Genomic DNA, 71,859 nt, shown 5'->3' on the forward strand with positions numbered 1-71,859 from the left:
AAAATGATATTTTCACGTTGAGAAAAAAAATCGTGGACCAGTCCAGGTTCATAGGATTTTTATTGATATTTTCACCCTTTGAAAATTTTTTAATTGGAAGTCTTTTGGTCCTCTAAGTTTTGTTCAGTCTTAACCCATGTGAGTCCAAATTAAACTGTGGAATAGACTGTTAGAATTAATTGACGAATTAATTCTATTAGTGACCCATTTAAAATATTATGATGGACCCAATTGTGATTTAATAAAATTTAAAGACCTATTGGTTATTATTATGGGAAGTGATAATAAAATAAAATAAAGATAAATTAAATACCAACTTGATAGATGTTGATTTATAAAAGGGATTGGAGTTTTGTCTCAGGCCATAAGGGTTTTTTCAAAATAACCCATCAAGAATGTGTGAGAAGAGAAAAGAAAATAAAAGAAAAGAGATAGATCGGGAAATGGTGGTTGAAGAGCACACAAAAATTACAAATTAAAGAACACATTTTCATAGGATCTCTCATAGATCAATGTTAGTACTTTATTATGTTTTATTGTGTGAGAATCCTAAATCTTAAAGATCTTTAATAATTTTACATGTGGTATCAAAGTCATATGTTGTAGGATTTATGATTCTCTTATATTTCTCCTTTTATGATGTTTATTCTCAATTTTTATGAATCCTAATTAAAATTTTAAGGGTTTTTTTTTTTTCGCTGCTCTAAAGATCGAATGCGAATGCCATAATTTTAATTGCATCTGCGAAATTGCATTGAGAAAATTGCCGCCGCGTGAAGATTGAATAAGAATCGGATTCCACTGCCATTGAATAAATGCATCCTGTCATGGTTTAATCTTAATTAATATTGAATGTTTTGTTATGCCATTTTGATGAATGTCGTGCAATTGCAACTACGTATATGTGAATATTAACGGTTAGTATATGCAAATTGAATGGAAATCAAATATCAATTAACGTAAAGTGGCAAAGTGGATGTGAATGTGCTTTTGAAAACTGACGCACGAACATTTATGTGAGTGAGTTGGGAATTTTTGGTAAATTGAATATTTTAATCATAAATTATATAATTATGAATTAATTGGATTCAAATGTAATGTTTTTTATTGGTTTATGTTATCAATAAAATTAATGTTAATTATTTTTATTTATATAAATAGTTTTATTTTAATTTGGAATAAAATGTATGTTTATTATTGTTAAATTAAAATTAATGAGAATGTTATGTATGGCTTATAGCAATTAAATGAGTATTTATTTATTTATTTGAAATCAAGTATGATAAATTTTGTTAATCACCAAAATGGCCAAAATTTTAAAGTTTTTGTGATTTCAAATTATTAATGTTTTTGTTTCAATTACCCATAGTATGGATGTTAATTTATGAATAATTGATTTATGGGTTAATTGAAGTTCATTATTATAATTTTAGTTATTGAATAGCTAAAAATTTGAGTTCTAATTTAATTATTGATAGTTCAAGAATTTGAGATAACAATACTCTAGATATGTGTGATTTGCTTTCTAACTACAGTTATACTGAATTATGTATTATTTTTTATTGTATTAGTGAAAATAATTAAAAATATAAATTAAGTATATTATTTTGGCTCCCCCATACTTATTAGTCAAGATCCGTCATTGTCTAATTATAAGATTTTTTTTCACAGTAACCCATCAAAAGGCAAATAGATAAATTAAGAAATACTGGTTGAAAAGTACATAAAAGTTACAAATTGAAGAACGTATTTTTACATAATTTCACATGTATTAAAGTTAGTACTATATTATGTTTTATTGTGCGAGAAAATCTTAAAAATCGTTGATAATTTTACATAGACCAGATTTTCTGCTCTTTTTACGAGACTATTCCCCTATGCCGAATATTCAACTTCCAAATTCAGAGTCATAAAACCGGACCGTTCACGCGGTTGCAAATGAATGCTTTTCATGATAACCAAAAAAAATATTATGGTTCCATTATTTTTATTTTTGGTACCACTGTTTTTATTTATTGTTGTTAATAAATATAAAGCATAGGGCCCTATCAGCAACCCCTTTGACAGTAACATTCAACAATACCAAATTAACGCAACACAAAAAGAAGTAATTCTTTAAGCATCGCAAATAATCACGTTTGCAAATTGCAATGCCAAGTCATTAGTTACTGTACTAGAATGTTTAAACTTTAAATAAGTACTTTTGAAGTAAACAATTTTTTTTTTAAATAGTTACTTATATAAAAAAAAGTAAAAATTTGCAATTTAATAAATATTAAAATAAACAAATTTTACTGACCTAGAGTCTTAAATTTATCATTGATTGTAATCATAATTAAACTAAAACCAAAAGTATATTTATCCATAAATATAAATAATATCTACGAAAAATGGCGTATTAAATTTATGATCGATACATAATCCGTAGATCATGTTGACAAATGAGGCATTACTTGTTCCACGTGTTGAGAATTGTGGTCAGAGACGCATCTTTGCCTCTTTTTTGCTCATAAAGTCTTTATAAAATAAAGCAACGTTCCAATTTTTCTTCTCCCTAACACTGCGATTGCTCACCAAATACCAACGTTCTCATTAATCTGCAAGGTCGATCGACCAAGTTTTGAAACCACTTCACAACTTTCTTCAAAGATTCTTATTCTGGGCTGATCGAGTTCTTCGTATCATGGGACGGATGTTACATGGTTTGGCTTGTGCACTTGTTGTTTTGTTGTTCTGTCATTTCAGTTGCTTCGTTAGCTTTGCACAAGTTCAATCTGCGAACGCCACCACTGACCCTTCTGAAGGTAATTAACTGCTTTCTCTCTCTCTTTTTTTTTTTTCTTTTTTCTGTCACAGCTTTTTTCTTCTGCAGAGAGATACTCTCAATCAATGGTTTTCTTGTTGGGAAATTCAGCAGAGAAATTCTCAGGAAGAGAAACTCTTAACTTTGTATTCAATCATGTGGATGATATTATTAGAAATCCAGGAATCATTTGAAAATAATATATTTAGGAAAAAGAAAAAAAAGTTCAATAGTATATAAAAGTGATAGATTCCATAAACATTGAATCTTAAATTTTTATATTAAAAATACTATCAAATTTCTTGTATAGATAATTCACATCTCAAAAGTTAATCGATCTCACCAGTCTAGTGAATTAACATGATGTCATCAAAGATTAATCTCTTTGGAAAAATTAGGTTGATGGTATTTAATAGAAACCTTACTTTTGATTATTTTTTTATTACAGCCTTTAGTCATGTCACTTGAACTAAATTACTGATATAGTTATAGAATAAACATAACCCATGCCATTGGTATACATTTTTTTTTTCCTTTTTATAATCTTTTTGTCAAATATTTCTTGTTTTCTTTTATATAGCTCTTATTCACTAAAAAATTGAAGCATACACAGGTTTTCCGTCTCTGGAAAACCTTTAAAATTCAAAACTCATTTTACTAATCTCTGAATCTTAACAGGATAGAAAGTAACCTTGGTGTTTCGAAACAAACTTATCCTTATTAAAGAAAAAACTTTAAAAAGGGTGAAAAAATCATTTAGTGAACAATTTGTTCGGTGAATCTTCTTTGTTTAATGAATAAGAAACAGAGAAAAAGGAAAATGTTGGGATTATAATAAATTTAAATGAATTAGTTGCATTGTTAATAGTAGTTAATGAGTTAGTTGTTGTGGGTAGTTAATGAATTAATCGTTAAGGGTTTTTAATGTATTAGCTGTTGTGGGTAATTAGTTTACTAGTCGTTTGTAGTTGAGTACAACGGACAGAAAAATTAGTCTATAAATTGCATTGTGAATTATTTAAATGAACAACAACACAAAAGGTGAATCAAGTTTTTTCACAAGAATAGAGAGTTATTGTCTACAAAATGTTATCAAAGCCGGTTAGCTTGAGTGTTTGAGTGTAAAAAGAGAGCTAGAGAGCTTAAGTGGTTTAGTGTTTGGAAAAAAAAAGAGTGAGATGGTCAATCTTACAAATAATGTACCCATGCGTATGTTGAGAAAGGCAGTCAACTATGACAATTGAAGTCTCAAAATGAAGGTTCTTCTTGGTTCCCAAGAAAATTGGGAAGTGGTTGAAAATGGTTTCAATTAACTAGCCAATACCATGAATTGGTCAAATGTCCAATTGAAAATGTTGAAAGAAACCTGTGTGAAGGACAAGGCAGCTTTGTACATCTTGTACCAAGCTGCGGACAAGTCTAGCTTTGAAAAGATTGCAAGTGTCAAATCTTCAAAAGAAGCATGGGATATTTTGGAGAAGGCGTATAAGGGGGATGGTCGAGTGAAACTAGTTTGACATCAAACACCCAGGGGGCGAGTTGGAGAGCATGAAGATGAAGGAGACAAAAGTAGTAGTCCAGTACATTACTTAGTTGAAATTTTGGCGAACCAACTTGCTAGAAACGGAGAGACGTTGCCCGCTAACCGAGTTGTGGAGAAGATTTTGAGGTCATTGATAGACGATTTTGAGAACGTGGTGTGCGTAAGTGAGGAGTCCAAAGACCTATCAACGCTCACGGTTGAAGAGCTTGTCAGGTCCCTTGAGGTGCATGAGCAACGAAAGCAGGAGAAAAAGGTAGAGCCACTTAATCTACTACTCCAAATGAATGGAGAGGCTCGAAACACTCAAGGCAGAAGGCGACACCGAGGAGGTATAGGAAGCGATCCTAGTGGTAGAAGTAGAGGACAAAAAGAAGAGAAAGAACAAAATTGGCGTGGAAGAGGACGACGTCCATGGAGAGGGGGCCGATCAAGCAACTCAAATGTTGAGTGCTTCAAGTATGGCAAGTATGGCCATTATGCAAAGGATTATTACTCAGATAAATGTTTCAATTGTGATAAGGTCAAACATTTCGCTAAATATTATCGGTCTAAGAGTGGAAAAGAAGAGACGATCAACCCCACAAAAGAAGTTAAAGAAAAAGCGACGTTGTTGATGATGGTGCGTAGCTTAGGGGTCGAGCACAAGCAAGTGGAGAACTCATCAAGAAGAACGAGTAGCATGGAGAATTCAACAAGAAGGTTGAGTATAGTTGATCACTCGACAAGACAGTCGAGTAGAGTGGATAGGTCGACAAAACAACCGAGTAGGTTGCATAGGCTGGTAAGACATGTAGATAGCTCGGACAGGGTGGTGGAGAGTGTAAATACCCTGGACAACATGGTGGAGCATGAGGCAAACTCGATTAACTTAGTGGGACACTTACATAGCTTGATTAAGTTGATGAAGTAAGTTAAGTACTCAGATAGCTTAGTGGAGCTTGTGAAAAGCTCGAGTAACTTGAAATTTGAAGAAAAAGAGCTCGAGTAATGTGTTAGGATTTTGTATATAGTTTTTTCATGGTTTTTTGTTTTTTTTTATAAAATTTATATTAGGTATTACTATAAATTATAACAATTTAGTTAGACTGATATCCAAAAATTCAATAATCATGTGCCATTACATGAAAGAATTTATAAAAAAAAAAATAACATGGAAACCAAACCAACTCATACTTAAAACAAAAACTTATAAAGCAAACTCTCTTGAAAAGAATAAAACAAAACAAAAAAGAAAGAAATTTATATCTACATTAAAAAAATAAATTGACTAATAACAACAAAGTTTCTTCATACTTTTATTGATGTTGAATATTTTTTAAGTCTTTATCTTTAGAAAACCTGAATTTTACTTATTATTAAGTATGTGAAAAGCTTTTTGAGAAAAAAAAAAAGAATTATATAGGATGTGAAACTAAAATTTTCTTTTATGGTTATTTTCATTTTTTTATTTCAGAAGTTCTAGTCTCCTTTTTTATTATACTTTTTTTTCTTGTAATTTGGTGGGCAACAATTATAGAAAATAAAAATGTATGATTTAGATTTGTTCTTGTTGTTTTTTTTTTCTTTTTCTTCTTACTTTGTTTTGTTATATTTAGGTTGAGACAACCCTATTGTCCCTATTAATATATTTATTATTGTTGATAAAAAAAAACACCGAAAACTTTAGTGAGTTTTGTATTAATAGGAGGCTTCAAGGAAATTCTTTTAATGGCTCAATACCTTCATCATTTTCCAAGTTGACTTCTTTGATAGAGTTGTAAGTATGATCACTAGTTTCTTCCATGGTTAGTACTGTTAATTGATGAATGCTAATAAATAATTTCTGACATGTAATGTGAATGTAGGAGAATAAGTGACATCTCCAATGGAAGCTCCTCACTACAATTTATAAGAAATATGAAATCTTTAGATACATTGTAAGGCCCTCTCTGCACTAATAGACATAAGTTACTCTAGAATGCAAATCAAGTTCTCTTACTTGTTTTTTATCTTTCTAAATGTTATATAATTTTTGCAGGGTACTAAGGAATAACAATATTTTTGGTTCAATTCCATCATTCATTGGAGAATTTCATAATTTGACTCAATTGTAAGTATTACTTGTATTTGTGTTAAACTTGATAAGAATGACATTCAAATTGACAAGAATGCTAGGCAATAAATTAAGCAAGAAATTACTAATTAGTTATTTAAGCGATATTCTAAAAAGTACTCATGTTCTTAAATCGAATTAAATTATTATGATTTCTTTTTTCTATAGCTTGACATTATTGGTGTACTTTAACTAATTTAGAATCAATAATTAATTTCTAATAATACGTTAGACACTAATTTAGAATCAATAATAAAGGGTTATTAATAATAAAATCTGATTCACAGATTAATTATAATTTTTATTTATAATAGAATCTATTTTAAAGTTAGTTGTTATTTAATAATATTTTTAGTGAAAATTTTTTATTTCACTATTTACAATGTTATAATGTCAAAAAAAAAAACTCAAATTCAGATTATTTTCTATAAAAATAAAATATTCGGTATTATCATTTCTTTATTTTGCAAAATAGAAACTAGTATATATCATGTCAAATAGTTTTAGTTGTGCCCTATCCTAAAAATGATTAAAAAATTTATTATTGGTAGGGATCTAAGCTTTAACAACATCTCAGGACAAATTCCAGAATCAACTTTCAATTTGAGTTCACTCTCTTACGTGTAAGTTGTCATATTGCAATCCAAAATGTTATATATATATATATATATATATATATATATATATATATATATATATATATATATATATATATATATATATATATATATATATATATATATATATATATATATATATATATATATTATCCCCATCTTACAAGGTTTGAAGGGTGTTTTGTTTTTAGGTTTCTTGGAAATAACATGCTTAGTGGCTCTTTGCCTCGGCAAAAAAGTTCATCTCTTCAAAATATGTGAGTAAGATTGGCCTATCTAAATTATGATGGACATGATTTATTACTTTGCTTATTCAACTTTAGAAACAGATGAATAATTCATGCAGAGTTAAACCTCATCTTTGCCTTAATTCATGAAGAGTTATAACGAGATGCTACATTCATAGTTTCAAACAACATGAAAACTTACAGAAACTAAGGACATGATACTGAACATGTACAAGAACCTAATGGAAATTAAACTTGATGTGAAATAAAAAAGAATATATACTACAAATAATATATCAATGTAACTAAATGAAATAGGAAAGATGACAAAGAGTTAGGGATGGAAAAGAACTCCACTTCAGGACCATCTTCAAAATAAGTGCATTAAATAAATACCACTTGAGCTGGACGAGAGATTCAAATGAAATCTCATTTATAATAATATAATTTTATATTATTTTAAATATATTTAAATAGATTTTTCTCAAAATCCAAGTTGTGAAATCTCATTTATAATTATAAATATAAATTTATAATTATTTTAAATCCATTTAAATAGATTTTCTCAAATCCAAATCCTTATTTTGGATTTTAAATTCAATCCACTTAATCTAATGTGGATCAAATTTGGATTTCGGACATTTTTTTTTTAATTTTGAAAATCCAAAATAAAAGTGTGTATAAGCCAAACCAAGGCAGTTGGGAACAAGATCGAGCCAAATCGACCAAGGTGCAAGATCTAATAGAATGACCTCAAGTCAAAGGTTTTGTCAAATTAGCCTAGGTCGAAGGTCATGCCAAGTTGACCTAGATCGAAGATTGTGTCGAGTAGGCTCGTGCCAAAAGTTGTGGGGAGTTAGTCTAAGCTAGAAGGTCTTGCCAAGTTGGCTCAGACCGAAAAGTTGGGTTGCGTCAACGTGAGCAAAAAGATCGAGCTAAGTTGGCAGAGCCGATAGGTTGAATTGAGTCATTCTAAACCGAAGATCGAACCAAGTCAATCTCATTAGATTTAATCTAATTTACAAAGTGAATTGAATTTATATTTAATCTAATTTAATTTGGATAGGGAAAAAAATCCAGTTTATCTAATTAATATGAATTAGGTTTATAAATCCAATCCATTTTCTTGGATCTAGAATGGATTAGACTGAAGTTTGAAAAATCCAATTGATGCTTAACCTTAGATATTATAATAAGACTCAAATATTGACAACTACTCTCACAAGAAATGATGCTTTCAATTTTTCATATATTTGAAAGTGATTTACATAATGAGGTGATGGCATAGTGCTTCTTTCTGACATCGGTTGAATCTTTTCAACTCGAGAGATTTTCGACCCAAATATTTTCATACAGTTAAAAAACATTTTCTAAACCTAGAGTCAAACTTTACTTTAATTATGACTTAGTTTACCCATCTATGCATAACAATAAAAACTTATATGCTACATGGCTTTTGGAGTATATTTAAAAATGACCTTGTAAAATTATTCTACATTATCAATATTTCTTGAACTTATGAGTATAGGAGGTGGTCAAGAAATTCATTTTAAACATAAAATTTTATTTTATGCACCAATTTCAATTTTTGAACTTCATTCATCAGTTACTATCCTTCATTTGATTTGATTTTCGTTTTTCAGAGATTTGTCATACAATAATCTGTCAAACAACCTTCCGTCATGGGTAAATGAACCAAATTTACAGTTGTAAGTATTGTGTTTATTTTTTTGTTTTCCTCTTTTGCATATTAATTGTATGTGATGAGAACATGAAATGAGTTCATATTTAGATGAAAAAAATAGAGGAGAATATGCCTAGTTGAGAAGTTATGAGTGGTCAGAAAACAGATAGGAGAACTTGAACATTTCACTCATTTTGGACATTTTTTTTATATTTTTTTCACAAAGATTTAAAGAACAAAAAAATTTAGGTTAAATTACTTTTTTGGTCCCTCTATTTGTCATAAAATTTCAGTCTGGTCCTCAAATTTTTCGTTGTCTCAATTTGGTCCTCATTTTCTTAAAAATGACTCAATTTGGTTCTCCGTTAACTTTGACCAGACGGTGTTAAAGTCAACGCCATGTGTCAATTTCTGGTTTTTTTGAATTTTTTAACATTTTTTTAATATTTTTTTAATATTTCTTTATTTTTGACACGTGTCACTTGTGTGACGGGTCAAAGTGACTCAATTTGGTTTCTATATTTGTTTAGTTTCAATTTAGTCTCAATTTTTGTAAAAATGAAGCAATATTGTCCCTCCTTAGATTGACACTCAATTTAATCTTTGTATATAACTTATGATGATATTCTTAATAAAATTGACGTTTTTATTAAATATTTGTTGAAATATTTTTAAATAATTTTTTTTAGTTTTATTATTAAACAAAGTTAAACCACCAAACTTAATTTCAAAATTTAATAATTTTGTCATCATATATAAGGGTATCAAGTATATCATATTATACAAACTTAATAAAGATTAAAAATCAAATAACTTGTCACACATAAGTTTAGGAACTAAATTTCAAGTTCAAAACAAAACCAAAGTCTAATGTTTTATGTACAATTTAAAGTTAATTTAAAATATTTATAGAAATATTTAATAAAAACATTAATTTTAGTAAGAATATCACCATAAAATTTATAAAAAAGTAAAGTTAGTGTCAATTTAAGGAAGGACAATATTGCTTTATTTTTACAAAAATTGGGACTAAATTGAAACTAAAAACAAATATAGGGAACAAATTGAGTCACTTTGACATGTGGCACAACTGTGAAATGACACGTGTCAAAATAAAAAAAAAAAAATTAAAAATTCAAAAAAAGATTAAAAAAAATTCAAAAAAATTTGAAAAAAAAACTAGAAATTGACACGTGGTGTTGACTTTAACACCGTCTGGTCAAAGTTAACGGTGAGGACCAAATTGAGTCATTTTTAAGAAAATGATGACCAAATTGAGACAACGAAAAATTTGAGGACCAAACTGAAATTTCATGACAAATAAAGGGATCAAAAGAGTAATTTAACCAAAAATTTAAATGAAATTTTTATAAATTTAAATTAATTTATTAATAATATAATTATAAAAATCATAGTTTTTTAATTTATTTGTAAGCTAATTAATTTTTATTTATAAAGAAATGTATTGAATTTTGTTATCTATAAATCTTATGGACAAGTTGCTCAATTCAATACAATTTTAATCATTTTTTCTTCATTGTTTATTAGCTTATTATCCTTGTTTTTTCAACTTTTTTTTTTCATTTACCCTTTTGTGATAATATACCACATTAATATCTCCTTTAAAATATTTTTTATCAAATTTATTAAGATAGTCCGTAAAAGTCACACACGCAATATCAATAATCACCATAAACAATAAATAAATCATAAGAGTTTAACAAACTCAAATGAAAAATTCATTAGGAAATGATAATATTTATTTATGTGATCTTCAATTGAAAGAGAAGAAAATAAATACAAATACAATTAAAAAATATGTTTACGTTCTCTCTCTTTGGTATATTATTGTAGTAACTTGATTTTGTCATTCTTAGACTGCAATAAAAAATATGTTTACGTTCTCTCTCTCTTTGGTGTGTATATATATATATATATATATATATATATATATATATATATATATATATATATATATATATATATATATATATATGATGATATTTTTGGGTGTGTCATTGCAGGAATTTAGTTGCCAACAACTTCACAATAGAAGGTTCAAATATAAGGTGACTCTATTCGTTACTTATATATATATATATATATATATATATATATATATATATATATATATATATATATAGGGGCAAGTCAAATTATCTTTTGTTCTTTTTAAGAAAATCTTAACTACTAATAAGGTTCTTGAGCTGGATCATGAGATAAATGGAATATATTGCACTTTTAAATTTTGGTTAGGAGATTTATCATTTTGCTGTAAATTAAAAATTCATTCCAAATTGAGATCCAAAGGGATTATTAAATAAATGCAATATTACCAATCAGCCAGCCACTCTCTAAGCTAACACTCAGTGGTTGATTTTTCCAAACTCGAAAGATTTTATCATAATCAAGAATCTTGAAATTGTAGTGCTCATACTTGTTTGGGATCTAGGTGAAAGAATTAGCAATTATCATTCTAAACGAATTATTTTATTACTATTTATACTGCTTGAAAAATTCATTTCTTTTATCTGGTATAACTTAAAAGCCATGTGAATTTGTGTTGTCTAAAGCATAACTTTTCTTTTGCAGTGGCTTGCCTTCTGGTCTCAATTGTCTTCAGAAAAGTTTTCCTTGCAATAGTGGTGTTGGAAGATGTAAGTTTCCTTTCAATGTGAGAGAATGTGTGGGAGTTTGCATCGGTGTGTGTGGGTGGCTATGTGAGTGGGTGTTCATGTGAGTGTGGGTGTGTGTACATGTACTCTCAGCGTGTGTATACGTGTACTTGTGTCTGGAACTAAAATAATCTTCAAGACAATCAAAGAAGTAATTAGATCACTTTAGAGCTCTTAAAACAAGTAATTCGGTTTGGTCCGACTCGATCTACCACGGATTGGTCACTTAGTGAATCAATTCAAATCAGCTCACTTATTAACAAGTTAAAAGAAATTGAACCCGACTCGATCCATTATAGGTCTGTGGATTAAATAGGTTGGCTCACTAACTCAATTAAAAAAATATAATTTTTTTCTTCAATCTCAAAAAAACTAAATTATAATTCTGATTAAAATCTAAATAAACTTTAATAGACATTATAATTTAGTTGGTTGTGTGATGGATCTGATGGTTTGCATTCACCCATCGTAGCCTATTTTGCTATGTTGTGAGTGTAATTAGTAGGTTCAAGTCAAATCCTAGGTGATCTCACTATCAAGATAATTGTAGATTCTTAGTTATCTTAAGAGATCACTTGGAAGATTTTTAGTTTATAGTGGTCAGACATCATGCCAAATATATGGTCCCATAGAAGGTTATGTTGACTTGGATTACAAAGTTAAACATTATATAAAAACAAAGATTCATAACCACAATCTCTCAATGAATATAACCATAACCTATATGACGTAAAATATAAACTCATCAGTGGTATACAACACCAATGAGATCTGAGCCTAACCACATAAGACACCGACACCACTCTCAACCCAAAACCTTAAAGCAATGAGTTTATGGGTCTTTATTCTTATATAGTGCTCTATTTTCTCAGTTCTGGTCAATGTGGGACTTAGACTCACACTTGGATTCCTAATCTCATAACCATAACCAAAAAAGGGGTCACTCATACACTTGAAGGGAAATATATCATATAAAAAGGTTGATATAGAAGGTAATGGCTTTGCCAACATCGAACCAAAGTATATTTTCATGACTAAAGGGGTGAAAGAAGCCTTATGGCTAAGTGGTTTAGCCATAGAACTAAAGGTGCAATACCAGGATCTCATTGTCTATTTTGACAATATTAGTGTTACATAGTTATCAGAGATAATCATATCTACCATGAAAGAATAAAACACATTGACATCAAGCTGCATTTTGTAAGAAAGGACATTGCTCGAGGATCTGTGAAACAAATTATAATCCCAATGATAGGATTACGAAGGTTCTGTCAGGTAGAAAGTTCTCTCTCCCTTCTTGGATTTGATCCAATTGATTAGTGATTAATCTTGTAATAGGCTTAGAAGCAGACATTGATTATCTCTCAAAAGATTTTTGTTGAATCAAGGTGGAGATTTGTGAGGATAGGTTCATTTAAAATATTGTTAAGGTTCCTATACCATTTGACTGCTTCGGATTGTTTGATGGTTTGAGATTGTCTAATGGTTCAAATACATCGCTCTTATCAGTGCATCTATCTTCATCGGTGTGTTTGTCTTATATAAGAGCATTCTATGGCATCAGACATTAACTTCTTCATAATTTTGTATTATTTGGAGTGTCATCCTATGTGACATTTCAAGCTCAATAGTGGAAATATCGTTCATGTGTCTTCTTTGTATAAATAGAAACTTTAATTAATAGTTCATGTATCGTTCATTAACTGTTTTCTGTCATCATTTTATCGTTTGTGTTAGACAATTTGAAGTGAATTTGTTTAAGCTATTCCACAATAAAGTTATTAAAGGATAATCTCCTTTCCTTTTTTACATGTTGATCAATTTTATCTATGATTTTATGTAGATTATGAGTTTGCAATAAAGTGTGGTGGACCACAAACTATATCGACAGATGGAACTGTGTATGAAGCGGACAAGGCTACACTTGGTGCTGCTACATACTTTGTTACAGACACAAATAGATGGGCTGTTAGTAATGTTGGAATTTACACAGGGAGCAATAATCCTACCAACGAAATCCCTGTGTCCTCAGACATCTTCCAAGCAGCACAATCAGCACGACACTCTCCTTCATCATTAAGATACTATGGTTTGGGGTTGCAAAATGGCTTTTACAACATCACCCTTTCATTTGCAGAAACGACCATTTTGAGTAATACTCGCACATGGAGAAGCCTAGGGAGGCGAGTCTTCGATATATATATTCAGGTACTTAGAAAACGCAATAATGGTGCAACAAACTACTTAGATACTAATTATAGTAGTTTTTGTGAAAGAAAAAGATATGGTATTGGTTTTATTCAATATATAGCAACGGTATAACTTATAATAATGTGTTGCATTTATCGTTAAAAATCTCATATCGACTAGAGATAAGGCCAATTCACAATATATAAATGAGGAGCAAACCTTATTTTACAAACTGATTTTGTGGGGGTTGAGTTAGGCTTAAAACCCACTTCTAATATGGTATTAGAGCAACGTTAGAACCTATCCTAATAAGCTTTCTTGAACATTTTGTTTCATCCGATATCGGGTTGCTAACAGACCACCCACACATGAGAAACTACTTATTAAGTAAAAGATCGTCTGGTGAGAAAGAATAACATTGCAAGTTTATATATACTTTCATCCTAAACTATTGAACTATATCCAGTTTCCCTTCAAGTAATTATTAAAGGGTTTCACTAATTAACAATGACTACAACAAATATAGAAACCACACTTAGTTATTACAAGTACAAAAGTCAATCTTGGTTATTACAAGTACAAAAACATCTTTCGATTTTCCCTTTGAAATCTCCCCCTAATTAAGATTAATAACTCAAGTATTCTTAATTGTCACTTCTGGCTATAATCACAAGAACGTGTTATTAAGGAGTAACTCTATTAGAGAGGATAATCAATAAGACTTCCTTACTCATCTGGTTAGTTCATAGAGTGAACAATACAATAGTTTTCACACTCCCAAAACAAGTATTAGTAGACAAGCTGTTGGCACTGTAAATAGGATCAAAATTTATTTCTTTGATTTTTCAATGCTTTCTCTTGTATCTTCTACTATATAGATGTTCAAATATGACCATATTGAAAAATATTCTGATCGATGTAGTATCAATCCTTTCTTTATTTTATAATTATACTTGTCATACAAAATCATTAAGATTTCTATATGCTAGGAAAGGGGAAGGGGTAAAACAAGAGGAGAAGGCAGAGAAGATGTATCTTATCATCATTGTGTAAAAGCAAGACATGCAAAGAATAAATCGAGGCAAAACCAGAGACTTAGAGAATTGGTTTTACAGTTGTGTCAGTTACATTAAGACACATAAAACTATATACATTATCAACCCCCTTAAACTTATGGTGGCACCATAAGTTTATCACATAAAGATTGAAAAGAGTCACCGTACAGAGGTTTGGTAAGAGCAACAACAGTGTGAAGTTTTCAGGAAGATGCAAAAGTTAAATGAGATTTTTCTGAACATTATCACATCCAAAATGAATATCAAGCTCAAAGTGTTTAGACTAAGAATGGAGAATAGGATTGGCAGCCAATAAAACAGATCCTAAATTGTTAGAAGAGTAGAGAACTGGTTTTACAGTAGATATGTGTAACTCATGAAGAAGAGATTTGATCTGTGTGACTTTAGTGAGGGTAATAGATATATACTTCTGTATTCAGCCTCAATGGTGCTTCTTGAGACAACACGTTGCATTTTAGAGATCCAAGAGACAATGTTCTTCCCAAGGTATATGCAAAAGCCAGTTATTGATTCTATCATCTAGATCAGACCCCCAGTCAGCATTAGCAAAACCAGTGATGGATATGAAGTACAAGGTCATAGTGAAGAGTCCCAAACAATCGATAACAATGATATACGATAATTATCTTATTTTATCTTATTATATCTCTAGTCACAAAACAAGGCTAAAGAGTTTATGAAGTAGAATTCTATATCTGATGGGAATTAGTAGAGAAGGAAGCTGTTGTTACGAAAAGGATAACCTGTTCGTACAAGGACACAAAATCCCTTAACAAATGTCCCTCCTTCAAATGCTGGCACCTGACAGCATGGTGAATTCAAAACTCCCCTTTGTTAGAGTAGGTTTCTTCCCCAGGTTTGAGATATTAAGTTCGTTACAAGGCTCTGATACTATTATTACGAAAAGGTTAATCTATTCATAGAAGGACACAAAATCCTTTATTAACAGCTTGTTTTGAATTATTTTTCTTAACATATATATATATATATATATGCATATTTTTGTTAATAGTTTTGAATCGATATTGTGTCATTGTTTCGGCACACAAAAATACATGTTTGAGACTCTTTTTTTATTGTCTTGTATTCTACATTCAGTTTCCTTTCCATTTGGATATTCTAGGGAACACTTGTTCTTGAGGATTTTGACATAGTAAAGAAAACTGAGGAAACTGGGGGTTCCTCGTACACAGACCAATTTAGGTTTGAAGTTTTCCAAAATTATCTTGAGATCCATCTCTTTTGGGCTGGAAAAGGGACCTGTTGCATACCAGCTCAAGGCACTTATGGGCCCTTGATTCAAGCCATTCTTGTTAAACCAGGTAATACTGAAAAATTGTGGCAGTTTAGATGCTTATTTAGAAACCTTTCTAGTTTGTGAAACACTAAAAAAAGAGTATTTTTGAATTTGATATAATGTGACTATGTTGTACAGATTTCAAACCTACAGTCAGTAATGAACCTCCCAACAGCAAAGAGAATACAACTGGTTTAGTTACTAACTTCCCATGATTTACATTCTCTTGTAAACTTCATATTGTGTGCATTTATTGTAGATTTCCCACCTATTGTCAACAACGGACCTACAAGTAGTAAAAAGGACAGTACTGGTCTTATTGTTGGAATTGTTGTGGCTGCAGTTATAAGCTTTCTATCAATTTTTGTGTTTTTCTATATCATTCGTAGAAGAAATCGGCAAAATGATGATGAAGGTATTTGTATAGTATTTCTCTCTAACTACTTGTATTAAATCTATTGAATGTCAATATATTTGAAGATTTAGTGGGATGGGATGCATTTCTAACTTCTGTAGACAAGAATGAGGCAAATTTTCATTTAGCTAATCATATTTTACCTGTTTAACTTTACATTTGTTAGTTTTAAGATAAAATTTGATATGGTATCATAACCCTGGTTTGGTTTGGCAGACATATATGTTCAGAGGTCACTTTAGTGGCAAGATAAAATTAGGAAGTAGTTGGTTTATGTTAGCAATTAGAAGTGGTTTATTCTCTGATCTATAAGGAAGCTCGTTTTATGAAAGAATTAAAATTAGTTTCTAAATGGACTGATACGCTTGACGAAAGAGATGATTCTATTACCGAAAAGGATGATGAGTCATAGAAAGTTAATACTGAATCTATCAAAGCAAGGACTTCTGATTAACAATAAGAATTTTTAAAGTGTTTTTTTTTTTTGGAATGTGAGAGAGTTAGCTAATGATAAATCTCATGATATGCTCATGAATTTGATTATAGAGTTGTTTGTTGTAGCATTGGTTTACTGTAGGTATTTGCTTAATTTGTTTTTTCTTTTGCCTACGTGTGCAATGTAGTTTTATAATGGATTTTGTATGGTCCATGTTTTTCTTTTGTTAGTTTGCTTTTTTTTTTTTAATAAAATCTTAATGCAAGAGTGATGTCTAACATAAACTTATTCAAAGTGTTGGGACTATAGACCGACTCTTAGGTTAAGGAAGATTGGAATCTAATTGTTGAAAAGCTAAACAAAATCACTTTGGCTTAGTTCTAAGTCTTGTTGATTAGTAGTATAATACAAGATGGTGTTGTATACCAGTATTCTGATGAAGAGATGAAAGGGGATATGTAATCTGTTGTGGAGGAACGGTTGAAGGTAAGAGTGGTAGTGTAGCTGAAATAGTTGTTATGTTGTTCATATACGTTTGAGTTTCATGCATAAATATAGTACATATGTTCTTCTACTAAACTTTGTCTTTTATGATATGTTTTTTATTAGCTGAGAAAAAGAAAGAAAAAAAATTCTACATAAGCTAGAGAAAGCAAAATTTTAATCTCGAATAACAAGGAAATAGAGCCTTTATTGTTTTTTTTTTCTTATACCACCTTAACCTTGTTCACAATATGATTTTCCAGATCTTTTAGGAATTGATACAAAGCCATACACTTTTACCTATTCTGAGTTAAAGAATGCCACAAATGACTTCAGTCTCGAAAACAAACTTGGCGAGGGAGGTTTTGGACCTGTTCATAAGGTAATGGTTATATATTACTCCAAAAAAAGGTTATAATAGCCCATATCAGTTTAAATAACACTTATGGAAACAAATAATTGGTGGAACAATGACCATTTGATGTGAGCATCAATTGAGTATGTTGATAAAAACTAGCCACAATGCTTTTGTGAACCATAAATTTGCTTCCTAATTACCTTATGAAAGTCTTTTATGCCTCAAGTTTATTAAGATAGTATCGTTAGAATCAATCACTACGTGTGAAGTACTATCACACTTTGAAATATTTCACATTTATTATTGTAGGGAACACTAAATGATGGAAGAGTTATTGCTGTGAAACGACTATCAATAGGATCCAATCAAGGAAAGAGTCAATTTGTGAATGAGATTGCTACCATATCAGCTGTGCAACATCGTAATCTAGTCAAATTATATGGGTGTTGCATTCAGGGGAGAGAAAAACTTATTGTATATGAGTATCTAGCAAATAAGAGTCTTGATAAGGCATTATTCGGTATAACAAATTGATAACTTTTTGTCTTAGTGTGTGTGTGTGTGTGTGAATTTATGAACTTTTTATGGTCTCATTTTCATCGACAACAAAGCATAAACTAATGCGGTTTGTTTGGACAGGAAATCGTTTAACACTTGATTGGTCGACACGGTATGATATTTGCTTGGGTGTTGCCAGAGGTTTAACTTATTTACATGAAGAATCACGTCTCAGAATCATACATCGTGATGTGAAGGCTAGTAACATTTTACTTGACAATGAGCTTGTTCCAAAAATATCAGATTTTGGTTTGGCCAAATTGTATGATGATAAAATGACCCATATGAGCACTCGTGTGGCTGGCACAATGTGAGTCTTCATCATCTTGTATTAGTTTCATAATTTTTCTACGTGTCATATTTTTATAGTTTGGTCTCATATTTTGAGTTTATTAACTCTGAAATGTTGATATATATATTCTCAAATTCTTGTCATGAAGTGGATATCTTGCACCAGAGTATGCCATGCGTGGACACCTCACAGAGAAAGCAGATGTGTTTTCATTTGGTATTGTGGCTCTAGAGATAGTGAGTGGAAGGCCAAATTCTTATTCAAGTACGGAAGAAGAGAAGGTGTACCTTCTTGAATGGGTATGCATCTCATCTTTTTCTACTTTATTTAATCATACTTTTAATATAGGTGGTATTTTTTAAGTAGTTTTTAAAACCACTTAAAAGATGTCACCTCATATTGTAAGATAAAGTTATCAAAATTTAGTAGTCAAAATATTATTGTCTTTTTAATATATATTACAATAAAGCTTAATAATGATCCTTTAGTTATAATTGTGAAAAAAGAAAAATCATTTTTGAGACTTTTATGAATAAGTGAAACTTTATGACAACGGTTTGTCAAGAACTATTGAGAATCCAAAATAACCATGGTTGACATTTATAACTATCATGAAAAGTTTGAAATAAGAGAAAAACCAATGAAGTTCTTAAGAAAGGTTGTCGTGTGTCCTAACCTAAACTGTAATACTTTTGTGCATGTTTCTTCATTTTTCAAGCTTTTCTATCTCTTTTTGCAAATTTACGTCACTGTAGCCACTTCACAAAAACACTACCACACGTTCAAATGATTTTTTATTTAAATAAAAAGTTTATAATCTAAAGTTCATAATATATATATATATATATATATATATATATATATATATATATATATGTTGGGTTTATATTTTTTTATAGGGTTATAGTTATTTAGAGATTATGGTTCTATATATATGACATTGGTCTTACACATAAGACATTTGACATCACTTTTAATCCAAAACCTTAAGATAATGGTGTCATAGGCCTTTATTCTTATACAATATTTGACACCACTTTGATTTTTTATCCAATGTAGGACTTTAACTCACACTTGGACTATTTCCAATAATATATTGATGCTAAATAATTTGATATTACACTTAACATAATAGTATATTAAAATAGTATTTTCTCATATTTACTATTCTTGACATGTTTAAAAGGTGATCGAGAAATCCAAATTCTCAAATCCAATCCATAATGATCAAAAGGTTGCCTAACTCGTATAGTAAATTAAATTAGTCCTTATTTTTAATTGAAATAAGATTTCCAATTATTAAAACAAAATTGATTGATTCCTTTATTTGTGATTTTTAAATTTTGCAATATAATATTCTTTTGTTTATGATTTTCAAACTGTGCAATATAACATCTGAAAACATTGTTATCATTTGAGCTTTTCGTTAATGTTGTGCTTTAGGCATGGCAACTTCATGAAAGCAACCGCATAAGTGATCTAGTGGATCCTAGACTGGTCGAATTTGATGAGGAAGAAGTAAAACGAATAGTAGGAATAGTGCTTTTGTGCACTCAGGCATCACCAACATTACGTCCATCAATGTCACGTGTTGTGGCAATGCTTTCAGGAGATATTGAAGTGAATATTGTCACTACAAAGCCTGGTTACCTAACTGATTGGGATTTTGAAGACGTGACCAGCTTCATGACTACTAACATAACAACTAAAGGATCGTATACAAGTTGTGAGAATTCACCATCAAGTACCACCACACTCGGGAGAGTTGACCGGTCACCAATAAGTGCTTCTAAACCCATCCTTTATAATTAGTGATCAAATCATCCATGTATAGAAACAAAATGATAATGTCATTGTGTTGCAAGAATGGATTCATTATTGTTTTGTTTGCAATTTTCTTTAGCCTCGTAGTTGCATTTATATACATTGTTAAGAATTCAAGTTGAATTGAAAGTTTTATATTAAATAGAAATGAGTAAGATGAAGAAATACGTAAATAAAGAAACACGCTTAAATTTATTGCAAGTCTTAGCTTGAAAGTGTTATACCTTTATCTCTACCAAAGTTAATAAAAAAAAAAAAAGTAGTCGCCTCTTATTATCCATTTTATAAAAATGTTAAATATGTTTTTAGTCTTTAAATTTTGATGTGAAATTAGAATTTGTTTTTGTCCCAAACTTTGAATAGATATAGTCTTCTTAATCCAATTACATTAAAAATAAATCGACGTGTCAAATGGCAGTTTAGGCTCACATTTAAGTTGTTTATACAGTTTTACAGTTCCAACTCAAATGACATCCTAGAATATCATGTAACATGTAAAAAAATTTAATTTCAGTGGTAGAATCGTCAATTTGGCCCAACCTACAAAGCTTGGCCCTGCCCCAATGAGTTGGGACCAAAAAAGCTCTCAGGACCAAAAAGACCCCAATTAAAAAACCAACAGGGTCAAAAAGTCCACAAAAGCTTGTGGGTTAGGGCCAGCCCATGGGCTTCCTTTTTAAACATGAAAAATATATTATTTCTTTTAAATATACCATTAAACTTTCGGTTTAGGTTGGCCTAACTCATGGGCACGGAACAACATGTCTCATTCATGGGCCTGGGTCGGCCTGTATCAATCGTCATTGTGGGTAGACTTGTCTCACCCATCGGCTCGTCTCGGTCGTGGGTTTGGGCTGGCCCATCTTGGTCGTCAATTTGGGTTGGCCAATCTCAGTTGTGGGCGCGAGCTTACCCTTCTCGGTCGTCGATCTGGGTCGTTCCATCTTGATCATCGGCCTAGACCAGCCCGTCTCGATCGTCGGCCATGGTTGGTTTGTGCCGTTCATCGGCCATGGTTGGTCTGTGTCATTCGTCGGTCCGATCTGACCTATTTTTATTGTTAGCCTAGTCTCGCCCATCTTGGCCGACAACCCGGTCAGCCCGTCTCGACTGTCGGCTCGAGCTGACCTATCTTAGTTGTGGGCCTAGGCTAGCTTATCTAGTTTGTAGGCTCATGCTCAGGTTATCTCATCTTTTTCGTCACCTCGACCGGGCCTTTCTCGATTGTCTATCCAAACTGTTCTTGATTGTATCAGCTAATTGCCCCTATCACAGTCTTTGGTCCAGCTTGGCTCGGTCGTCCAGTCTCGACTTTTAGTCTAGGTCATCCCGCGGCTTGACTTCGTCTTTTGTAACATCCCGTCAGGATATTACTAATTTTTAATAAAATAAAGAAATTAATAAACACGTTGCATTTAATAATACCTCATTTCCCAAAAACGCGAGAAATTTTAAATACTTTTATTAATGAAAGCCAATATCCATAGTTTATAAAAGTAATGGAAAATAGTCTAAAACATCTCATAAGAGTTTACATCTGATATCAAAATCATAAAATAAATAAAAGCATAAATCTCCCGAGTTATCCCCTCTCTGTGGCTAAGCTCCACTAGAACCACCTGCATCAACATCATCTACTCACATGTACCGCGTACACGATCATCGCCAAACACAAGCAGATAGGGTGAGCTTAACAGATTAAACTTATAAATATTTATATGCATATATAAAAACACACTAAATTTCATATATATATATATATATATATATATATATATATATATATATATATATATATATATATATATATATATCATACAACCCCTCACAGATACTTCCTCATTCGATTCCATATCACTTGGCCACAACCATGTTATTCGTGTTCTACATCTTCTAGTGATTACCTCAAGATGACTTGCTGCCATACTTATCGGCCACAACCAATAGAGCACGTGCGGGAAATCATTGCTACGAGTCACACACCGTAACGTCAGGTGGAGTTCTCAAATACGAACATAGTTCGTAACGTCCCAAGACTACCAAACTCGTCAGTCAACAACTGAGGAGGGCAATCTATCTAGACCCATTCGTACTTGCAACAACCAGCACACTCACACTGGCAACACTCGCCAACCCAAGCCACAACTCAAGAGTTCCTCGTGTTCATCCGCCATCCTGAGCTACAACTCAAGGAATACCACGTGCTTAATCCCCTATCTTGAGCCAATACTCAAGAGATACGTTCCGAGCTCAACTCAAGGAACACCAGCAATTCCACCTTTGAAGCATCACCCAAAAGCCTTGTAGATCACGCCTACAGAACCAACAACCCAAGGTTGCAGCAGCAAAATCACCTGGCATGGGACACGTACCGCCAGGCGTTGCCAGCTTCCAGACCGCTTGGCGGGTGACTCGTACCGCCAAGCGCACAGCGCCTCTAATTCATCCTTGCTGCAGGTATCGCCTGGCGGGAAGACCCTCACCGTCAAGCGCCCACGTACCAGTGACCCACTGTTGGGCAGTTATCACATGGCGGCTTTCGCTACGCCGCCAGGCACTGTATTAGTACAGTGAAATGTACTGGTTTTGATCAGATCCAGACACACTTCGCACATTCCACTCACACTTGCCTTCACTCCAGCATACCCCTAACTAGTGCATTGTATACACATATATGTATGGATATTTACAACTCTCACCATGTCTCTACAACAACTTACCGCAAGATTATCCCTTTCCAAGAGACTCTAAAATTGTTAGGTATCACCCATGTTTTCTTCAAACCAGTACCTACATGCATTCTATTATTAATGAGTGATGTTGCTCTAGTTCAACCTTTCTATATCCAAACATCCTACTGTTACGCTTCATACCTCATTTGCTATATTACTTGCTCAATATGTTACCTTAATTTCCTTGCACCTTCCATTAGTATAGCTATCATATTTTAACAATGCGTATTCTACCATTCCAATTAGAATCCATTCACATACTCTTACTCACTGTCAATTCACTTTATCTTCCTAACAACAATTCTCTAGTTTTATTAACCTGACTTCTGTTTATTTAAGTACCCAAAACTGGCCAACCCAATCACAGTTTATTGGTCATGCATAATACCCCTTCATCCTTCCCTATATGCTTGTTCCCCTTCGACATATTAAAGATCTCATTATCAACTCAACTGACTTATACTCCAGCTTCCAAATCTCACAGTGTCGCACACACACCCCTACACCCTGCCAATCCTGATATGGCGCCTAGCGGCAACCACGGTGTCGCCAGGCGGTTCCTGCAAGTTTTCCAAGAACCCCTAATTTCCTTCATGTCCTGCAAATCCCTGGTTTATGCACACAACCTTGCTTCTATGAATTACACATTTCCATAGCACACGATGCCCATTCTAACTGCATTTATTCACTCTTTCTAGTGCAACTCCACTACCCATCTTTTTCTTTAAAGTACTAGAATTAAAATTTCTAACCCTAAACCATCTATTCACTGTTCCATTCAATTACGACCTTGATTATGTGACTATACCACAATTTGACATCAAAACCATCCTTTAATGACTATAGTTAACCTTCCCTCCGTTCAGAATCCACCCAGAACCTAGAAACACTAAAATCGAGCCAATATGGCTCGCGATGCTTGGCGGTTCAATCACCACCGCCAGGCCCTTCATTAGAGAACCCAGAAATGAGCTACAGGTTTTGTGTCGCCTGGCGGTATAGGACTTCACCACCAGGCGGTACAGGACTTCACTGTCAGGCGGTTCCTCGTAGGAACCCAGAAACACTCAACTTTGACATGAGCCGCCTGGCGACTATGCATAGCCCGCCAGGCATTTTCTGGAAAATTTTCAGAAATTAGAAAAAATCACAGATAACACAGAGATTATACATTCCAATTATCATGCTTATCATGTAATTATTAATGCAAATAAGGAAATCGGAGTCCAGCTCCCCTAACCTGGATTCCTTGCTTAAAAGTGGATACATGAGAGTTCCCTATGATCATCAATGGCCTTCCTTGGCTTTCTCTCACAATTTAGCCCTAAAGCTTCACTCAGTCCTTACCACTCTCAAATTTTCGTGCTATCTTCTGCTACCACAATGACAGCCCAACCAAACCTTCCCTCTTATCTCAAAATGGCCTTTTAAATGGGTCTTAATGTGGGTTTAATGTAGCAAAACGAAAATGGCATTAATCATATGTTAATTGTCATTCAATGTCCTAATGCATTATGTTTTTCAACCACCCTTGACTGCCATGTCTACTAGGGTTTCCTTTAACCCTTCAAATTCAAGCTAAAACCAAAAATAGCAAAAATGAAGTTTAATTTGGGTTCTCCAAGAGGGCTTGAACCCACAACCATGCCAACGCCAAATCAATGCTCAACTATTCAACCAAATTCATATTTCATACTAACTAATACAATTCATTGATTATTTTATTCTCAATCATGATCAATATATCATAGTATCTGTGGATACTCGTACTCGTTATATTGTTTTTAAGAATTAGTTAAAGTATTTTAGTGGGCCAAACCCACCTTGACCTCGGCTCTAACCCACTTGAGAGGGGGCTTTGGGGAATTGGACTTTTTTATGCCCCCTCATTTGGGAACCCCCTCAAAAGGGGCTTAGCAAGGAGTGGGCTACATCCATTTGTTTTTGACCCCTCATTTACACCTTTTGTCATTGGGTTAAGAGAACTACATCCATTATTTTAAAGTTTTAAGATCAAAATGTATCAAAGTTTGAGATAATGATGAATTCTAATTTCACATCCAAGTATAAGAATTATAAACATATTGGTTAAATTATGTCGTTGGTTCCCATTTTCGTAAGAAAATATTGATTTGATCCATTTTTTTGTTTGTCTCAATTTGGTCTCTATTTTGAGAAACTTGATACAATCAAGTCCTTTCTGCTAGTATTGTACTAACCACGTTAAAGAAATGACATCTAGTGTGACAATGACACATGGCATTTCCACATCACACTATCATTGTCATGTGGCACAACGTCAACTTGACACGTGACAAATTTTTAATTTAAAAAAAATTGAAAAAAAAAACCATGATTTGATATGTGACACCTCTTGAACGTTGATAGTACAGTCCTAATGGAAAAAACCTGATTGCATCAAACTTTTTCAAAATAGAGACTAAATTGAGACAAATAGAAAAAAAATAAGGACCAAGTAAATATAATTTACCAAACATATTTAAATCTAATTAGTATTTGTCTTGTATGGTTATGGGTAGTAACCTAATAAATGTTAGTCTAAACAATTTTATTTCTAAACAACCAAATTATATTTTGTAACAACTTGTTAAAAAGAAAAATATTCATGTTAGAAGAAACAAAAGAAGATAAAATGATTAAACATTTTTTAGGAGGATAGTGTAAAATATAATTGATTTGGATATTTAGTTAAGAGGTAAAGGAAATGAATAAAAAAGACAGGTAGTTGCAAGGGGAAATAAAAAGTTTTCTATCATCGATAGTGTTACAACAATGGCTATTACTTCTTGCACCCCTACGATTACTACTTGCACCCACAATAAGAAAGAGGAGTTGCACCCACAATAAGAAAGAGGAGTTGCACCCACAATAAGAAAGAGGAGGTAGCATATAAGGGGAAACCCTGCAAAGGAAGAAAACAAGAGAAAATATGAAACTCGTTTCAGAAAGATTTTTTTCGAAACATATTTCTTATATTCCAGAAAGCTCAATTCGAAACTATCGGAACATATTTTATGTAAGGTAGTTTGAAATTTGTATTTCGGATGGTATTATATGCCTTTCAAAAAATGTATTTTGGAAGAATACCAATTTGAAAATTTTTCAATTGAAATCATGTTCCGAAAATTAATTTTGGAATCTCATTCCAGAATTTTTATTTTGAAAATCTGAAAAGTTTATTCTGTAAACTTTCCAAAAATTTTGTTTCGAAAGTCACTCAGGGATAAAAGTAATCATTTTAAAAATTTGTTGGGGGTGTGCGAAGAAATTGATGGCGTGTTAGAAGGAGGGGTGTCAAAAAAATTCGTACTCGTGGGTATCTGCAAATAAAACTCGTAACAGATAGGAAATGAATATTGTAAATAGATACCCAGGTAACGGGTACGGGTATCATTAGTATTTGTACCAGTGAATACTCGTATCCGTTATATTCGAATTTAAATTAAATAAAAATAAGAAAACATAATTAAAATATTAACACATTGATTTTGAATGAGTTGTTTTTTATCAATTGGTTTAAAAAAAACTTCATTACTTTGTAGATTGTCATCCAACACTATTTAAATGGGTTATTTGCACTTTGTTTGAAATTTATGAATGTTATGTATTGTATTTTTATTTGAATTTATGATTAAAATATGTTATTAAATATTAAAATTTTCTTTTGTAAATACTCATGGATATCCATAGATATTAAAAAAAATATGTGGGTACCCACATAACGGATACCCGCACAAATATGGGTACGGGTACATGGCAGATATTTATCCAACGGATAGGGTACGGCGGGGGAGCTACTATTCGTACCCTACCCACCTCGTTGACATCCGTAGTAGGAAGTAAAAGCCCGTCTGGTAAAAAAATTTGTACCTTGCGATATCCATAGATAAAACCCGCAACGAGTAAGAAATGGATATTGTAAATGGATATCCACGAGTATCGAGTACGGGTATTTTTTATATCCGTCTGTTAACAGGGCGGGTACGGGTATCACAGTATTTGTACCCGTGGATACCCGTACATGTCATACTCTAACTTAAATTAAAAAGAATTAAAAAAACATGATTAAAATATTAACTCATTGATTTTGAATGAGTTATTTTTTATTAATTGGTTTTAAAAAAATTCATTTCTTTGTAAAATGTCATTCAACACTATATAAATTGGTTAGGTGGACTTTGTTTGAAATTTGTCAATGTTATGTATTGTATTTTATTTAAATTTACGATTAAAATATATAATTAAATATTTTAAAAAATTGTAAATAGTTACGGGTACCCGTGGATATTAAAAAAAATTTGCAGGTACCTTCATAATGGATACTCGCACGAATATGAGGACGAGTACGGGGCTGATGCTTATTGAGTGAGTAAGATACGAAGGAGCTGCTACATGTAACACCCTAAGCGGATATTACTTAATAAAAGAAAATTATAATTGAATTTAATTCAAGTATATGATATTATTCCCAAAACGCGAGAAAATTTAAAAATCATTATCTTGCCAAAAACCAAATCCATAATTCATAACTAAAGTGTTTCAAGTGCAAATTAAAAAAAAAAAACTTAAATGAATTACAAAATTTTATTTACTAAATCCTCATTTCTTCATAAAAACCCCAAATGCTAGCCCCTGTACTGTCTCTATGCCTCACCATCAGCACCTAGATTATCATCTGCTCTGGTGTGACAAGTCACACAATCATCGCGAAACATAAAAAGAAAGGGTGAGCTAAATAAACAACATACATAAATAATGATAAATACAACTCACCCAAATCAACTTAACCATTTTCTCATTTATAAAAACCTTTATACCATGCCACCTCGATCTCATAACCTATATGAGACGAGCACACACTCAACCATGGTCTTAGGGATGTCAATGTTTCCACGAACCTGCCCGCTCGTGGTCCAACTCTACGAACCTCCCCGTTCGTAGTCCAACACGTGTGAACACCACATGTTATGAATCTCCATGCTCATAACAACCTCAAGTGTGAGCACGGAACATACAAACCTCCCGCTCGTATCCCCACGCAAGAGTACATCCAATACGAACCTCCCCATCCGTATTAATCACGCGTTTCCAACTCCATTATGAACATTCCCGTTCGTAATCCATGCAAGCATATCCCATACCAAAAACCATCTCCACATAGTACACAGAACTCAATACAACGCACACTACCATTACGCTATCGCATGGCACAACCTAAGCATCGCCAAGCGAATTCCCAATGCAGACCGCCTGGCGGTAATAACCCACCGTTATATGCCACCATTTGTAGAATATCCCTATTGATAGCTATCGCTTGGCAATCTAGGCTGCACCGCCATGCGCTACACCATTAATGCGATTTTATTAGTTTTCTAGGCACAACATGACATATTTCAACACACTCCAATCATCATAGGCACACGTTAAAATACCAAGTGCATAATCTTATAGTCACATATACCACAACTGCATCACCATATTTCATATACATCAATCATATAGGATCACATATACTCAACAATCATACCATACCAACTTTCAATTTCAACTAAGGGTATCTCACACTTATATGAGATGTAAAACAGAAACACTCAAACTACTGCAGAACCCATCCCTATATTTCAATATGACACAATTGCTAAATCAACCATCATATACTCCAATGATTTATTTGTATAGATACACATGTCTTCATCACCTTACAATTAGCACTTGAATCTAGAAAAGGAAGAATCATGCTTGTGGAGAAGACAAAAACCAACCACTACAATGTGCCATAACCCATGCCAAACCATATATTAATACCAAACAATCCTGCACTAATTTATTCATCCAATATCTCATCCCAAATCAAGTTGCACATAATTACCCAATCATGTTTAGTGCATAAAACATACAACAATACAATTGGTCCAATTTATAACCATTATCACATGCACAATTCCAATTAAAGCCCAATAGACTTTCCCAACGTGTGCCCTACACAACCAACAACAGAGGTTGTTGGTTCCTAGTTGTCGCCTGGTGGCAATAACTACCCCCAGGCAGTGCATCAGATTCTGGGCAGAACCCAGAATTTCTTGCACCTGTAAGAAACCCTAAAGTCCACAAATTCACCCCAATCATGCAATGTACACACGTATACAATCAATTCTTTTGTACAGTATTCATATAACCAATTTAAAATTTATTTGCGCAGGATATCACAACAATTCCCAATCTGGGATCATACTTCAACTCATCCACAATCCCACATGAGCCATCATAACAATGCATTCATCAATTCACCAAGATTCATCAACTCATAGCATTTCCAACATGTTATATTAGAATTCACTCAACACAGACAAAGGCAATTTATCCATAAGGTCAATATCACCACAGATTTCACAAAAAAAAAGAAAATAGAAACGCATCAATCAGTTCGTGTGGCCTGGTGGTTCTAAACTGCCGCCAAGTGGTTCTTTGCAGAACCCAAAACACTTGAGTCGCCTGGGTTTGAACACTTGAGTCGCCTGGCAGACCTTCATGTCCTTTAGGCAGTTTCTAGGCAGAAACCTATAAACCTAAAAAAACAACATAAAAATGGGGAAGAACCACACAATCAAGCTTCAACATACCACGAAACATATAATTTCAATTTAAAAACGTGAGGTACAACTCTCCTTACCTGTATTTCGTTCTTCCAACGTGCTCATAGAACATATTTGCCTAAAAATGATCTCCAATTAGCTCTTACCACTTAGCACTCTCTTTAGCCTTCTAATTCCCTTTTAGGCTCTATTTCCACGTTCTCACAGTTCTGATTGCTTGGCTATAGGAAAAGTACCTCTTCCTCTCCCTAATTCACTCTTGTTATTACTTTTTAGCCCAAAAATTAATTAAATAAATAAAAAATATGATGGTTTCAGCTCATCAATGATTGTAACCTCTCTATCTATGTAGCTTCGCTCAAGATGGCTAGGCTTTCTCATCATCTACAATCCATAATTATTGATAATTAATTATTTATTTATATTTAATTTCTCGATCATCTACCCACCTCGTTGACATGATAGCCAGAGTCTTTTATAACGAAAATGGAAGCAAGATTACACTTTCCCATATTTTATTTATGCACCTCCCTAGATAATCTTTTAACATTCTTTTATTTTAGAGAAAAGAACTCATAGAGAAGGTCCTATTGTGACCTTGATTACCTCTCTAAAGTATCCAAAAGAAATCTAATACAGCGTATAAAGAAAATTATGGAATTGGAAAAGGCTAAAATAATATTATGTGTCTCCAGAAAATAGTATAAATCAACAAAGTTTACTTTGAAATACACTCAAAAAGACATCACAATTTAAGATAAAAAATACTCATGAATCAAACTACCTCGAGATAAACTAACTCGAGAAATTTAAAATAAAGATTGATGAAATAGTTATTAGAAAGAGAAGAGTTGAGGGACAATTACAAGCACAACAGTGAAACTTCAAGAATTTATGACACTCATTGAGGTTATTAACTTTTTGGCATGAAGCGGAGGCTGATGGATTTTTTTTTTTAAATGTTATGCAAGACTTACCAGTAGACATGTCAAAGTGAGGCAACCCGGTTCACACGGGTTGGCTCACCATGAGCCGGGTTGAAAATGAGTGAACCCAACCCAGCTCACTTTCTGGTAAGCCATAAATTTTGTAACCTGGTTCAACCCACCACGGGTTGGTGGGTTAAGTGGGTTGGCTCACCAACCCACCTAAAAAAAATATTTTTTTTTAGTATTCAAATATTTAAATAAATTTTTAAGTAACCCATGAGATGACAATCATAGTAAAATCAAGAACCAATATTTTGATCATGCTCACCACCAATATATGAATAATTATTTCCAAGAAAGTATCCATTAGTCTAAGAAAGCATGAATAATATTACAAATTTTCTGTCATGCTATTCAACAAAATATAAATAAAAAAATTATACATTTTTTTCATGCTAATTTAGAAAAAAATGTTTATAAGACGGTTATTTGAGTAATTTACTATAAAGATTATGGTTAAAGATTAAAGTATCAACATATATATAACTTGACAATCAAATTAATTAAAACATTCAAACTATTCAAATATAATTAAACAACATTCTAGCATTTAAAAATATAAAATTGTGAACAAATATAATAGGAGTAGTAAATAATTATTAAAAAAATTAAATAAAAAATAAAAAAAAATTTAAAAATTTAAAAATTTTTAAAAAAAATTGTAAAAAAATGTTGGTGGGTTAAGTGGACTAACCCACCTTCAACCCGGCTCGAACCCGTTTAACCCGTGGGTTGAGTTCAACCCACCTATGAAAAAGTTGAATTTTTCTCAACCCAACCCGGCTCGAACCCGTGGTGAACCGGGTTGGCTCACGGGTTGAAACTCATTTTGATATCTCTACTTACAAGACATTTTGAAAAACTAAGAATATATTTGTAAAATATTTGCTTTTGTACAATATTTCGATGCAATGATTATGAATAAAACAAATTGTTTTGCAATGTATCTTTTCAATTTTTTTCCCTTATCTCTCTTTAGTTCTTTTTCCTTTTAACCTTGCTTCAAAGTTTTGTTTATCAATACTTGTTTCTACTTGTTTTATTATGAAGAAGTATCATGTTTATCATGTCCAAGTAAAGTAATATTTGTGTTATAAGAAGTTAAAAAGATGTTGAAATGAAGTTATTTAATGAATTTAAACGTCATCATTATTTTTTTAATCATATAAATATATACATTTCTGTCATGGATAAAATAATCCAACAATTCCTATTGATGAGAATATTCCACACATATATTTATCATAGAACTCATCTATTGTATACTGATCAAACAACTCAAACTTGTGAATTGATTCGATGATTTAACTTGTGAATTAATTATACAACTCAAGTTGTGAGTAGATTTAGACGACTCATCATTAATTCTTATCCAACGACTATGGTACATTTTAATTGCTTTTGTTATTGATGATTTGCTTAGTTTATAAGTTTGAACGAAACTAACAAGATGCAACCATCAAAATGCTTCTAAATAATTAGATATAAATACAAATATTTCACAAATAAAATATATTCCTACAAAAGAATTTTTTATTAGTGATCAATTTTGATGACAAAAAATAATTAATCACTATAGTGAACAATTTCGATGCCAATTTATAAATTAAAATTTATTAGTAACTAAAATAGTTTCTAAATTGGTTATATTAGTGAAATGATATCTAAATTGGTCACTAACATTAGTTATCCCAAGGTTTTAGCTACTAAAAAAAATTAATCTCTAAATTTGTATCTAAATTTTAACGGAACAAATTTAGAAACAAATTTTTGTTATATTTTTGAAGAATCTATATAATGACCAATTTAGAGACTAATTTAGAAACTATTTTAATTATCAATAATTTTTAATTTATAAATTAGCATTAACTATAATAACTAATTATTTTTCATCTCTAACATTGATTCATCACTAATAAATTTTTTTTTTTGACTTAAAGTTGCTTTAAATGTCAATCTTTATGTATAGAAATATTCTATATATGCTCTGATATGAGACGAACCTTATTTGATTTATCTTTCTTATTCATATTTGATATTCTATATCTAATTGTATTTGATAATGCTCCTGAGTTATTCACGTAATCTGTTGAAAAAAAATTTTAGTAATGAAACATTTTGAACGTTGGAGAAAATAACATGAAATCTTTCTGGAAGAAGTTCTCTTTGATCTCAAGAAGAAAGTTATAAATTAAAGATTTTTAAAAGTTTTTTTTTAAAATAAGACATGACAAACTTTACCTAACACAATCAAGTGGACCCAAAATCCTGACCCACTATTAAGGTTTTTACAATTTCCCACTTTTAATATATATATATATATATATATATATATATATATATATATATATATATATATATATATATATATATATATATATATATTTATTTAAAAATAGATTTGACTTAAATATAGTTTTTAATTTTTAATTAATTAATCAATATCTTTAATTAGAAATAAATAAATTATTATTATCTTTTATATTGTAAAATATTTTATTATAATTAATAATTAACACTTAATTATAAATTTTACCGATTAAAATTATAATAAATTTTAATTTCTTAAATTCTTTTCGTATTAATTTTTAATTTAAGAAAAATAAGTTAACAGGTCAATTCTAAGTTCAGAGTCATAAAACATCACCGTACGCGCGCGGCCGCACTGTTCCATCATGAAAAAAAAAAAAAAAGAAAATATGAAAATTGTTCCACTATTTTTTATTATATTAGTATTGTTAATAAATATAAAGCATATGGCCCTATTGTTCACCTGTTTCACAACAGCATTCAACATTGACCAAATTAACGCAGCCAAAAAGTTGTAACTTTTTAGACATTGCAAATAATCACGTTTGCAAATTGGGATTAGTTAATATAAGACTTTGTTTAAACTTTAAGTAAGTATTTTTTGAAGTAAACAACTTTTTAAATAATTACTTCTATAAAATAATAGATAGAATTTAGCTATTTTAAGAAAAAAAAATACTGATTTTAAAGTAAACAAACTTGAGATTTAAATAGACACAGACTAACTTATCTAATATAATATTTACACTTCTTTGTTTTTGTTTTGGAAAAATCTTTGAAATTTATAATCGTGATAGACGAATTTTTGGTTATACAAAAATTATTTATAAAAATGTTTTTATTGTCTAACCTGAATCTTTCATTTATTTAATAAAGATTTAAATATCTTTTTAGTCCTCAAGTTTTAGTAAAATTTAGAATTAATTTCTCTTCGAAATTTTTGACAAATTTAATTTTTCATCTTTAGAAATTCGTGAATTTAGTCATTTTAATCAAATTTTGTTAAGTTTATCTTACGTTTCAAGTGATATTTCATAATGGTATTTGAATTATTGACCCTATTTGACACATTTTCTTTTTAATGTTAATTCAAATAGTATCATAAAACGCATTTGAAATGTCAAACAAACTTAATAAAATTTGATTAGAAGAACTAAATTCATACATTTCTAAAAATAAATGACTAAATTGGTCAAAAGTTTCGAAAAGGTTGTAAATTTCATTAAAACTTGAGAAACCAAAAACATATTTAACATTTTAATAAAAATGGTGCCTAAAAAACACTCAAATGTAAAGATTAATAGATTTATAATTAATAAAAAGTACATACCTTAGGTTATATTTAGAGTCTCTTAAAGGCATATCCACTTAAATTGTCTTACATAGTGTCATGTTACTCTTTAAGATTTTTATTTTTTTTTTTTTTGGATTTTTACTTTAATGTAAAAGTACTATAAAATCCACACTCCCATTAATATTTTTATTTATTTAGTTGTGGCATAAATATATTTTTTCAAGACAAAAAAAAATTAATTTTGTATTTTTATGTTCGATTTTTATTTTATGTAATGTATGCATCCAATAGAAGCATCTTATAAAATTCACATCGTAAAATTATTATCTAAATATGATTCCTGTAATGGAGATAATTAAGTTTCAAATAGGTTTAAATTAAATATCTTAGTTATCTTATTATCTTATATTATTCTAAATATAATATCAAGTACTAATATTATAATCACATTAGCAACAACTTAGTTCTTATATATAGCATTACATTTTTATGTCATTATCTTTCTCATCATAATTAAACTGAAATGAAAAATGTATTTCTCCATAAATATCAAGAAAATCTAGAAAATCATATATTATGTAGAGAGAAAGAAAGAGAAAGAAACATTTAATAAATACAACATCATGATAGAATAACCAATTTTAAAGCATCAATCAATTGACCGTAAATATATTATTTTTAACTGGTATGAAGTTGACATATTTACGTCTTAATTTTGTGATAATAAAAAATGTTACAAGAAAAAATATATTAATAAACTCTAACAATATGTTTTTTTAATTTGCAAGTTAGTAACCTGAGGTAAGCTTTGACACAGTTCAATGGATGTCGAAAATTGTGGTCAGAGACGCCATTTTTGGCTCTCTTTAGCACGTACAGTCTTATAAAAATAAAGCAAGGTTTCAGTTTTTCTTCCAATTTTTCTTTCTCCCTAACACTGCGATTGATCACCAAATACCAACGTTCTCGTTAATCTGCAAAGTCGATCGACCAAGTTTGAAACCACTTCACAACTTTTTTCAAAGCTTCTTATTCTGAGCTGATTCAGTACTTCGTATAATGGGATGGAAGTCACATGGTTTGGCTTTTGCAGTAGTTGCTGTGTTGTTCTGTCACTTCAGTTTGGTTAGGTTTGCTCAAGCTCAATCTGCAAACGCCACCACTGACCCTTCTGAAGGTAATTTAACTGCTTTCTTCTTTTCTTTCTGGGACAAGTTTTTTCTTCTGCAGAACTTCATGCAGAGATACTACTGTCAATCAATGGTTTCTTCTTGGGAAAGTCAGCAGAGAAATTTTTACTTTGACATTAAAATTCTTTTATTTTTTTAAATAATATATTTGAATCGAGTAATCAAAATATTTTATATTTTAATTTTTTTTAATAAAATAATTGAATTTATGAAATTGAGATAAATTTTTATTTTAACAATATTTATTTTAATATATAAAAATTTCAAATTAAATTTAAAAAATATATTAGTCAATTTAAAATATTTAAATTCGGTCAAATTTTAATTAGGTCGACTCAGTCAAATTCGACCAAGGTCGATTTAGCCAAATATAGCTGAAATTTTGATAGATATGATTTGATTGAAGTTCGCCAAATTTTGGCTAGGACCAACTCCACTGCATTTAACTAATTTTGATTCGGGATGACTCAGTCAAATTCTGCCTAATTTTGGTTGGGGTGTCGACTTAACCGTGGTCGATTCGACCAAATTTTGGCCGAATTTCAGCTGGGTCAATTCAGGCGAATTTTTGATGGTGTCGTGTGGGTTGAATTTTGGTCGAGGTTAACTCGTCCAAATTTGACCGAATTTGATCGAGTCAGTCTTGGTCGAATTTCGACTGAGTCGGCTCCAACCGAATTAGGTTAAGTCGGCCTCGTCCAAAATTTGGCCTTACTCGGTTCCAGCCAAATCTTGATTGAGTTGGCTCCGACAACTCTAGCCAAATATTTGGTCAATCTCGGTCGAGTCGTCCTCAGCCAAAAATTAGCCAGATTTAGTCAAGTCAGTCCTAACCAAATTTCGACCAAGTCAGCACCAAGCGAAATTTGACTAAATCGACCGAGTCAGTCCTAGTCGATTATTAGTGGAGTCAACCCCGATCTTTTATATCTTGACCTATAAGAAATTTCACAACTTGTAAAATTTCAATTTCCTTTTTTTTAGTGAATTTCAAATTCCATTATTTTAGTTATTTGAAATACCTTCTTAAAATTTCTCAATTTCAATTTCCTTTTAATTTCCTCATCCAAACAAATCATTTTACTTCAAAAAAATTCAAATTGTTCAAATAAATAAATTACCCTCTTAAATTGTCTCATCCAAACACACTGTTTTTGTATTCAAACATGTTCATGATTCATCAACAATATTAAATTAAGACGAAGGTTAAGTATCTTTCTAAATCCTATATTTGAACACGAAATTAAAATTTATCTTTAAAGTATGATACATTTTCATCCTAAACATAAAAGTATATATAATTATTTAAATTTAAAAATAAACCGATGTAAATCTTAATTTTAATTTAATTAATAATAAGTGTAAAAATTTAAAGAACAAAACATAATCCTTTTTATATATATATATATATATATATATATATATATTTTTTTTTTTTTTCTTTTTTTTTTCATTTAGTTGTTATATTAAATTATATATTTATTCCTTTTTATGACAAATGATGAAAAATAAAAGATTTGAATATATTGTTTTCGCTCTCCAAATTTATTAATCAAACTTTTACCTTTATTCCAACTGCAACTGCAAGACACATTTCATTAATATTTGAATCCGAACAGGTTAAAAAGTAACCTTGGTTCCGAAATATTAAATTATTATTATAATTATTTAAATTTTGACATAATATACCAAATTCAAATATGTCTTATTAAACAATTATTTCGAAAATTTCATTCTTAATTTTAAATCAATTATTTTTAATAAAATAAAATCTCATTCCATTAAAATATTATCAAATAAATTAATTATATCACTATTTAATAATAATAGTAAAACTTTAGTTTTATAGTTTTAAATGTCAAAAAAGAATGAAATTAAGACAAATCCAATTCTCCTGGAACAAATTGGTAGGTTTAGTTGAAATCTATGTTTGACCTGATCAACAAAAACGGCGTATTAACGGATGAGTTAATATACCAAACAGTAATTTAAAAAAAATGAATTTTTATCGACTTTAATATATTTTATTTGTTTTTTTTTTTAATTTATAATAATATATAAAGATGATTTTTTTTGTAATTTAAAAAAAATGAATTTTTATCGACTTTAATATATTTTATTTGTTTTTTTTTAATCTATAACAATATACAAAGATAATTTTTTTTTGTCTATATTTTAAAAGATTAATTTTGTCGTTTAAAATATAATTATTTATTAAATTTTTAAAATTGACCTTTATTTTTATAATTTTTTTTATTTATTAATAATTATTCTCTAATATTTTTTTATATATTTTATTTTATTTTTAATAAATATAAATTTATTTTATATATTAATTTAATAATATTATATTCTCATATCATGTATATTTAAAAATACATAACACACGGCTCTTCTTGTACGCTAGTTTCTTTAAGGAATATTTATTTTATCAACCTTAAAATATGTCAAACTAAATTTGAGAAACATAAATTTTAAATCTAGCTTAAGTTTAAAGGTAGAGTTTTGTTATATGTTCATATCTTACTTTCATACGGTTTATGTTTCTATTATATATAAGTCTTTCAGTTGGTTTCTTTCTAATATTAAAGCGAGTGCATTTCTCTGAAAAGTGAACTTCTGAATGCAGCAAGAGCTTTAAATTCAATCTTCAGCAAATGGGGTAAATCCGCAGACACAAGTGTGTGGAACATAAGTGGTGAACTATGCAGTGGAAGAGCCATTGACAGTACCTCCACCCCTGAAAGTTACAATCCATTCATCAGATGTGACTGTTCCTTTGACAGTGGAACTACTTGCCACATCACAGCATTGTATATATCTCTCTCAACTTTATTTTTTTCAATTTTCTCTCAATTTCTGTGTTGCTGTACATTGAATTTGGAAGCTTACTATTACTCTTAGCAATATCATTTTCACTTTTTTCGGCTTTTTATGTTTTGAATGGCACAGGAGGGTCTATGCACTGAACGTGTTTGGTGAAATTCCAGAAGAGCTATGGACTCTCACCTATCTCAACAATTTGTATGCTTTCTTCCTAATTAATAAGTTCAGCACATGCTTTATTATTTTTATTATTATTATTATTATTATTATTATTATTATTATTATTATTATTATTATTATTACCAGAGGATACTCAGACATTCATTCATTGGGGATTCACATTTTGTTCATAATGAAGGGTTACTACATTAATAGCACTTAAAACAATAAAAAGACTGTTATGATGATAAGAGTAAAATTGTGAAAAAAATCTGCATATCAAACTTGGTATATTGATATAGATTACTATAAATTTAATTTTTGTGCACTATCAATGCATCTGCCTGCCAATTAAAAATAATTTCATTTATGATTTTTAGGGTAGTTATTAGAAAAGTTAACAAATTTATCACAGTAATGATTGAATGAGAATTTAAAATGATTTTGATTTGTTGTTCTCTAGCAAGAATTACATGTTCTTTTGCTGTACTAAGTTCTATTAAATTGCAAGCAGAAATATTGGGCAAAATTACTTGACGGGTTCTCTGCCTCCAGCTATTGGAAATCTAACTCGTATGCAATACTTGTAAGACAATTCGACCCAATTTCAGTTCATAATATTCTATGAATTTAATGTTGTGACGCATAACTTCTAACAGTTAAGTTTTCTCTTTGTTAGGACCCTTGGAATCAATAATTTATCAGGGGAGCTTCCTAAGGAATTGGGAAATCTTACAGAGTTAATAATACTGTATGTTGTTTACTTTCAACTTTTCTTCCTCTGGTTATGAAATTGCCAACGGGCTGGTTTTTACGGATCAAGTAGTCACCAAAATTATTTGGTGTCAGTTATGAGTCTTACATTTAATAGAAAATTAAGTGGTGTTTAATCGATGGGGTTAACCCACATAATGAATTAGTATTTTGGGTTAACTTCCCTCCTTGTGCCTAAGTTATAATATTGTCTCTTGTAATAGTGTATGTTTGATTTCGTGGCGGATCAATTCAAATGCGGATCCATACTACACATCTAAGTTGAAACTACTTTGAATAACTTACACTTTTCACATCTCAGTCTTGAGTGGTTGTTAAAAGTTTAATTAATGGTGTGAAAGTGAGATAGTCCCAAATGTTATGATAACTGGATTTTTTTTTCCTCTAATAATGAGTGTGAAGTGTCTAATAGATAAGGGATGAGACTATAAATGATAAATTTAATTAAGAGAAAACGTAGATTGTACAAAAATTGAGTCATGAATTGATAGAAATCCACATGGAAAATTTTGGTTTGAAAATATTTTTCCTTTAGACACACAATATTAGTTATGAGTACCTAAATTGATCAAAGGGAAATTTAATGTTTTTCATAAGAATTTGCACGCACGAAAGCATTATTCTCTTTAATTAATCCAATATTGTTCTGTTCTGGAAACATGATGGTGTACATGAGAAATTTCTCTTGGTGGTACTAGTGAGATTTATTATTTGTTAAATTTGTAGGGCTTTTGGGTCTAACAATTTCTCAGGATCTCTCCCATCTGAACTTGGGAAACTCACAAAATTAGAAGAACTGTAAGTATTTCTGCAGTCTTACCTTGTATATTTATATTCTTATTCTTTTAATCAAGTTTGGGTCATACAGATTTGCTATTTTGCATATATTTACATATCCATTGACTTTACTCATTTATTGTTTCATTTTGTATGCTAAAACATTATCTCCTAGCAAAATGTTTTCTTCTATTAGAAGTTTAGTGCAAAAGTAAAATTTTCAAATTACTCTTTGTTACGCAGTTGCTTACCTTTGTTGTGAGCACCGGAGATTATTAATTTCACAATATTTCCTTGCAGATACTTTGACAGTTGTGGAATTAGTGGCCCAATACCGTCCACATTTGCAGACCTTAGGAGTTTGAAAAAAGTGTAAGATATTCTTACTTTGATGTGCCTAAAGAAAGAAAACTTCTACAACAATAAAGTTTTTTCTTTTCATTTCAGATGGGCTTCAGACGTGGAACTCACAGGCAATATACCAAACTTCATAGGGAATTGGACTAGGCTTCAAGAATTGTAAGACAACATTACCAGTCAACTCTGTTTTCCTCCTTAATTTGAATTTATTAGGAGGAACACTTTATGATAAAATCCATTACATTGGATGTGGAATTAAAATTTTCTTTCATATTCTATTTCAAAAGTGTGTAATGATTTTTCATGAATGGTGGTTTTTGTTTTGGTATTCTGTTCCAGAAAATTTTCTTTTTGTGGCTAGTTTCATTTTCTTTTCCAGAAGTGTGTACTAACAATTCTTGTGAATTATTATCCTTCTGAATATTCTTTTACAAGAAATTTTTCTTTCTATGGCAACTCTCGTACTTTATTCCAGAAGTGTTTGCTGACAGTTTTGGTGAATTACTGTATGCTTTGATAGGAGGTTTGAAGGCAATTCTTTTAATGGCTCCATACCCTCATCATTTTCCAACTTGACTTCTTTAACAGAATTGTGAGTACCACCACTAGTTTCTTGTATGCGTATTATTGATTGATGAAACCTAATATATTAAGTATGATATAAATGTAGGAGAATAAGTGGTTTATCTAATGGGAGCTCCTCACTGGAATTTGTACAGAATATGAAATCTTTGACTACCTTGTAAGGCCACCAGCTTTGCTAATGTCCATGACTCACTCTTCTTTGCAGGCTTAATTTATTTACTCATTTGTTACAATTGTTGCAGAGAATTGAGGAATAACAATATTTCTGGTTTGATTCCATCCTCCATTGGAGAGTTGCACAATTTGACCCTACTGTGAGTATCACCTGTTTGTGTCAAACTATATTCAAATGAAATTGTGCAAAAATTGTTGACTAGAAAGCAATACATTAGTTAATTCTTTGTGGCTATTCCAAATGTGTCCAATCTGATAACTGGCTGGTGGTTATACGAGGGATATCTTAAAATAAGTAATGCTCATGTTCATTTATTTTTTTTGACTTTGTAATTTTCATTATCGTGGTAGAAAGATAAGAGTTTTTCACTAATTTATCATACAGATAACATAATTGGACATTTTCTTTCCTTTATTTGATAAAGAAAAAACATGCATCTTGTCTTGTAGTTTTATCCTTTTCCAAATCAAGAGAATTATCTATTTATGCTGGTTTTTACAGGGATTTGAGCTTCAATAACATCCAAGGACAAATTCCGGGATCAATTTTCAATTTGAGCTCGCTCTCTACCTTGTAATAATGCATTTTTTAGAAATTGCAAATTCATTTGTTGATACACTTTGTACATAGTTTAAAGGATGTTTTGGTTTGTTTTTCATCAAATTGCAGGTTTCTTGGAAATAATAAACTAAATGGCACCCTTCCGACTCAGATAGGTTCATCACTTCAATATATGTGAGTAAGTTTGACTTATTTGAATTATGGATTGACATTCATTACTTTATAATCCATATTGTTACTTGTCAATTTTCTATTTGTATTTTCTTTTAAGTATGTGTCCACATGTCGTAATTGTTTTAGTACAACTTAACATGGTTGCAGAGACCTGTCATACAATGATCTATCAGGCAGCCTCCCCTCTTGGGTAAACGAAGCAAATTTACAACTGTAAGTAGTGTGATTCTTTTTTCTCCCCTGTTACATACCAATTTCAAATTGTTAGTAAGCGCCCAATCAAATGGGTCTAAACTCATTACAATACTTTTTGGGTTTGAGGTGCAGGAATTTAGTTGCTAACAACTTGTCAATAGATGATGGTTCAGATACCAGGTGATTATTATACAATTTCTTTAATGATGATTGTTTTAATAGTTTTCTTAAAACATACAATGTATTACCAATTTTTGCCTATAATATGAATTACGATCTTGCTTGGATTCTGTTTCGCAGAGTTTAGTCAGATTCATGCTAGTTGCATCCATTTTCTATTATTTTGACAATCTTCCAATTCGTTTGAAACATTTTCCTTTCCATATAAGCGTATACTGTACACCGATACATTTTATTTGACAACTTCCAAAAATTTACTTCATTATAGTTGATTTTTTTTCAGTGACTAAACGGGATAATCTTTAAAGGCTGTACCTTCTTTTTGTTTAGTAGATCTACCAACTTAGGGATTTCTGCAAAAACTAATTCTCATTTGGTAACACTTAACTAAAACAACGGTTCAGTAAATACAAAATTGTGACCACTCTTCAAACATCGTTAACACATGCTTGCTTGATTTTCCTAAGCATAGAAGATATTTTCACAAGAATCCTGAAGTTGTAGTTCTCATTTGTATTGGGGGTCTAAGTAAAAGCGTTAGCATTCAAACCTTACGAGATTAAAAGTCTCTGATTTCTATTTATATGACTTGGAAAATTCATCTGTGGACCAATCTTTTGTTTGGTATTTTCCTTTGCAGTGGCTTGCCATTTGGGCTCAACTGTCTCCAGAAAAATTTTCCATGCAATCGAGGTGTTGGAAGATGTAAGTTTGACTTTAAGCAATTTTATTGTGACAGAAGGATTTCTATGCCTTCTTTTTCATTACATGGAAAAGAAATAGAATAAAATGTGTTTTAGGTCACTAAATATTTTGTTAAAATTGGTTTTTTAGTCCTTACCATTTAAAAATGGTGGTTTAATCCTTTCATTTTCTAACACATGGTGAATCTTGTCCTTGGTCAAATTAAAATGAATTATGGGATTAAAGACGAAATTCATCATATTTCCATAAATACAGGATAAGGAACTACTGTTTTTAAAATGTAGGAACCATTTTGACCATATCTAAACGAACCCAGATCACACTTTACTCAAAGAAATATGAGGCTCTATCTGAAGTCAATCCTGTTATTTAATGCTCCTTTTCACTCATTGATCAGTTTCTTATCTATGATTCTATGCAGATTCTGACTTTGCGATTAAGTGTGGCGGACCCCAGATTAGATCTACAGAAGGAATCATATATGAAAGGGAGAATGAGACACTTGGTCCTGCTACATACTTTGTTACTGATACAAGTAGATGGGCTGTTAGTAATGTTGGATTATTTAGGGGCAGTAATAATCCAGTATACACAAAATTTGTGTCTAATCAATTCAGTAACACTTTGAATACGGAGCTCTTCCAAACAGCACGAATTTCTCCTTCATCATTAAGATATTATGGCTTGGGGCTGGAAAATGGCTTTTACAACATCACCCTTCAATTTGCAGAAACAGCTATTCAGGATTCTGCTACATCATGGGAAAGTCTTGGGAGACGAGTCTTTGATATATATATTCAGGTACTTTTGTACTTATCAAAATGCTTGGAAATCATAGATGATAGTGCAACAATAATGAATATTCTAGCGGAATCTTCTCTTGTTTTTTATTGTACTTTCATTTTATTTTTCCATTTGAATATTGTAGGGGAATCTTGTTTTGAAAGATTTCGACATAAAAAAAGAAGCTGGGGGCATCTCGTTCAGAGCTGTCCAAAGGCAATTTAGGTTTGAAGTGACGGAAAACTATCTTGACATCCATCTCTTTTGGGCTGGAAAGGGGACATGTTGCATACCAGCCCAAGGTACTTATGGGCCCTTGATTCAAGCCATCCATGCTATTCCAGGTAAAACTATAAAAAGAAAAGAAGGCAATTCAGTTGTTTAACTACTAACCTTTAACAATGTATGGTCTCTTGTCAGTAAAATAATCAAAGTTTTTATTTTTTGATTTTGATAGAGTGTGCCTGTATTGTACAGATTTTATACCTACTGTCAGTAACGAACCTCCAAGCAATAAAAGTAATAAAACAGGCCTTATTGTTGGAATTGTTGTTGGAGTTGGAGTTGTAAGCTTCATATCAGTTTTTGTGATTTTCTGTATCATTCGGAGAAGAAAACGTCAGCATGAGGATGAAGGTAAATACTCTGCAGATAGTAATGCTCTCATGATATTTAAGCTGTAACAACTTAACATTTGTCCAATCAGATCCAATTTAGAGAAAGGATGTCTCTAAACATGAAAAGCAAGAAAAGCCTGCATCATCCCAACTTTCATCAAAAATATGTCTGTGGCTGCCTAACTTTAACCCTATTCATGTATGATTTTGCAGAGCTTTTAGGAATTGATACAATGCCATACACTTTCAGTTATTCTGAGTTGAAGAATGCTACAAATGACTTTAATCTCGAAAACAAGCTTGGAGAGGGAGGTTTTGGACCTGTTTATAAGGTAATATTCTGTCCCTTTAAAGTAAAGGTTATATTCTACTTGAAAAGTTATCGTTGTCGATACTGGTTCTAATAATTTAATCAGATTTAGATTCTTTAAAGTTTCTGATTACTCTTAAAAGCTGAAACAAATGCATGAAAATCTAAAAGCGAATTTCTTGAAGAAAAAGTTGTACCAAACAGGTCCTTAATTCTTTCTTTAAGAGAATATCTTTTTTCTTTTTTTGTTCTTGTAGGGCACACTTAATGATGGAAGAGTTATTGCTGTGAAACAACTTTCAGTAGGATCCCATCAAGGAAAGAGCCAGTTCATAACTGAGATTGCTACTATATCAGCTGTACAACATCGTAATTTGGTCAAATTATATGGATGTTGCATTGAGGGAAATAACAAACTTCTTGTGTACGAGTATCTAGAGAATAAGAGTCTTGATCAAGGATTATTTGGTATGAAAAAAAAAATGTATATAAGTTTCTTACCTATGTGCATGTAAACTTTTAATGGTTACTCGTTTTCTCATTTTCTTGTACACAATCCAAATGACTAAGGACAAATGTGGTTTGTTTTGGCAGGAAAATCTTTAACCCTCAATTGGTCCACACGCTATGAAATCTGCTTGGGTGTTGCCAGAGGTTTAACTTATTTACATGAAGAGTCCCGTCTCCGCATTGTACACCGTGATGTGAAGGCTAGCAATATTTTGCTTGACTACGATCTTGTCCCCAAAATATCTGATTTTGGGTTGGCCAAATTGTACGATGATAAAAAGACCCACATAAGCACCCGTGTGGCTGGGACAATGTGAGTCATCAATACTTCTAACATATTGGTAAAAACTTCTCTTGTAAGAAAAAAAAAGTGAAATTGACTTGTTCATAAGTTAAAATTATAAGATAATTTAATAAAACTCTCAGTTTCTTTGAATTTTTAATTTTACATTATACATAAGCCCATATGAATTTATGAAGAAGTCAATTTCAGTTTTCTTTCGTACTTTTTTAAAAAGTCCTTATGAAGAAGTTCATCCAAATAAATCCTTAATCATCTTTCATTGATTTCATGAAAAGATGTTTAACTTTTTATGGTTGGAATTCATTTTTGTTTCAAACAATTCTAAACTATTGACATACTTAATTCTTGTGATAAAGTGGATATCTTGCACCGGAGTATGCCATGCGTGGACACCTTACCGAGAAAGCAGATATATTTTCATTTGGTGTTGTTGCTCTTGAGTTGGTTAGTGGGAGGCCAAATGCTGATTCAAGTTTGGAAGGAGAGAAAGTGTATCTTCTACAATGGGTATGCACGCTGCCTCTGTTTCCTATGAATGTTAATCTTCTTAAAAATTGGTTAATGTTAATATCTGTGATTTTTATCTTAATTATACCTATACTATATGGGAAGAATTATAATCCAAAGGTTAATATCTTTTCATCTCAATTTTGGATTGCAACCGAGTTCAAATCTAATCTCATTAACTGTGAAACAAGCAAAATGCCATTTGGTTTACATGGCAACTTTTAAATGATTTTGATATTTCCATATATTAGGATAACAAACGAGTCTCTTCTCACATGATTACTAATACTTCAAGTGTTTGATTTTCTTTTTACCAAATATATGGGACGTGATAAACTACATAATATGAACAAGTCCTCAGAATGGTAGTCAGAAAGGAACCTAAGAAGAGACAAAATTCTCAAAGTCAGAAAAGAAAATATTACAACGATTAGAATCCCCCATTTTTCTCTACTCTAACGACCTTAATATACTAATGTATAGACCACCCAAAATCAGCCAGCTTGCAATTGGTTATTTTGGGCTTGTGGCCGCACCTTTTTGTTTCATTGCTTGTCACATGTCCCCTTTCTTTGGTCCCATTATTCTCTTTTTTAACCTCTCTGCAGCTACATTTGTTACACATAATATGAAGTAATTTTTTTCTGAAGATTAGTAGGAAATGCTAGTATGCTGATAGTAATTGACTCGTGTTAATGCTAGTAAAATGAATTTAAGATTCCCTCCTCTTTGACACCAACAATTTGTGCATTGAAACATTCAAAATCATGTCTATCATTTTACCTTGTTATTGGTTTTCTGTTTCTTAGGCATGGCAGCTTCAGGAAAGCAACACTTTAATGGATCTGGTGGACCCTAGACTTTCAGAATTCAATGAGGAAGAAGTAAAACGTGTTCTGGGAATAGCACTTCTGTGCACTCAAACATCACCATCATTAAGACCATCAATGTCACGTGTGGTGGCAATGCTTTCAGGAGATATTGAAGTGAGCGCTGTCACTTCAAAGCCTGGATACCTTGCTGACTGGAAATTTGATGATGTGAGCAGCTTCATGACTGACAGTGCAATCGAAGGATTCGATACAAGTTACCAGTTAGGAAGTACCAGCATGGTGGGTGGTGCAGACTATTCACCAGAAAGTGTTTCTAAACCGATCCTTAAGGATGCTCTTAATGAGGGTAGGTAAGAATTGGTGTACGGTTCAGATCAAGTGTAGAACAATGATCATGTCACTGTGATCCAAAAATTGTTTCCTTTTTCTTTGTTTTGCATTTGCTTTAGCCATTTCTTGTATTCTTTTATTAATTTTTAATGTAAATACCCCTCTGAGCTACAATAGAATGTGCAAGAATGTGAGGTAATAGGCCTCAACCAGGAATGTTTATAGGGTATTTTTTTGTATACACACTAATTTCTTCGTTATTGTAATTTTTTAGAATACCCTCTTCTATAAATTAAATTATGGAATAAATTATTTGTTGTATTTGATAGATTTTCTGGAATTTAGAGTGTGAGATGTATTTAAGGTAGTTGGATGCAATTATTGAATTCTTTGCAACAGATCACTTGTCTTTTTTCACAGAGCAGAAGAATGATTGGCATGCATTTTCAACAATGAGAATTTCTATAATTTTGATAGTTTTGTATGAGCGTCACTAATCAGTCATTGAACTATTTTGATACTTTATATCATGGGATGGATGTCACATGGTTTGGCTGCACTTGTTGCTGTGTTGTTCTGTCACTTCAGTTGCTTGGTTTTTCCCTTTGTAAAACCTTTATTGAAACTGCAAAACTCACTTCACTTATCTCTGAATCTGAACAGGTTAACCTTGGTGTTTTGAAATAAAGTTAACTCCTTATTAAAGAAAAACTTTGAAAAGGGAAAAGAGCATTTAGTGAATAAATTGTTTGGTTTTTTGTTTGATGAATACGATATCAGAGAAAAAGGTAATTATTGTTACAGTATGTTTGGCATGTGGTGCAACACTTTATTCTGTTAACCAATTTGCAGTTTTTAATTGGTAGTTCTACCTTCCAAAAACCAGATAGAATCTCATAAACCGTATTATATATATATATATATATATATATATATATAGAGAGAGAGAGAGAGAGAGAGAGAGAGAGAGAAAGAATTGTGAACATCGCCCCTCCTTGAAGTGAATTTCTCAGAAAATTGATTGTGTATTAATTATTCTAGACTAGTGATTAAAAAGTGAGTATTGACTTTTTCCAAATCTTGTTACATGAAACATTGTACAAATTTAGTATAGATTTAATAATTTTTTTGACAAGAGGTGTAATAATTTGCTTGAGGACAAGTAAGAAGTAAGATTCCAAGAATAACAAGATCGATACATCCTTAACTATTAATGGCCTTAAAGTCCATATGGAAGAAATACTACAAAAGAGTGATGATATTGTTGATACCATACTTGCAACGAGTGGCGCATTTAAGATCCTAAATCAACGGGAATAATTAGAAATTATTTGGATCTCGATCTAGCAAACTTTTAAATAAATATAAAGTAAATATAAAGAATTAGGGAGAATAAATATATAAGATGAGAGGGTAAAATAAATGTTTTTCATATATTTAGTAATAATTTAAAAAATCAAGAGGTGCGCTTGCCTATCCTCATGTACACGTAGATCTATCGCTTGCCTATCCTCATGTACACGTAGATCTATCACTGTTTACACCATGCAACACTAGAGCTGTCAAAATAGGTTGGAACTCGCGAGCCAACCCAGCTCACCACGGGTTCGAGTCGGGTTGGGTTGAAATTTTTTTACAAATTTTAATATGGGTTGATTTTTGACCCGGCTCATCCGGGTTAAATCTGTGGTGAGTCGGGTTGACTCACCAACCCGCAGATAAAAGGGTCATACAAGTGTTTTTATTTTTTATTTTATTAAGTTGAGCTTTACATTTGGACCATGTTAAGTTGTTTTTTTATCAAACACATAAATAATTTATATTTTAGCTCACCCTATCTGCTTGTGTTTGGCGATGATCGTGTACGCGGTACACGATAACAAATGACGTTGCAGGTGATTCTGGTGGTTCTGGTGGAGCGTAGAGCCGGAGTGGGGCTAGACTTAGGAGAAGGATTTTCTCAAAGTTTTATATTGTTTTTATGATTTCAAATAAATTGTAAACATGGATATTACTAGACTTTTGGACAATTATAATAGTATTTATTATCATGGATTTTTGGATTATTGTTGAGGTAATAAAAGTTTTAAAATTTCTCGCGTTTTGGGGAAATGATATTTCCATAAATGCAGTTTAATTATATTTTCTCTATTTTAATATTTAAATCTGTAATATCCGGTCAGGATGTTACATTTGGTATCAGAGCAATGGTTTTCAAAAGATTTTGGGGTTTATGGGGAATGAGCTTATCGTGTTCCGCTTACGAGTCAGTGTGTTAATTCTTTTGTGTTAAACCTTTTGTTTGCATAGTCATGACTTAAGTTGTGTGGTTTCATCTAGCTGAAATGTGGCGTGCACAAGCTTTGGCAAACAGGAGAAGAAGGGATAATACTGAGGCTGATGAGATTGCACATGCGATTCATCGGATGGTGGACGCGATGCAGCCTAATGCAGCGCAACCCAGAGCCAGAGTCGTGCCTACTCGTCCCGTGACTATGGAAGATTTCATGAGGCACAGGTCGGCTAAGTTCACTAACAAGGCCACTCCAGACGAGGCAAATGCATGGCTGAGGGAGTGTGAGAATATATGTCGAGCGATTGGGTGCACTGATGCACAGAAGTTGACTTTCGTCACATTCCTTCTTGTGGCAGACACTGAATACTAGTGGGTGGGGATGCAGCAGCTGATGCAGACCCGCAAAAAATAGGTGACTTAGGCTAACTTTCGGGCAAGATTCTTGGAGAAATACTTTCCTGACAATGTCAGATATGAGAGAGAAGCAGAATTCCTTACTTTGCAGCAAGGGACTATGACGGTGCAGGCCTATACTAACAGGTTCGAGTACTTGGCAAGGTTCTACTCGCAGGCTGTCACCGAAGAATGGCACTGCAAAAAATTTGAAGGTGGTCTAAACCATGAGTTGCGTCGATTCCTCGTACCTCTGAGGATCCGAGAGTTCCCTGTATTGGTGGAACAGGCAAAGATGGTGGAACAACTAGAGAGGGGCCCAAGTCAGGTCATGAGGGCACATCCTAACAACAATAACATCAATGAGAAACGACAAGAGAAACCCTACACTAGATCTCAACGTGATGGACGAGGGATAGTGAAGTGTTTCGAATGTAGGGGAGACCATTTTCGACGAGTTTGTCCGGAAATTTCAGGAGTAAAGGTGGACGAGAAGAAGTGTTACAATTGTCGCAAGCCGGGTCATTACGCCAAATCTTGCCCTGAACGGGGGAAGTCTGAAGTGCCACGACAACAACAAGGTAAAGTCTGAATTGATTTTCGTTCTTTTGGGGTAATGAAGCATGTTATGTTAGTTGTGTGATGTATGCTCGAAGTTCGTTCATCCCTTTAAAACCAAGTTGTACTTTTACTTAGAAGACTAGGGAGAGTCGAGTAAAAGGAGTTACTATTTTACCCTTAGGTCTTTGGAGAGTTGGCTAAAATGGAATTTTGGGTTACTGTAAGACTTTGATCTAAGCTTAGTAACAATGTCCTTGTTGGATTTTGTTGAGCAGGCAAGGAATGTTGCTTGGGAAACTTAGGAAAAGTTATGCTCTTACCGGGTTTTGGTGAACAGATAAGGGTGGGACTCTTGTTGGGTTTTGTTGAACAAACAAGAGTTGTGTTTGTAAGACTCGGGGGAAGCAACACTCTTACCGGGTTTTGGTGAACATGTAAGTGGTGGGCTCTTGCCAGGTTTTGATGAGCAGGCAAGGGTTGTTGTTGTGAGTCTTAGAGTAAGCAACGTCCTTACCGGGTTTTGGTGAGCAGGTAAGGGTGATACTCTTGCTAGGTTTTGGTGAGCAGGCAAGAGTTGTTGCTTATGGGTCTTGGTGGAAGCAACACTCTTACCGAGTTTTTGTGAGCAGGTAAGGGTGGTACTCTTGCTGGGTTTCGGTGAACATGCAAGAGTGGTTGCACGTAAGACCTAAGGAAAAGTAGTATTCTTACTGGGTTTTGGTGAACAGGTAAGGGTTGGGGCTCTTGTCGTGTTTTGTTGAGCAGACAAGAGTTGTTGTTTATAAATCTCAGGGAAGCAATGCTCTTATCGGGTTTTGATGAACAGGTTAGGGTGAGACTTTTGTCGGGTTTTGTTGAACAGACAAGAGTTGTGTTTGTGAGACTCATGGGAGACAACACTTTTACCGGGTTTTGGTGAACAAGTAAGTTGTGGGCTCTTGTCGGGTTTTGATGAGCAGGCAAAGGTTGTTGTTTGTGAGTCTCAGGGTAGGCAACGCTCTTACCGGATTCTGGTGAGCAAGTAAGGGTGATACTCTTGTTGGGTTTTGATGAGCAGGAAAGAGTTGTTGCTTACGAGTCTTAGTAGAAGCAGCGCTCTTACCGGGTTTTGGTGAGCATCTAAGAGTGGTACTCTTGCTGGGTTTTGGCAAGTAGGCAATGGTAGTTGCTTACAAGACCTAAGAAAAGTAATGCTCTTATTGGGTTTTGGCGAGCAGGTAAGTGGTATTACTTGTCTTTCCCGATGTGTTGGTGCGCAGGGGGGGAGGTTCTTTCCAAGAAGCGTTGGGGCGCAGGGAAAGGAAATTGTGAACTGGAAGTATTAAGAACAGAAAATATCTTGGTAGAGTGATGAGGGTGCACACTCATGACTATATCTGAGATAGTTTCCTTTCTTAATTCTAAAGGTTTTGGTAAAAGAGAGAAAAGTGATAGGTTGAGTTTTTCTCCTATATCTTTCTTGTTAAGTTTGTTGACATGAGAAGCCAAGGTGGTTTGCTTCTTGAAGATTTGATGAAGATTGAATGAAGCTCTTCTGAACTATCTTGAAGCCATAACCATTGGAATGAAGCCTACATTGATGAAGGAAAGAAGATTTGATGATATCCATGGTGATCAAGGTTGGAATGTGTGCTCTCCATGTAGTTACATCATTAAGAAAGTGTATTTATAGTTTGTAATTCAGGTTGTAGACCTTAAAGCATTAATTAGATGTAGTTTGGTCTTTGTTGTGTTTTTAATATGTTAAATGGTTTTTCAACAGGTTAAAATGTCTCTTTTAATCTGTTGAATGGTTTTTCAACAGGTTAAAAGGTTGGCTGCAGTAGTCTTAAATTACAACAAATTCAATCAATTGATTTAGTTTTTAATCGACTGATTTCACTTAAGTCAAGTGAAATCAACCGATTGATTTGAAAATCAACCTGTTGAATTTCGTAACAGTTTGACTATAAAAGTTGTGATTTTCGAAAGAGAGGTCTGTTGATCATTTTAGAGTACGATTTGATTCTGGAAACTTGTGGAAACTCTCTCCTTCGTGATCATAGGTGTTGCAGCTGTTGAAGATTGATCTTGGATCAATTCTTGAAGCTTTTGGCTTGGTTTGAAGCTTGGAGAAAGTTGTTTGTGGTAGGCAAGGTTGTGCTACCACTGAGGTTTGATCTTTCTCAAGCTTTGTGTGTGTGCTTGGTGGTTTTCCAGGTCTGCAAGAGGGTTCTTGCTGTGCTGGTGTGATTCTTGTGTGATTCAAGAGTCTTTTGTGGTGTTTTTGCATATTTTGGAAGTGTAAGAGTGGATTCTTTGTAAAACTTTTGAAATAGTGCAAAGTCAAGCTCAGGTTGCCTTGACAAACTAGATGTAGCTCAGGTTTGAGTGAACTAGTATAAAAATTCGTGGTGTCCTCTCTTCTCTAACATTTCTCTCTTGCATTTTCATTTTAAAGTTTCAAGAACTTGTGCTTTAATAATCTTTTTCATGTTCTTGCATGTTTTCATAGCATCTGAAGCATTGAGCATGTTTGTATAATCATTTAGAACTGATCTTGACCATTCTTGAGCATTGTTTTTGGTTTAAAATTCAAATTCACATGTTTGCATTTTTCCCAGTATTTCAGTCGACTGTTTTTCTGTTTCAATCGATTGATTATACCTGAACAGAATCTGTTTAGTAAAATCAATCTATTAACTCTGTTTTTGATCGACTGAATATGTACAGTTCAGTACTGTTTGCATCCTAACTTGGTGATCTATTTGATTCAATTAAAGGAGGTGTTTAGCTTGCAAAAATAGCCTAAAGTTTTAACTAGCCAATTCAACCCCCCCTTCTTGGCTTTTGAACCATTTCAAAACTAACAATTGGTATCAGAACAAGGTACATGAAATTTGATCAAGTAAGGTCCTAAATCTGTTTTGAACTACTTGAAATGGCTGAAAACAAGTTACCTTTTGGTGAAAGTGCCCTCATTCATAGACCCTCTATGTTTAGTGGCATTAATTACCAATTTTGGAAAATTAGGATGAAAATCTTTATTGAGTCAATAGATAAAGGGATATGGGATGCAATCATAAATGGACCATATACTCCTAAACATATTGTTGATGATGTGCAGGTTAATAAGCCATGGACTCAATGGAATGAGGAAGAAAGGAGGAGAGCCCAATATGATTGCAATGCAAAGAATATCCTCACTTCATCTCTCAACATGGATGAGTTTTTTCATGTTTCACAATGCAAGAGTGCCAAGGAAATGTGGGAGGTTCTTGAAGTGACTCATGAAGGAACTAATGATGTTAAGAGAGCTAGAAAGCATGCCTTGATTCAAGAATATGAGCTATTCAAGATGAAACAAGGAGAATCCATAGCGGATGTGCAAAAGAGATTCACTCACATAGTCAACCATCTCATAGGCTTGGGTAAGGAATTTGACAAGGAAGAGTTAAACATCAAGGTGCTAAAGTGTCTTGATAGATCTTGGCAACCAAAGGTCACGACTATCTCAAAAACAAGAGATCTATCCACTTTGACTACAGCCGCATTGTTTGGTAAGCTTAGGGAGCACGAGATTGAGATGCAAAGGCTTAATGAGCTTGAGTCAAGTGAGAAAAAGGTCAAGAACATAGCCTTGAAGACTAGCACCAAGAAAAATGAGGAAATTGAGGATGAGGTGGCTGAATCAAGTGAAAGTGAGAACTTGAATCTCCTTGTCAAGAGGTTTGGTAAGTATCTCAAAAGGAAAGGTATCAAAGGTAATCCCAAGAGGTATACTTCCAAACACAATGAATCAAACTCTTCTAATTTTACATGTTATAACTGTGGAAAACAAGGACATATCAAGATTGAATGTCCAAATGCTAACAAAGAAAAGGAGAAGAGTGCTGATAGGAAAAAGGAGAAGAAGCCAAAGGAGAAACGTGCATACATTGCATGGGAGGACAATGATGATTCAACAACAAGTAGCTCCTGACAAGATGAGAGTGAAGAAGCCAACTTGTGTCTCATGGCTGGTTATGAGTCATCTTCCTCAAGCCAAGTAAGTTCTATAGACTTAAATGACTATAATCAATTGTTGCATGATTTTGAAGAGTTGCATAATGAAGCAAACAAGATTTCTGCATTAAACAATCGGTTGAAAGGCTTAAACAATTGGCTGGAAAAAAAAGTTAGTCAAATGGAAAAAGAAACAGCTGATTTAAAAACTGGTTTTGAACATTTGGAAATTATTTACAGTAATTCAACCGACTGTTTTAGAAATCAGTCAGCTGAAAGATCCTGTGAAAACTGCACAGTTTTGAAAAATCAAGTGAAATACCTTATAAAAACCTGTGCAAGGTTCACAAGAGGAGAAGCAAACTTAGAAGTTGTTCTTGGTTCACAAAATTGTGTGTTTGGCAAAGCTGGACTTGGTTTCAATCCCTTTTTTCAAAAGAAAACCAAGAAGTTCTCTAGTTTCTTTTCTAAAAGCATGCTAAGTGACATGCCATTCATTTCATGCAACTATTGTATGCAAAAAGGTCATGTTATTAAGAACTGTCATGCTAGAAAATATGATGTTCCTAAAAGGATTGTGAAATGGATCCCAAAAGGATCTAGAAAGGCATAACCATGATGGACCCAACCTATCAAAGGGTACCAAATAATCCAAATCTATTTTACAGGTCATGAAAGGTGATAAGAAAGATTTGTGGTACCTTGATAGTGGCTGTTCAAGACATATGACAGGAGATAAAACCAAATTTGCAAAGTTAGAGTTGAAGGAGGAATGGTTTGTAACCTATGGAGACAACAACAAAGGAAGAATCCTTGGAAATGAAGTCATAGTCCATGGATCCTCTTTCAACATCAAGAATGTGCTGCTGGTTGAAGGACTCAAACACAATTTGATAAGTATAAGTCAACTATTTGATAAAGGCTTTAAAGTCATGTTTGAACCAAATAGTTGTTTGATATATGATGCACATGGTAGTATTGTTTTGATAGGAAAGAGAGTCAATAATATATATCTACTTGACTTGCATCATGCATCATTTAGCATCCATTGTTTGCTTACAAAGGAGGATGATACTTGGTTATGGCATATAAGACTTTGTCACATACACATGCATCATTTCAATCGGCTAAATAGAAAATAGCTGGTTGAAGGACTACCAAAACTTAAGTTTGAGAAGGATAGAGTGTGTGAAGCATGTCAAAAAGGAAAACAAACTAAGGTGTCTTTTAAATCTAAAAATGTTGTTTCAACTGAAAGACCTTTAGAGATGCTTCACATGGATCTATTTAGTCCATCTCGAACCATGAGCCTTGGTGGCAATCTTTATGCATTAGTCATTGTTGATGATTTCTCTAGGTACACATGGATTTTGTTCTTAGCTGCCAAAAATGACACTTTTCATGCTTTCAAAAGACTTGCCAAGATGTTTGAAAATGAAAAGAGTTCCAAGATAGTGTCTATTCGAAATGATCATGGTGGGGAATTTCAAAATGAAAAGTTTGAACACTTTTGTGAAAAGCATGGTATCAACCATAATTTTTCTGCACCAAGAACACCACAACAAAATGGTGTTGTTGAGAGGAAAAATAGATCACTTGAGGAGCTAGCTAGAACTATGTTGAATGAAAACTCACTACCTAAGTACTTTTGGGCTGATGCGGTCAACACTGCTTGCTATGTCTTAAATAGAGTGTTGATTAGGCCAATTTTGAAAAAAACCCCTTATGAGCTTTTCAAAGGGAGAAGGCCTGTTTTAAGTCACCTAAAAGTATTTGGATATAAGTGCTTCATCTTAAATAATGGCAAAGAAAGTCTTGGCAAATTTGATGCAAAAGCGAATGAAGGTGTTTTTCTAGGCTATGCTACATAAAGTCATGCATATAGAGTCTATAATAAGAGATTGATGACTGTTAAAGAGTCTATGCATATTGTATTTGATGAAACTAACCTAAAATTGTAAGATTAAGTGTCAAAGAATGCAGATGAGGAAGATATACAGTAGGAGCAAATTTCTGTTGCAGAAAAGTCCACTGCTGCAGGAAATCAGTTGGCTGAAAAGGAAAAACAGGCGACTGAAAAAGCTGCAGACAACAAATTGCCCTAGGATTGGATCCAGCCTAGAGGTTTATCAAAGGACAACATCATAGGTGATATCAAACAGGGAGTATCTACTAGACGTAGGATTGTATTTTGTGAACATGTTGCATTTGTATCTCAAATTGAACCTAAAAATGTGAATGATGCTTTGAATGATAGTAATTGGATTGTGGCTATGCAAGATGAACTCAATCAATTCACAAGAAATGATATATGGTTTCTAGTGCCTAAAACTAATGACATGAATATAATTGGAACCAAATAGGTTTTTAGAAACAAAATGGATGAAGATGGTAATATAGTAAGAAACAAAGCTAGACTAGTTGCTAAAGGTTATAATCAAGAAGAAGGCATTGATTTTGATGAAACTTATGCACATGTAGCTAGGCTAGAAGCTGTGAGATTACTCTTAGCATATGCTTGCATGTGTAACTTTAAATTGCATCAAATGGATGTGAAAAGTGCATTCTTGAATGGTTTCCTAAATGAAGAAGTGTATGTATCAGAACCTCATGGATTTGAGGATCATCTCTATCCTAACCATGTTTTCAAATTGAAAAAGGCCTTATATGGTTTGAAACAAGCACCAAGGTAATGGTATGTTTGGCTAAGCAATTTTCTTTTATCAAAAGGTTATGCTAGAGGTGCAATGGATAAAACACTCTTCATTAGAAAACATGATAATGATGTTATACTTGTTCAAGTGTATGTTGATGATATCATCTTTGGTTCAAATAATAACACATTGTGTGAAGAGTTTGTTGCAGCTATGCAGGGAGAATTTGAGATGTCCATTATGGGAGAGCTTGCCTACTTTCTAGGGCTGCAAGTCAAGCAACTCAAGCATGGAACATTTTTAAATCAATCAAAATACTGTTTTGACTTGTTGAAAAAGTTCAAAATGGAGGATTGCAAGGAAGCTGCCACTCCAATTGCAACAAATTGCCTTATGGATGCAAATGAGGCTGGCCAACCAGTAGATTCAACCAAATATAGAGGGTTGATTGGGTCTTTGCTCTATCTTACAGCAAGTAGGCCAGACATTCAGTTTGGAGTATGCTTATGTGCTAAATTTCAAGCAAATCCTAAGGAATCACACTTTAAGGTTGCAAAAAGGATTCTAAAGTACCTTAAAGGAACAACCAATGTTGGTTTATGGTATCCATGTGATTCTAACATATCTCTTAGTGGCTTTTCAGATTCAGACTATGCAGGGTGTAAATTGGATAGGAAAAGCACAAATGGTACTTGCCATTTGCTTGGATCAAGTCTAATCTCATGGAATAGCAAAAAGCAAGCTTGTATGGCACTTTCCACAGCTGAAGCTGAATATATTGCTGCTGGATATGGCTGTGCATAAATCATATGGTTGAAACATCAACTTTTGGACTATGGTGTAAGGCTAAACAAGGTACCTTTGTATTGTGATAATACTAGTGCAATAAACTTAACCAAGAATCCAATACAACATTCTAAAACCAAGCATATAGAGATTAGGCATCATTTCATTCGTGATCATGTTCAAAAGGGAGATTGTGAAATCAAGTTTGTTAAAACTGAAAATCAATTGGCGGATTTGTTTACAAAACCATTGACTAAAGATAGGTTTAACAAGCTAAGAACTGAACTAGGCATTTTAGACATCAACAATATGGTCTGATGTGTTTGTAGCATGTTAATCTTATGTACTAATGCATTGGTTTCATAAAAATCTGTTGTAGTATGCAAAATTTAAAAATTGTCATAGTCAACCTGTTGATTTTGCATTTCAACGTGTTGATTTCACTTAAATCTGCCACTGTTTGCACAATTCATGATCTGTCAACTTGTTATTTCTGTATTTCAACATGTTTATTTCATTTAAACTGCCACTGGATGATGAAAAATTGATCTGCTATGATTTTTAATCTACTGTTTTTATAATTCAGTATGTTGATTTCATTAAAACTGAATCTGGAAAAATGAAGTTCAATTTCACGATTTTCAATCGATTGATTTTCAAAATCAGTCAGCTGATTTCACTTAACCAGATTCTGTTTTTAATCTCTGATGCTCTGATGCTGTTTTAGTCGACTGATTCTATTTTCAACGTGTTGATTTTACTAAAACTGTGCTTTTACTCACGAATTGAATTGTTAAGATGACTCAATCAAAGCAAGCATCTTTTTGTCAGGTACTATCTGCTCTTAACTGCCCATTTCATTAGCCATGTGTTACTTTTACTGAATTATTTGACCAAAAAGCATTCTAGTGTACAATTCCAATGTGCATGCAGCTCACATGATCTGAACTGATTGATTCTCTCATAAAAACACATTGAAAACATCATGAATGCACGAGATACTGTTTTGGACTGCATTTAATTGATTTGGGTAACATAAAATGAATTAATTAGAAAATTTTGTACCATTTAATCAACTGTTTCTGAAAATCAGTTTGTTGAATTATAAATACTGCACTTGTGTTGCTGCATTTGCATCATACATCTCTTAGAAACAGCCATACCAACACTCATCATGCCTCGTCGTTCCCAAAAAGCTACCCAATCTGATGATGAGCACTCCATTCCTCCTACTCCAAGGTCTCCAAATCATGAAAGCCATGGGAGAATTGAAGCATGGTTTGAGGATCATGAGGACAACATTCAAGCATTCCTCATTGAGATGAACAGGAAACAGATCAACATTCCTAAGGTGCTGAGGTTCTCATGGCTAAGGGCTGAAGGCTTTGAGAGCCTATTCCAACAACTAAAGCATCAAAAGTTGAAGTCCTTCCTTGAACTTTCAGGGAAAATATATCCAGACTTGGTGAAGGTGTTTTTCACCAACTTGGAGTTAAAAAATGATGTCCTACTGTCCAGCATCAAGGGTGTTCAAATGGAGATCAACAAGAGAGCTTGGAAAGATGTGGTGGAACTAAAACCAAGGGGTGTGTAAGTGAGAAAAGATGAAACTAGGGCTGTTCTAGAATTCAACAAGATTCAATACTATGGCAATGCTTGAGAAATCCTATTGCTGAAATCAAACACTTCCATGTTGGTGGTCTCAAGGTGGATCAAAGGTTACTTGGTATGATTGTCACAAAAATCCTTGTTCCACGTGGTAGCAACCACTCAACATTGAATGAGGGAGATTTGATACTCATGTACTGCATTCAACACAACATTCAAGTGGATTGGATCTATGTGTTTCGTGATCACATGCTCAAGGCCAAGAGACTCACGGATTTTAGGCTTCCATATGTGGTTTTGGTGTCTAAATTCATTGAATACTTTGGTATTGATGTAGAGGATGAGCTAGAGGAGTCAACTGGACTATTGAACCATACCTCCAACCAAAATCTGCACAAAATGGGCTTTATCAAGGTGGGAAATGGATGGACAGCTGATGGAGCTGTTGTTGGTGGTGCACATGACCATGAAGCCGGTCCAAGTGGTGCAAATCAAGAGGAAGAACCAACTGCTGGACCCATGGACTTGATTCCCTACAATCCTCCAGGGGATAGAGGCCCTGTGTACTCACATTTTGAGAGGATGGTGTTGAACCAGCTGCATGAGCTTAATGTGTCTCAACATGAACATCACAACTATTGCAATGAGAGGTTCAATGCATTGGATGGCCAAAATCCATGATATCCATGATATGCTCCACTCATTCCAGACCCTTAGGATGACTAAGTGTGGTGGTTGTTTAGGATCATGCATTGCATCCTTGTGTTTGTGATTTTTCAGTTTGAGTTCTGTCAGTTTCAGTTGGTTGTATTAGCTTTATGCATCTGTTTTCTGTTTTCTGTTTTCAGTTTCTGTTGGCTGTATTTCCTTCCAGTATTAATCAAATGATATGCAATGCTTGTTATCTTTATGCATTTTTTCTGTTTGATGAATCCAAAGGGGAAGAAAAATTGGATAATTGGAAAATGCATAATTGATCACATTAAACTAAACATTAAAAATTGGAATCAATAATCAAATCTGAATTTGAACCCATATTATTGATAGGGGGAGCATAATCACAGTTGTATACTTGCTAGCTTATGGGTATTGCTGCTGTAAAATGTGTTTCAGGTTTACAAGCTTCAAGCTAAGGTGTTACTTCATCAATTGGTTTCCAACAAATGGAAGAAGCATTTTGCAATGGAAGATAGAAGAAGATAGATGGAATAGAGGTTGGCTTCATTAAATCAGGGGAAGATTGTTGACATGAGAAGCCAAGGTGGTTTGCTTCTTGAAGATTTGATGAAGATTGAATGAAGCTCTTTTGAACTATCTTGAAGCCATAACCATTGGAATGAAGCCTACATTGATGAAGGAAAGAAGATTTGATGATGTCCATGGTGATCAAGGCTGGAATGTGTGTTCTCCATGTAGTTACATCATTAAGAAAGTGTACTTGTAGTTTGTAATTCATGTTGTAGACCTTAAAGCATTAATTAGATGTAGTTTGGTCTTTGTTGTGTTTTTAATCTGTTGAATGGTTTTTCAACAGTTTAAAAGGTTAGTTGCAGTAGTCTTAAACTGCAACAAATTCAATCAGTTGATTTAGTTTTTAATCGACTGATTTCACTTAAGTCAAGTGAAATCAACCGATTGATTTGAAAATCAACCTGTTGAATTTCGTAACAGTTTGACTATAAAAGCTGTGATTTTCGAAAGAGAGGTCTGTTGATCATTTTAGAGCACGATTTGATTCTGGAAACTTGTGGAAACTTTCCTTCGTGATCATAGGTGTTGCAGCTATTGAAGATTGATCTTGGATCAATTCTTGAAGCTTTTGGCTTGGTTTGAAGCTTGGAGAAAGTGGTTTGTGATAGGTAAGGCTGTGCTACCACTGAGGTTTGATCTTTCTCAAGCTTTGTGTGTGTGCCTGGTGGTTTTCCAGGTCTGCAAGAGGGTTCTTGGTGTGCTGGTGTGATTCTTGTGTGATTCAAGAGTCTTTTGTGGTGTTTTTGCATATTTTGAAAGTGTAAGAGTGGATTCTTTGTAAAACTTTTGAAATAGTGCAAAGTCAAGCTCAGGTTGCCTTGACAAACTAGATGTAGCTCAGGTTTGAGTGAACTAGTATAAAAATTCGTGGTGTCCTCTCTTCTCTAACATTTCTCTCTTGCATTTTCATTTTAAAGTTTCAAGAACTTGTGCTTTAATAATCTTTTTCATGTTCTTGCATGTTTTCATAGCATCTAAAACATTGAGCATTTTTGTATAATCATTTGGAACTGATCTTGACCATTCTTGAGCATTGTTTCTGGTTTAAAATTCAAATTCACATTTCTACATTTTTCCCAGTATTTCAGTCGATTGTTTTTCTGTTTCAATCGATTGATTATACTAGAACAGAATCTATTTAGTAAAATCAATATGTTAACTCTGTTTTTGATCGACTGAAAGTGTACAGTTCAGTACTGTTTGCATCCTAACTTGGTGATCTATTTGATTCAATTAAAGGAGGTGTTTAGATTGCAAAAATAGCCTAAAGTTTTAACTAGCCAATTCAACTCCCCCCTTCTTGGCTTTTCAACCATTTCAAAACTAACAAAGTTTGCATTGTTTTGTGATATGTGTGTGTTATCTATAGTGGCTGACTACAGAATCAAGGTCAAACTTGATCTATTGTTTTGCAAGGGTTGGGTAGGACCTTTGAGAAAATCTCTTCATCGAGTACACATAAAGATATCTCGGTGGGCAAGGAAAAATAAGTTGGTTTGTTTGAGCCTAAGAAGTGAAGTCGAAACTCAGGATCAACGCGTTTGGCGAAAGGATTTTCAAGGATAAGTTCTTGGGGCTAACACTACAAGTTTGGTAAAAGGAATTGAATTTAAAAGTTAGAACAAGGAGAGGTGTCAGCTCAGGTGTGTGCCGTAGAATGGAAGAGTTAAATTCATACTACAACTTAATATAGGACTAAGGTCGGAAGGAAAAAGTGGGGAAACATATGAAGTGAAGGTTGAAATAAAAAGGTAAGGACCAGGAAGGGAAAATTTCAAGATAAAGGAAGTTGAGGCAGTTCTATCTGCACTTTTGTTGGGTTAGGTCAATTTTTGAGGACGAAAATTTTATAAGGTGGGGGAATGTAAGACCCGTGAAATTTAACTAATTAATTAATAAATGCGATTAGTGGGAGCCTTTATGACATTTAATTTTGACATGTATAATGTGAAAAAGTACTATCTCAAGTGGTTGAGAGTACTTTATTGTGTGAAAGGACTTGGGTTCAAGTCCCATGTATGCTATTTATGTGTTTATAAATTATTATTATTATTATTTTAATAATGTGTTGGGTCATGGGGAGTGATAGCATAATTATAGAATTATGTGAAGTATCACAAAACATGAATTGGTTAAATGGTTGTGCATTGGTTTGGACATTGGCATGGTTATGGGTTTGAATCTTAGTAGTCCCATTAAACTTTCTTTTTGCTAGAATTATGTTGGCATGAATATGAAAAGCCATAAAACCCTAGTCTCCAAGGGAGGGCTGGAAAAACATCATAAAACAAACATTGAATGACCATTAAGCTAAGTTAAATGCCAATTTTCGTTTTAGAACATTAACATATCTTTAAGGCACCATTAAAAGGACATTTTTAGGTGAGAAGAAGGGTTTTGTAGGTTGTCAATGTTGCTTAGGAAGTAGAGCACGAATTCAGAGAGTGTGTGGTGAGAATTGAGTGCTTGTTTGGAGCTAAATTATGGGAGCACTAAGGGAAGCCAATTTGGGTCAAGAAGAACTATCACATATTCAAATTTAAGCAAAGGAAACCAAGTTAGGGGAGCTACCATTTCCTTTTTACCATTTCCTTTTTGAATGATATTATATGCAATTGTGTTATATATTGAGGCATGAAGGTTTTCTCCTAAATCAAATCCTTGTATCGTTTAACTTCTTGATGTTTGTCATATGTGGTTTTAGAGAGAGTATGTGTGTGTTTGCGGTTTCTGTTGTATTGAGTCATTACTATGATTATCATGATTCTTTTTTTTGGCTTTTGTGACCCAATAATTGCTATGATTATCATGATTTTTCTTTTTGGCTTGATGAGATGTTTCGAGTTTTTCTTCTAAATACAACACACTTAATATTATTCTTATTATTATTATTATTATTATTATTTATTTTATTTTATTTTACCATTATTATTATTATTATTATTATTATTATCCTTATTATTATTTATTATTATTATTATTATTATTATTTTATTTTACTATTATTATTTTTATTTTACTATTTTATTATAATTATAATTATGATTATAACAATAATTATTATTATTGTTATTATTATTATTATTTTATTATTATTATTACAACTACTATCATTTTTATTTTTTATTTTTATTATTATTTTTATTTGTATTATGTTTATTTTTGTTATTATTTTAATTATTATTATTAATGTAAGGCCCGGTTTTAATTTTCTACCCAAATGTTTAAGGGTTGGCCTTAATCTGGTGGACCTAAAGGGTGGCCCATTGGGTGCAAAGGCCCTAAAGCTGCTAGGGTTTCTTTTCATCCTGACTTTGCGAATCTGAACCTAAACACTGCCCCCTTTGTTTCAGAGCTCTGCTAGGGTTAGTCGTCATCCTCTCAGCGCGAACTTCGACTTTTCCACTCCATGTAAGTTTTCCTGAACTCGTAGTAGCATTCCACTAACTCTACTGTGGCATTCCCGTGAGACTCATTTCGATAACTCATTCTGCTCTATTTCTTGGTTTCCTTCCAGCCACTTATTTCTTCCTTGAGCTGCTGCGCTCTTGCGTTCTATGTCGATGGTGCGTCGAGAATATCTTAATATCTTATTTCCAAGTAAGGGAAGCTAGAACCCTCCTAACTGTTTGAGATGTTTGTGGTTCTTTGGTGTTGGTTTCGTGATTGATTGAGTTTTAAGTGTTATTATGAATGTATGAAATAGTTGGATCATTGTTTGGTATGCCATTATGCCTGCTGCAAGAGAAAACAGTGGCGAGAACTGATAAACTCACGCAAGCGAGCATGTCTCGCCTAGGCGAGATTAACAGGGGCTCGCTTAAGTTATTTTCCACGAATGGTCGTCCAGGCGACCCGCTGCATTTTTGAGCGAGTGAACGTCTCGCTTAGGCGAGGAGAGTCTCGCTTGAGCAAGAATGCGTGCAAGGCCATTGTACTGGAAGTCGAGCTCTCACCTAGGCGAGGGGAGCTCGCCTGAGCGAGGGTCCTCCTCGCCTGGGCGGGACCCTTCTGCCTGAGCGAGAAGCTGGGCGAGAAGGTGGTTGGCCTTGATGTTTTCCTTGATCTCAAATGTTGATAATATGCTTGTATGGGTATTACCTTTAAGATTATGAATTGAATAACCTTTATGAATGGGATGGTGCATGAGTTGTGATTTGTGAGTTTTAACATGATGTGAGTATGATAATTGTATGAGATGATTCATGGAATTGAAATGATGAGTTTGGTATGAGTTCGACATGAGACATGAAAGAGTTGGTATCAATGTGACATGGTAATGATATGAGACGCAGTTCCATATTCAGGGTTCGAGAATAATGAGTTGGTATGGTTTGGCTGGGAATACGAAATAAGTGAATTATGATAAACTGTATGTGATGTATATGTATATATTTGTGTGTATACATGTTGAATCTGTTTGATTGATTAAGAATATTTGATCCGTGTCAGTGCGTAATTCTTTGGGATCTCTAGGTGAGATTCTCAAGGTCGTGCTTCAGTGGTCGGGACGTAATCTCATGGCCCCTGTTAGTGGGTGTCCATGGTGGTGCCCCATTTGTATAACTAGGTAAGGATTCAAGGTAAGGTTACATCCTGACACTCTAAGGAGTCAATTAGTCTCACCTAGAGCGGACTGACTCTTGTGGTGAGAGTAGCAGGAGGGTTGAAATTCATTAAGGGCTAACCTTGTGGTGAGGGAAAATTGATTCATTGTAACACTTGTAACACATAGCTCGGGGGTGAGCTGAGGTATCCACCACAAGTGCAAGCATCCGCTGAATCCGAATGAGTCGAGTCGAGTCTTAGTGTATTGCTTGGAAGGTCGTAACATGCTTGTGTGATGTATGTATAATGGATTGTGAATATGTATCTGATTTCATTAATGAAATGGTTTTGGCTCTAGCTTACCCTTTGCTTGTTTGATTGTCTTGTGTGTGGTTCTTCTCTTTTGCGATGATCATCAAATCATTGATGTGAGCAGAAGCGAGAGGTTCTCGCGGTCAACAGGGGAATGGTGACTCCGTTGCGTAGCCCGCCTGGGCTGGATCCTGATCCATGATCTTTCTTTTAGGGCCACGACCCATGTAGTATTTGTCCCTTTACATTTCAAGTTGATTTCTGTAGAATATTTCGTAACTGTTTTCTTTTGGCATCGTTACACATTTGGTTGGTTGTATGGAGTTACTTTTAAACTCCGGGACTGCGCTAAGATATTATTCTAGTGTGACGCTTCTTTTAATTACGCTATTAATTAAATGGGATGTTACAATTAATTTCATTTTATTTTATTTTATAATTATATTTATTAATATTTTTATTTTATTTTATTTTATTATTATTGTTTTGTTTTATTGATTATTTTATTATTATTATTTTATTTTATTATGTTAGTGTTTTATTATTATTGCTTCATTTTATTTTATTATTATTTTTATTCTCATTATTAGTTTTATTTATAAAATGTCGTTTTATAATAATTATTATTATTTATATTTATATTATAATTATTTATATTATTATTATTATTATTTGTATTGCTATTTTTATTTTTATTATTCTTATTATTATTACTATTATTCTCATTTTATTTTATTTTATAATTATTTTTAATATTATTATTATTATCATTTTATTTATTTTATTTTACTATTATTTTATTATTATTATTATCATTGTCTTATTTTATTGATGATTTTTTTATCATTATTATTCTTTTATTATTATTGCTATATTTTATCATTATTATTATTTTATTTTATTAATATTAATATTTTATTATTATTGTTTTATTTTATTTTATTATTATTTTCATTATTATTATTATTATTATTTTTATTTCTAAAATTTCGATTTATTACTACTACTACTATTATTATTATTATTATAATAATAATTATTATTTATATTATTATTATTATTTTGTTATTTATTTTATTATTGATATTATTATTATGATTATTATTAATTTCATTTTATTTTATTTTATAATTATATTTATCCTTATTATTATTATTATTATTATTATTATTATTATTGTATTTTACTATTATTTTATTATTATTTTTATTATTATTATTTTATTTATGATTTTATTATCATTATTATTTATTATTTTTGCTTTATTTTACTTTTATTATTTTATTATTATTATTTTATCTTATTAATATTATTGTTTTACTATTGTTGTTTCATTTTATTTTATTTTATTTTTTATTTGTGTTGTTTCGTTTTATTATTATTATTATTATTATTATTATTATTATTATCATTATTGTTATTATTATTTTTTATTATTATCATTATTACTATTTTATTGTCCGTGCGATATTATGGGCAATGGTTATATATTCTTCTTGCTTTTGTATATTGTTTGGTTGTTTAGGATTGTGTTGGACTATGATCCAATCATGTGATTATGACTGGATAATCATATTTTATGTTATGGATTATATGTATAGTGCTTAGGGTTCTTTGGAACTTGCTTCAAAGTGCCAAAAACCAGTAGCAGTGACGTTAGTGGCGTGGCACCTAGCGGCTTTGGGTGTGCTGCGTGGCAGTTTGGGGTGTGCTGCCAGGTCATAAGGGAAAACCAGAGAAGCTTGGAAAGCATATGGCGCCTAGCGGCGTAAGGTGTCTACCAGGCGGCCTGGAAGCCTTTTGCGCCTGGCGACTCGTGTGGAGCGCCATACGATTTTTGATGAAGCATACATTGTGTTTTTCTTGCTTTGGATGCGCGTGGCCTACGTAGATTTGGGCTATATCTCAAGGGTCAGATGCTGGAGTATTCTTGGAGTTGTGGCTCAGGATAGAGGGTAATACGAGCATTTTTTTGAGTTGTGGCTCGGAATAGCGAGTGTTCCCGCATGTATTCTACAAGTGGTGGCTTGTAAGTTGGATAGCATTGATAGCTTGAGATTATCAACCAAAGACGTAGAACATGGATCACATGGTGGTGGCCATGTGTGGTGAGACCAAAGGATGGAGTTCCTTTAATGTGTGTGTTTTGTTGTATAAATTATTGCATATGTTTATATTCCTTTAGCTCACCCTATCTGCTTGTGTTTGGCGATGATCGTGTATGCAAGTGGTTCTGGTGGAGCGTAGAGCCGGAGCGGGGCTAGACTTGGGAGAAGGATTTTCTTAGAGTTTTATATTGTTTTTATGATTTTAAATAAATTGTAAACATGGATATTACTAGACTTTTAAACAATTATAATAGTATTTATTATCATAGAATTTTGGATTATTGTTGAGGTAATAAAAGTTTTAAAATTTTCCACGTTTTGGGGAAATGATATTTCAATAAATGTAGTTTAATTATATTTTCTCTATTTTAATATTTAAATCCATAATATCTAGTCAGGATGTTACATTTGGTATCAGAGCAATGGTTTTCAAAAGATTTTTGGGGTTTATGGGGAGTGAGCTTATCGTGTTCCGCTTACGAGTCAATGTGTTAATTCTTTTGTGTTAAACCTTTTGTTTGCATAGTCATGACTTAAGTTGTGTGGTTTCATCCAGTTCAAATGTGGCGTGCACAAACTTTGGCAAACAGGAGAAGAAGGGCAATCTATCTAGACCCATCCGTATTAGCCACAACCAGCACACTCACACCGGCAACACTCGCCAAACCGAGCCACAACTCAAGAGTTCCACGTGTTCATCCGCTATCCCGAACCACAACTGAAGGGACGTCATTCCGAGCCACAACTCAGAGAATGCCACGTGCTTAACCCATATCCCGAGCCACAACTCAAGGGAACATTTTGAGCCACAACTCAAGGAACACCAGCAAGCCCACCTATGGGACATCCTAGAAGCCTTGTAGACCACGCCTCACTAATCAAACACACACCAAATCCAATCCAGCATAATAGATTGCCTTAAAACATGCAATTGCTCCATCCTTCGCTTAAGCTAGGTTACCTCGCCTGAGCGAGCACCTTACACAAAACAACCTCGAACTCTTTCATCCAAAATAGGCTTCGCGCCTGAGCGAGAGGCCCAAGCACAACCTCCAAACCTTCGCAGATTCTCGCTTAAGCGAGGCACACTCGCCTAAGCGAGATGTCTTGTCGCCCAGGACCAGATTCCTTCGCCTAAGCGAGACGCTCGAGCAGAAATAGTATTCGAGTCTCTGCTAATCTCGCCTATGCAAGCCTGGCTTGGCTGAGCGAGAAATGCAGACTCCTACATTGTTGACGCACGCAACACAACGACCATGCCCAATTCACACTTACAATTCATACCAATTCAGTTTGAAAACATTGTACTAAATATATGAGCATAGTTTAGACATAATATAGGCCCTCAAAGCTAAGTTTGCACAATATAGGCCCTCAAACCCAAGTTTGCACAATAGTCGCATACTCAGTGCAGAAATCCATCATATTCATACAATTAGATAAGAGTTTCAATAAAACAGTACCAAAACACCCAAACCCCTAATTCACCTCATATGCAACACAAAATTAATGGCATAGCATCATCAAAATCATGCAATACTCTCGAAACATAAAATTTACAGGTTTAGCTCCCCTGCCCTGGACTTTCCTTCGCTTATAATTTGAATTATGTGTCTTCCTTGGAGTACCATTGCTCTTTCTTTGGCTTTCTCCTAAACCAGCCCCCAATTGCCCCAAACCTCACTGTTCACTCTAATTTTCGCACACCTTTCCTAGCTCTTAGAAAAACAGCCTCCAAAACCCTTCTATTCAAGGCCATTATTAGTTGTTTTTCAGCCCCTTGACTGCCCCTTTCTGCTAGGGTTTTCTATACCCTTTCATATTCCTGTCACAACCAATTTCTAGCCAAAAAGAGAGTTAGATTTGGGTTCCCCAAAGTTTGAACCCATGACCATACCAAAGTTAACTCAATGTTCAACCATTTAACCAATTCATGTTTCGTGATAATTCACATAACTCTATAATTATGTTTTCACTCAACATGATCATGCATATTATTAAAAATTAATAATAAATCAAACAACACATAATTGGCATGCATAGGACTTGAAACCAAGTCCTCTCACACAATAAAGTACTCTCAACCATTTGAGCTAGTACTTTTCCATATCACATCAATCAAAATTTAAGGCCATAAAGGTTGCTAATACCCGTATTTATTAATTAATTAATTAATTAATTAATTAATTTTCACGGGTCTTACACACGTGATAGATTTAATAAGCTTAGAACTGAATTAGGTATTCTTAAAATGAAGAATATATGTTGATATTTTTTTTGCTTGTTATTATTATTAGATCATGTGTGTGCTGCATTTAAAATGGTAAAATCTGCATAATTTGAAAATTGACAGAATTTCAGTCAGCTAAATTTGCAAATTCAACACATAGATTTCACTTAAATTGTTAAAATCTGCATAATTTATGTTCTGGAATTGTTTCAATCTGTTGATTCTCATAAAATAGCACATATATTTCATTTAAATTGATCTGGTGTGAATTTCATGTAATTTAAAATTTTTAGTCAGCTAAAACTACACATTTAACATATAGATTTCACTTAAAACTGCCACTACACCAAAAATCAGTTTTCTAGTACAGTTTTAGACGACTAACTTTGTATTTTTATGTGTTAAAATCACTTATGTTGATGTGGATTTGTTTGAATTGATTTCAATTGATTGACCCAATCAAAATATCCATCACATGATTGTTTTTGGACTTTAGTAGCAACATGTAACAACTATTACATCAACTAAACTCAACTTTTCATATTGCATTGACCATAAAGTGCTTTAATTACATGATTTCCAATGTGCATGCATTAGATGTGAACTATTTGTGAGTTGATTGTTCATAAAACGCATGGAAAACACATCACTGCATACTCTGATACAGATTCCCTCACATTTAATTGGCTGTGATTTCCTGTACTGCAATTAAACCAGAATATCTGCACAATTTAATTGACTGATTTTGAAAATCAACATGATGATTCTATCAATACATGAATAAGCACCATATATTGGCATTCTCATTTGCTAGTAAGAGTCAAACCTACATTTCACCATGCCTAGAAGACAACGAACAACCCCCTCAAATGATGTAAGTTCTACCCCCACCTACTCCATCCTTTCCAAATGCTATGAATTAAGGAAGGCTTGAAGTATGGTTTGAAGGCCATGAAGACAGAATTCAGACCTTTTTTATTGAGATCACTAGGAAGCAAATCATCCTTCCTAAGGTGATTCGCATGTCATGGCTGAGGGTAGAGAATTTTGGCAACCTTGAGCAACATCTCAAAACCCAAAAATTGAAGACATTCCTTGAACTTTCGGGCAAGATGTATCCAAACTTGGCAAAGGTGTTTTATGCCAACCTCAAGTTCAGCAATGGCATTCTCAAAACAAGTGTCAAAGGTGTGGAGATGGAAATCACTAGGCAAACATGGAAAGATGTGGTTGGCCTAAGGCAAAGAGGTGTGCAAGTTCGCAAGGGTGAAACTAGTGCAGTGGATGAATTCAACAAAGTGCAATACTTCAACCAATGTGTGCGAAATCAAGGAGAGCAAACTAGAAATTTCCATGTGGGAAGACTTCGTGTGGAGGAAAGGTTGCTAGCTATAGTGGTGACCAAGATCATCATGCCTAGGGGGTAATCATGCAACCTTGAATGAAGGTGATATTGTGGTGATGTACTACATTTAAAATGGTGTGATGGTGGGTTAGACATACACCATCCGTGACCATATGATGAAGGTAAAGAGACTCACAAATTTTAAGCTTCCGTATGTGGTGCTCATCTCCAAGTTCATTGAGCATTTTGGTGTGGATGTAGAAGAAGAGCTTAAGGAGTCTAATAGTCTTCTAATTCATGTTTCAACACTCAATATGCATAAGATGGAATTCACCAAGATAGGCAACACTAGCTGGTTGAAGGAGATCACGGTGCAAACATTGAAGTTGGAGCAAATGACCATGAAGCGAGAACTAGTG

General features: G+C 32.9%; 2 protein-coding genes across 5 annotated transcripts; both read left to right on the forward strand.

Moving 5' to 3' along the window:
• Positions 1-2,492: 2,492 nt before the first annotated feature.
• On the forward strand, positions 2,493-20,639 carry LOC114169271 (putative LRR receptor-like serine/threonine-protein kinase At1g56140). 4 transcript variants are annotated; one of them, XM_085669067.1, is made up of 18 exons: positions 2,493-2,804; positions 6,031-6,102; positions 6,191-6,262; positions 6,364-6,435; positions 6,990-7,061; positions 7,247-7,312; positions 8,926-8,991; positions 10,991-11,035; positions 11,559-11,623; positions 13,485-13,849; positions 16,031-16,229; positions 16,343-16,396; positions 16,464-16,619; positions 17,802-17,920; positions 18,206-18,416; positions 18,536-18,764; positions 18,895-19,045; positions 20,190-20,639. In XM_085669067.1, exons 3-18 carry the CDS (start codon positions 6,243-6,245, stop codon positions 20,556-20,558), a joined length of 2,259 nt encoding a protein of 752 aa, XP_085525193.1. In that variant the 5' UTR covers positions 2,493-2,804; positions 6,031-6,102; positions 6,191-6,242; the 3' UTR covers positions 20,559-20,639. The 4 variants fall into 4 exon arrangements, with proteins under 4 accessions (XP_085525193.1, XP_085525195.1, XP_085525194.1 ...); XM_085669069.1 differs by having other exon boundaries at positions 2,494-2,804; positions 16,548-16,619; XM_085669068.1 differs by lacking the exon at positions 16,343-16,396 and having other exon boundaries at positions 2,494-2,804.
• Positions 20,640-35,315: 14,676 nt separating this feature from the next.
• LOC114169270 (putative LRR receptor-like serine/threonine-protein kinase At1g56140) lies at positions 35,316-47,692 on the forward strand. Its single transcript, XM_028054339.2, has 24 exons — positions 35,316-35,686; positions 38,329-38,512; positions 38,652-38,723; positions 39,199-39,270; positions 39,364-39,435; positions 40,185-40,256; positions 40,536-40,607; positions 40,683-40,754; positions 41,116-41,187; positions 41,266-41,337; positions 41,423-41,494; positions 41,857-41,928; positions 42,025-42,090; positions 42,238-42,303; positions 42,418-42,465; positions 43,106-43,170; positions 43,592-43,971; positions 44,099-44,297; positions 44,431-44,589; positions 44,784-44,902; positions 45,138-45,348; positions 45,475-45,703; positions 46,051-46,201; positions 47,011-47,692. The coding sequence occupies exons 1-24, from the start codon at positions 35,569-35,571 to the stop codon at positions 47,386-47,388; spliced, it is 3,093 nt and encodes a 1,030-aa protein (XP_027910140.1). The 5' UTR covers positions 35,316-35,568; the 3' UTR covers positions 47,389-47,692.
• Positions 47,693-71,859: the final 24,167 nt, after the last annotated feature.

This window comes from Vigna unguiculata, chromosome 11, assembly GCF_037176805.1.
Source record: "Vigna unguiculata cultivar grain cowpea cultivar isolate G323 ecotype 2 chromosome 11, ASM3717680v1, whole genome shotgun sequence".
NCBI lineage: Eukaryota > Viridiplantae > Streptophyta > Magnoliopsida > Fabales > Fabaceae > Vigna > Vigna unguiculata.

Excerpts from the sequence above, each read along its gene's own strand:
- LOC114169271 (XM_085669067.1), top strand. The coding sequence starts at position 6,243 with ATGAAATCTTTAGATACATT. Across the intron at positions 7,062-7,246 it reads TTGAGTTCACTCTCTTACGT|GTTTCTTGGAAATAACATGC; the intron begins GTAAGTTGTCAT and ends TTTTGTTTTTAG. Across the intron at positions 11,624-13,484 it reads CAATAGTGGTGTTGGAAGAT|ATTATGAGTTTGCAATAAAG; the intron begins GTAAGTTTCCTT and ends GATTTTATGTAG.
- LOC114169270 (XM_028054339.2), top strand. The coding sequence starts at position 35,569 with ATGGGATGGAAGTCACATGGTTTGGCTTTTGCAGTAGTTGCTGTGTTG. Across the intron at positions 38,513-38,651 it reads ACTTGCCACATCACAGCATT|GAGGGTCTATGCACTGAACG; the intron begins GTATATATCTCT and ends TGAATGGCACAG. Across the intron at positions 45,349-45,474 it reads TCTTGATCAAGGATTATTTG|GAAAATCTTTAACCCTCAAT; the intron begins GTATGAAAAAAA and ends TTGTTTTGGCAG.